Raw genomic sequence first — 72,089 nt, 5'->3', positions numbered from 1 at the left:
GGGGTGGGCCTAAACTGACCGTTTCTATTGCTTTCATGAGGGCAGACACAGTGGGCCCAGGAGACACCGGCTCTCAGTTTTCTTGCCTCATGTGGGGCAAGTCACAGACAGAAGACCACCCACACAGCAAGCCAAAAGTGTCCATCCCAAAGGCCTTGGGAAATCTACAGATGGCCCTCTCCTCATCTGCAGCTTTGCAGCCTGGCCCTGAGAGGGGTCCAGAACTCACAGTCCTTAAGAACAGCCAAGGATGGTCTGGGAACCCCAATTTGAGAAAAGACTCAAAGGAAATAGAATATCTCCCCCCCCCCCCTGGAATTAGGAGGAGAAAGTGAGACAGGAATTATAAGAGCAGTGAATGTGTCATGCTGTCAGTAAATGGTTACAGAGGCCAAACGAAGGATGTGATCAAGCCAGAGGCCCTACAGAGGAGTTTACCTGACAAGCACAAGGTTGTCAGGTTGCCTGAACAAGCCTTAGTCCTGCGGAGTAATTGTACACAGGGGGCCATGAGCCCTGACCACTTGGAGTATTTATGGAATTTGCAACTGCAAATGGACCACTTGAGGCATCAAGGACATGGTGTTATCCCATCCTTATGGCTGAGCCTCCATCACACTCCCTCAGGCTCTCAGACCATTCGCTTCTGTCCTGCTGGCCCCCTGAAAGCTGCTCCAGGGGCAGGCTAGGCAAGGGGCTTGCTGCTTGAATGCTTCCTAACAGTACCCATCAGTCCGTTCTGATTCACACCTACATCAGAGCACACAGAGTCAGTGCAGTGCCTGGCAGGGGTGGGGGGAGCTTTGGCTCAGTGAGCAGCTCCCTGCAGGACATCGTGCCTGACAGCAGGGAGAAGCAACTCAGAGAAGTCTGTCCACCCATTCCAGCTTTCCAGGAAAACAACCATCAAGGGCTCAGTTCTTTTTTTTTTTAAGATTTTATTTATGTATTTGAGAGAGAGAGTGCAGAGTAAGCATGAAAGAGAGAGAGAGCACGCGTGGGGAGGGGCAGAGGGAGAGGGAAAAGTAGACTCCCCGCTGAGCAGGGAGCACCACATGGGGCTGGATCCCAGGACACGGAGATTGTGACCTGAGCTGAAGGCACATGCTTAACCTGCTGAGCCACCAGGTGTCCCCAAAGGTCTCACTTCTGATTAACCTCATCTCTCCTCTTTACACCCCATCCGTGTCTCCTATGGAAGTGATTATAGATAAATGGACAGCAGAAATTAGAACTGCCCTGGGCATCTTTGACTCACTGGGGCTCTTTAGAACCTCACAGGGCCTGTATCTGCAGGTAGTAGCAGAATTGGGCCTGCCTCCAATCTTGGCTAACTTCTTCCACACGCAGGCTTTTAGCCTCGCTGTAAACAAACAAACAAACAAAAACAACTCCGTGTCAAAAGCAGCAGCCTGTCTAAGGCAGATAGGCAAAGACTACCCCTGGCCCCATGTCCAAAGATTAGCAGTAAATCTCAGTTCCTGGTTCATCTATCTCATCTTTCTTGAGTCTTAGAAAAATAAGTAAGGAAGAAAAAAAAAAAGCAGAGCTAGACAAGATGTTGCTTTGTGGCTTCTGCAGCTTCTGCTGAAAACACATAAGTGAAATACATGTAAATTAAAAAAAAAAATCCCTTTTCTTATATACCCCGAGCACCTCATATGTGCCAGACTGTGTGCTAAGCATTTTGCACGCATTATTATCTTTAAGCTTATGATAACACCTGAAATTAGTGAGCCAGAAAGAGGCAGAATAAGGCTAGAGACCAAACTTTCCCAGATACCAATTCTGTGATGTGTCTTGGTACATAAGTTTAAGAATTGTAGGCACCTCTCCTGCGAGAGCTCCTAGGGGTTTCAAGCCTGGCAAGCAGGTGGGGACAGGGCCAGCCATCAGCTGCAGGGAGGGGTAGGATGGGCCGCTTGATAGTCTCCCTCACCTCTTAATAAAGAGGATAAGAAAAGAAAATTGGAAATATAGGCTTATAGCCCTAGGCTAAGAGAAGAAAATGTAAGGCATATTCACATCAATCAGAAGGTATACAAATGGGTTCCTCAATCTGAGATGTTTAGTTCAAACTTGCCCTGCCAAATCTAGCCAAGTTGAGTTGTATTTCTGGAGAAAGGGGTCTTTTACTGTTTAAAACTACAACACACACACACGCATGATAATATAATAAGCACACATGTAACTCTCCATCCATCAACGAGCAAATATTTTTTTCTCCTTTAAAAACAAGTTTGCTAAATTCTCCTCCATATTGGAAGGGCCCCTTTTAAGAAATGTTTTCAATGCCGCCACCTGGTGGATGCATCCTAAAAATGCTATCTGTTCTTGCTCACAATCCAATGGATGTGAAAGGACAAATTATAATGCATAAGGAGACATCCTGTCCCCTCATTTCCACCCCGTGGCTTCCCTTTATTTTCTCTCTTAGGCACCGTCAGCCTCCTTTTCATTCCACTACAATCGACTGATCCTTGAAGTTTCCCATTTCATTTCATAGCCTTTCTGCTGCATTAGAGCCATTTTATGGCAAGATTTACAGCAATGTCAGAAATAAAGAAAACTGCTGTAAAATAACCATGGACAACATTATAAACTGGCAATAAAATTGGCCATAATGTACAGCTGGTATTTATGTAGGCCACCTGTTCCATTTTTAGCCACTTCTGATTCTCTGCTTTCAGCCCATTCACTGTGCTTTGAAAGACTTTACACTCACCTCCTTCTCCTCCGAAGGCCTTTGGAACCAATAATAATTTCCATGATGTGCTAAGGCTCCATATCAAGCTATTCCTGCTGTTCCTTGTAGCTATATCATGCTTAGAGGCCCATCCTGGCAGAGTCTTGCTTCTTCATCATTAGCTCTGCCAAAACTCAGAAGAAACGATTCACCAAAACTCTCATGCCGGCCACAAGCCATACGTGAATCCAAACACACATATTCATAAAAAAATTAAATATTCAAGGAGCTATTACCATTAGTCAACCATGGATAAGGTACTACAGCCATAATTTGTAGGAGTGGTTCCTGTTTAATGAGCACCTACTCAGTACAAGGTGAAAATTTTATATATATTATCTCTAATCCTTGCAACAATTTGGCAAAGTTGGTTAAATCAATCACTCATTACATCTGTGACTTCAGTAAATAATTCTATCAACTTCATTTTAGAAGTTAGCCTATCAACAGTGCAGGAATATAGCAAGAATTCAAAGCAACAGAAGTAATAGCTAAGACAAAATCCTTATTCTGTGCTAAGCATTCTTAGGAGAACTCTCCACATATTAACTCATTTTAGGCATAGCCCAGCTACTAAGTAAGTACTATTAATATGCCCAGTTCACAAGAGAGTATGATATCCAAAGAACTGAAGTAACTTGCCAAGGGCCACAGGTTAATAAATGACAAAGCCAGGACGTGGATCCAAAAACTCATACTCCGGAGCACAATGTTCTTTGACAACTAATTGCGACAACTGTTTTAATGATTAATTTTTTAAAACATCGATGAGTGCAATCAGCATAAATGTTGGAATAAAGATTTCCAGAGATTCTCGTCTCTCTAGAAGCAATAAGAAACTCGACATAAATTGCCAGGATTGACTTTTTCAGAACTTCAGAAACTAACCAAAGGCTTACAGCAACTGAAAACCATGTATTTAAAAACAGCTGAATCTTGCTAAAAACAATGAACTTTGTGGTCTTTAACTTATCTTGTTCCCATCACTCACTCTCAGGCTCTGCAGTAGCTTTAAGAGGTAACAACCCACATTCCCACTGCAGCCTGGGAGCCACCAGAGGGAGCAAAATGGAACTAGAGCTCTTTCAAAACCTCATTCTTGAAGGTACTGTCATTAACTGACCTGTCTGGTCCCACCTGTCTGGTGGTTCCCAGAAGATTCCACTTGCAAGGATGTCTGTATTTGACCTGACTTAGAGATTTTTTTTTAAAGATTTTATTTATTCATGAAAGACACACACACACACACACACACACAGAGAGAGAGAGAGAGAGAGGCAGAGACATAGGCAGAGAGAAGCAGGTCTCCTGTAGGGAGCTCCATGTGAGAGTCGATCCCCAGACCTGGGGATCACACCCTGAGCTGAAGGCAGACACTCAAATGCTGAGCCACCGAGGCATCCCCTGACTTAGAGATTTAATGATTCCATGCATCTGAAGAAATTTCTGTCCCATCATTAACTGACCACTTAGCAAAGCAAATAGAGACTCCACCAGCCACAAATGATAAAGAATATAGACGTTATAAAACTAGTTCAGAAAATTTACTAAAAAAACAAAAACAACTAAAAGCAGCAACAATAATACACTCTGAGGAAGGGAGAGAATCTGATTTCCAGAGATGCTACATTATATTACCTTAAGTGGCCAATTTTTGACAAAAAATTACAATATATGTAAAGAAATAAGAAAGTGTGGCTCTTTAAATCAAGTGATCAATAGAAATTGTCCCTGAAGAGCCACAGACATGAACTTACTAGAATAAAAAACTTCAAGCCAGCCATTTTAAGTAGTTTCAAAAGCAAAAGGAAATCATGCCTAAAAAACTGAAGGAAAGTATGGAAACAGTGTCTGACCAAATAGAGAATACCTATAAAGGGACAGAAATTGTATATTTAAAAAAACAGAAACTCTAACAGTTTAAAAGTACAATGGCTAAAATGAAAATTCACCACAGGAAAAAAGTATAATTTGAACAAGCATGAAAGTGTATTGCAAATTTGAAGATAGGTCAATTAATATTATCAAGTCTGTAGAACAGAAAGTAGAATAAAGAAAATGAACACAGCCTCAGAGGCCCATGGAACATCATGAAGCAAGTCAACACATGCAACATATCCCAGGAGACAGAAGAGAGAAAGACATAGAATATTTGAAGAAATATGCCTAAAAACTTCCCAAATTTGGATGGGAAGAAGTCCCAAGAAGTTCAGCAAAGTTCCAGTAGGATGAATAAACTCAGAGAGTTATGTAGACAGACATATCATAATCACATTGTTGAAAAACAAAGGCTAAAAGCAAATCTTAAAAGCATGAGAGAAGAATCATCATGTACAGGAGGCTTCAATAAGAGTAATAGCTGATTTCTCATTAGAAGCCATGGAGGTCAGAAGACATTGGATGACATATTCAAAATGGTGAGAGAAAGCAAGCAAACGAAAAAAACCTGTTGACAAAGAATTCTATATCCAGCAAAATTATCCTTCAAAACTGAAGAAGAGGGGGCACCTGAGTGGCTCAGTCAGTTAAGCGTTTGCCTTTGGCTCCAGCTCGATCCCCACATCGGGCTCCCTGCTCAGTGTGGAGTCTGCTTCTCTCTCTCCCTCTGCTCCTCCCCTCCCCACTTGTGCTCCCTCTTGCTCTCTCTCAAATAAATAAATAAAATATTTTAAAAAACTGAGGAAGAAATTATAACACTCTCAGATAGATAAAAACTGAAAGAATTTATTGCTTAACCAGCCATACAAGGAATCCTTCAAAGTGAATTGAAAAGACATCAGAAAATAACTCAAATCCAAATGAAGAAATAAAGAGCACCAGGAAGGGTAACTACATAGCCAAATATGAAATATGGTATAAATGTATTTTTGTTTATAATTTTTTCTCCTATATGATTTAAAAGTAAATTGCATAGGGACACCTGAGTGGCTCAGCGGTTGAGTGTAATGCCTCCAGCTCAGAGCGTGATCCTGGGATCCAGGATCGAGTTCCACATCAGGCTCCTTGCAGGGAGTCTGCTTCTCCCTCTGCCTATGTCTCTGCCTCTCTCTCTCTCTCTTCCTCTGTTTCTTATGAATAAATAAATAAAATCTTAAAAAAAATAAAATAAAATAAAAGTAAATTGCATAGTCATAATTATAAATCTGTGCCAATAGGAATACAATGTATAAAGATGTCATTTCTATTGTAATAACAGCACAAAGGAGATAGGAAGCATAGATGTTTGGAGCAAATATATATATATATATATACTTATACATATATATAAAACATATATATATGAACAAAGTGGTTATATACTATTGTAATTAAGTTGTAATTAATATAAAATAGATTCTAATAAGTTAAGATGTCAATTGTAATCCCCAAAGCAAGCACAAAGAAAATAAATGTAAAATATATAGGAAAAGAAACATCAAAGAAATTAAAACACTAAGAAATAGCTCTATAACATACAGAAGTCAGTAATGGGGGACACATGGGTGGCTCAGTCAGTTAAGTATCCAACACTTGATCTCATCTAAGGTCTTGATCTTGGAGTCAAGCCTCATACGGGTTCCATATTGGGCATGGAACCAACCTAAAAAAAAGTCAGTAATGGGAACAAAAAAGACATAGGATAGATAGAACATAAATAGTAAAACAGCAGATATAAATCCTACAAAAAATGATTAAACTACAAAATCCTACAAAAGGCAAAAATAACTAAATTCTCCAATTAAAAGGCAGAACTTGGCAGAATGAATTTTTAAAAATACATAATTTTACTCAATAACCCAAACTTAGTTTTGAGAAACAAGAGAACAAACTAAAGAGCAAACTAAACCTGAGCAAGTATAGGAAAGAAGTAATAATAATTAGGGCAGAAAAGGGGTGCCTGGGTGTCTCTCAATTAAGTGTTTGCCTTTGGCTCAGGTCATGATCTCAGAGTCCCAGGATTAAGCTCTGTGTCGACCTCCCTGCTCAGTGGGGAGTCTGCTTCTCCCTTTCCCTCAGCCCCTCCCCCTGCTCATGCTCTCTCTCTCTCATTCACTCTTTCAAATAAATAAAGTCTTTTTTAAAAAATAGATTAGGGCAGGAAAAAATAGAGAATGGAAAAAATAAAGAAAAATTGACAACACTAACCCTTATTTATTTGAAAATATACACAAAGTTGACAAAACTTAAATTTGACACTCCAAGGGAAAATAAAAAGTAGATTTAAATTACTAAAATCAAAAAAGAAAAGATATTACCAACTTCTAGAAATAAAAACAGTAATATGGAATACTATAAAAAACTGTATGTCAACAAATCAGACAACTTAAATGAATGGAAAAGTTACTAGAAATATTTTAAAAAATCACCTTAATTTCCTCATGAAGAAATAGAAAACCTGAGTAGATTTATCACAAATACAGAGATTGAATTACTAAACAAAAAAACTTCCCACAAAGACTTTAAAACCCAGCATCAGGTGACTTCACTGGTGAACTCTACCAAATATTTAAAGAAGAATTAATACAAATCTTTAACAAACTTCTAAAAGAGAGAAGAGAAAGAAACATTTTCCCAATTCATTCTATGAGGCCAGTATTACTCTGATACCAAAACCAGACAAAGACATTACAAGAAAATAAAACTATGATGAATAACATCTCTTATGAATATGGATCCTCAACAAAATACTAGGAAACTAAATCCAGTAACATATAAAAAGGAGTATACACTATGAACAAGTGTGATTTATCCCAGGAATGCAAGGGTAGTTCAATATATGAAAATCAACTAATGTAGTACATCACATTAATAGGACAAAGGACAAGTACATGACAATCTCAAGAGACATAGGGAAAATTTTTGACAAAATACAACATCTCTTCATAGTAAAAATATTCAATAAACCAGGAACAGAAGAGAACTTCCTCAATATGATAAAGTGCATAAATGCAAAACCTATACTAATAATATCTTACTTAGTGGCAAAGACTGAAAGTTTTCCCCCTAAGATCAGGAACAAGATAAGGATGTCTGCTTTTACCACTTCTATTCAGTATTGTACTTGGGATTTTAGCTACAGCAGTTTAGGGGGAAAAATTGGAAAGGAAGGTGGAAAACTATATAACTAGATGACATTATTTTGAAAATAGAAAATCCTAAGAAATACACAAAAAACTATTAGAGCTAATAAACACATTCAGCAAGGCTGCAAGACACAAGATAAAAATACAAAAAATCAATTGTAGTTCTATAACTAGCAATGAACAATTCTAAATGAAATTAAGAAAACAATTGTACAATAGCATCAACGAGAACAAACTACTGAGGAATAAATTTAACAAAAGAAGTGCAAGACTTGTACACTGAAAACTACAAAACATTGTTGAAAGGAATTAAAGAGAGGACCTAAGTAATGGAAAGATATCCCATATTCAATGAATGAAAGACAATATCCTTTTGTTAGGATATTTAGTGCTCCCCAAAGTAATCTACAAATTAAATAATTCCCTATCAAAATTCCAACTTCTTTTTTTGCACCAATCAACAAGATTATCTTAATATCCATTGGAAATCACAAGGACCCAGATTTATCAAAAACCTTGAAAAAGAAAAACAAAGTTGGAGGACTCACATTCCCTAATTTCAAAACCTAATGCAAAGTTATAATAATCAAGATAATGTGGTACTGGCATAAGGATAGATATATAGATTGGGGCACCTGGGTGGCTTAGTCCGTTAAGTGTCTGACTCTCAGGTCTCAGTCTCACGATTATGAGTTTACATCAGACTCCACATCGGGTGTGGAGCTTACTTAAAAAAAAAATAGACATGTAGATTAATGAAACAGAATTGAATGTCTATCAGTAAATTCATCCAGCTGTGTTCAAGTGATTTTTGACAAGGTTGTCATAATCATTCAGTAGGGAAGGAACAGTCTTTTCAACAAACAATCCTTGGACAAGTGGATAGCCAATACAAAAGAATGAAGTTGAGACCCCCTACCTCACACCATATACAGGAATTAACTCAAAATTAAGGATGAAAAGTCTAAATGGAACAGCTAAAACTATAAAAAATCTTTAAGAGAACAGGAATAAATCTTTTTAACCTTGGATTAGGCAATAGGTAAACTGGACTTCACAAAAATGTCAAACTTTTGGAGTCAAAGGACACTATTGAGAAAGTGAAAAGACAACACACAAAGTGGGAGAAAACAGTTATAAGTTATATATCTGATAATTATCTCATATTCAGAATCTATCTCTATCTATCTATCTATCTGTCTGTCTGTCTTTAAAGCTCTTGCAACAAATCAATAACAAAGCAGATAAACCGATTTAGAATAGGCAAAGGATTTGAATAGACATTTCTCCAAAGATATACAAATGATTAACAAATACATGAAAAGACACTCATATCATTCATAAGTAGGATAATACAAATCAAAACCACAAAGAGATACTACTTCACACCTACTAAAATATCTGTGTTATATATATATAGATATAGATATAGATATATAGATATATAGATATATATATATAGACAAGAACTAGCATTGGTAAAGCTAGAGAGAAATTAGAACAATCATGCATTTCTGTAGGAATATAAAATGGTACAGCCACTTTGGCAAACACTCTGACATTCCTCAAAATGTTCAACATGGAGCTGCCATATAACCCCGAATTCCACTCCTTGCCATATACTGAAGAGAATGAAAACATAAATTGTATCAAGAAACAACCAAAAAATATAACTTGTGCAAGTGTTGGTGAGAATGCAGATAAAGGGGATCCCTCTTGCACTGTTGGTGGGAATGCAAACTGGTATAGCCACTCTGGAGAACAGTTCAGAGGTTCCTCACAAAGTTAAAAATAGAACTACCCTGCAATCCAATAGTTGCACTACTAGGTATTTACACAAAGGACACAAAAATTCAGATTCAAAGGGGCACATGCACCTCAATGTTTATAGCAGTATTATCAACAATTGCCAAGTATGGAAAAAGCACAAATATCCATTGACTGATGAATAGATAAAGAAGATATGGTATATATTAATATTGGAATATTACTCAACCATCAAAAAGAATGAAATCTTACCATTTGCAATGATGTAGAAGGAGCTATAATGTATCATGCTAAGCAAAATAAGTCAGTCAGACTTATTTTGCTTATGTGGAATTTAAGTAACAAAACAGATGAACATGTGGGAAGGGGGAGAAAAAGGAGAGAGCGGAAAAAAACCATAAGAGACTCTTAATGATAGAGAACAAACTGAGGGTTGAGGAAGGGAAGTGTGTAGGAGATGGACTAGATGGGTATTAAGGAGGGTACCTGTCGTGATGAGCCCTGGGTGTTGTATGTAAGTGATGAATCACTGAATTCTACTCCAGAAACATATATATATATCATGTTATAAAAACATAACACAAAAACTTGTACATGAATGTTTGTAGCAATAGTAATCATAATACTCAAAAGGTGGAAACAACCATCAACTGATAAATGGATAAACAAAATATAGTATATCCACATAATGAAATATTTTTCAACCACAAAAAGAAAGAAGTACTACACATGATATGACATGGATAAACCTTGAAAACATTATGCTAAGTGGAAGAAGTTAGACACATAAGATCATATAGTGTATTACTCCATTTATATGAAGTTTCTATAACAGGCGAATCCATACAGACAGAAAATAGATTAGTGGTTGCCAGGGGATAGAGGGGAGAACAAACAGGAAAGTAACTGCTAATGGTTATGAGGTTTCTTTCTGGGATAATGAAAATGTTCTGGAATAATAATAAACAGTTATTGTGCAACTTGGTGAATATACTAAAAGCCAATTTTAAAACTCTATTTCTAAATCAAATGAAGTTTGTACATGTATGTAGTGATCTGTAACTTCCAAACTTCTGTCTTGTACTATTTCTGATATGATCTTCATATTCTTGTCCTATGTGTAAGCTGGACATGATGACCTCCGTGGTCATTTGTGAGTGCAGATTCTTCCCTTTGTATCTCTGCTAAGCATTAAGGCATTGCTTTTGTTTGCATGGTCAAAACTCAGTCATGACCAAAGCCTGGAGTAGCACAGAATGCTTTTGCTCGGATTCTACTGGAGAGAACTTTATCGAGTGACATGTGTGCTTTGGAAAGAGGCTCAGAAATATAGTCTGGCCATGTGACTAGTATCATAGAAAAGAGATGTTGGAGGACGGGTATCTCACCACACATAGAATTTTCTAGGACCAGACTCTGAGCCACTGACCATTCTGTGGGAACACATTTGGAGATTACAAGCCATCATAGAAATCCAAGTCTTGGGATCCCTGGGTGGCGCAGCGGTTTGGCGCCTGCCTTTGGCCCAGGGCGCGATCCTGGAGACCCGGGATCGAATCCCACATCGGGCTCCTGGTGCATGGAGCCTGCTTCTCCCTCTGCCTGTGTCTCTGCCTCTCTCTCTCTCTCTCTCTCTCTGTAACTATCATAAATAAAAAAAAATTAAAAAAAAAAAAAGAAATCCAAGTCTTCTGTCTACCTTCAAAAACCTCCATGATCCATCCCCAACTCACTCAGACTGATCCTTGTTCCCAAATGCTCACCACATCATACTGCTCTGGTTCAGTTGGTTCCATGACCCTAATGTGGATCATTCCAGCCACCACCCACCACCTCCACCCCCAGCACCATGTTGTTCAGGATGTTTGCCTCTCTCCCTTCATTCCATCTAAAATCTACCTCCAGGTCAATTTCAAGTGTAATTTGTCCTGTGAAGCCATCCTTGGCAAGTAGTCTACACATGTGTTCTCCCCAAGCTCTTAGCACATCTGTAGATTTACCTCACATTGTGTTGGTCACTATTTACCGAAAGGAATGGATTGAAGTATCCTGTGTAAAGAATACCCCAGCAGATTGAACTTCATTGTATCCACTGAAGCATAGTAAGATGAAAAGTCTGGAAAAACAAAAGATGAAGGGTCTGTCCTCAATTATTTCATTCCTTAGTAGGGGAGATAATATAGGAGCTCCCCATGGAAGATATTCTGTTACATTGCCCTAGGAGTTCACATGTGGGAGAGGTTTCTCCTGAAGAGAGGGGAGGGGAGGCTGACTGCAGAAGAAAGCTTGGGATCAGCCCAGATGTGACACATATGTGATGGTGTCCTTCTCATCTGTCTGAGTTCCCTCTCGCACAGCCTTCATGTTAGCTACCAAATTGATCTTTCTAAAATCTGCGCAGGCCACTCTGTTGCTGAAAGCCCTTTGTGGCTCCCCTCAGCCCATAGTAGCATTTCCCACAATGTGTTACAACACCAAGCATTCCACCAACAATGAACTCTTGGCCAGCCCTGCATTAAACAACCCCCCAGGGCAGCCCCGGTAGTGCAGCGGTTTAGTGCTCCCTGCAGCCCTGGGTGTGATCCTGAGGACCTGGGATGGAGTCCCATGTCGGGCTCCCTGTGTGGAGCCTGCTTCTCCCTCTGCCTGTGTCTCTGCCTCTCTCTGTGTGTCTCTATGAATAAATAAAAAAATAAAAAAAAAACCCAGAGACTCATACTGCACATCAACACGGTTAAGGCTCTCAGAGAGCTCCACTAAAAAAATAAATGAAAATAGATAAATCTGCCTGACTTCTTTACTCCCACTTTTCTCAATTGTATTTGACCCCATGATGCTCTTTCCCCTCAAACACCTTTTGTCCACCCCGAGGTGCTGGTGTGATGCACACTGGAATGGCTGACCTATTGGATAATGCCCACCTTCCTTTGCATGGCACTCAATGCCCACTAGACACTGACTGCATGGTTACACAGCATCATTTCCCATCCACCTGCATCACTCTTAGCTTTAGCTACGCTGAAGGCACCACATAGCTCCCTACCCCTGCTTTTTTCTGGACAAGTCCCTCTTTCCTTCCCAAAGAGCCCCATGCCCACTCCTGGCAGATCGTCTGGTGAATCTCAGGCCAGTTTGCCAAGACAAAGCTGAGCTACCTTCTCTGAATGGCCCTTGAAATTTTATGAGGTTCTTTAGTTATGCTTACTGGCTTTAGTCATGGGATTAAAAGTCAATTTCCCCTGGTATATTGGGAGTTTTTGAGGTTAAAGGCTATATTTTCTCTTTCATTGTATCCCTAGTACTGACACAGAGTTGGTGCTCAGCAAATGTCGGAATGAATGAAAGAATGAACAAATGATGCAATGGGGTCCTTCCAGAGGTAAGCAAATGCTTACCCCAGTTGTCTTTGAGGATTAGGAAGCACAGATACTGAGGTTGAGCCCATGTACTGTATTCCTTGGAGATCCATGAGTAGGGGAAGCCTGAAAACAGCTTCAGTAAAGAACCTGAACTATCAGGCTTTCCCAAGCATGTGGCCCTGGCTCCAGGAGGTACAAGTCATGCAGGGCAGGTGCCATGTTGGCCCCACTACTGCACTCCTCATAGAATTGGCATAGATTCCTCCTCTGAGAAGATAGATACAAGGAGCTGCTCTGGTCTCTGCCCCATTCTTGTCTCCGCTCACCATCTTGGCCTCTCACATACCTCCCCCTCTCTGTAGACCACATACATACTCCCAAACCCACACACTACAATACAACTAATCCACCTCACCCTCACATGGACATCATTTCTTGTGTACCATACACCAGTGTCCTCAGCCCCATGGCTCTACCTTACCACCTCTCACCCCATCCATCCTCCTGCCTCCCTTTTGCCCCATCAGTCCTACCACTATGAACACAGTATTCCAATGCCTCTGACATGAACATGTACCCACCTCATGCTCCTAATATGATACGCCCCTACCCCTAAAGCTCCCTACCATTATCTCCCATCCCCCACACATAGGTGCTGATGGAACTCCAGTAAGATTTTTCCCCTAAGGCCCTGTCAGTCAGCATTGGGCCAGCTAAGCCAGTTTATACCATTCCCAGATTCAAAGTACTTGTGCATCGGCGTCTGAGTTTGTTTGTAGCTCAGGTTTTAACCAGCAGAGGAAGGCTTTACCCAAGTGCCCTGGTTCCTATTGAATTTAATGGGGACCCAACAGCTATCTTAAAAGGTGAAGCCATTTCCCCCTAACATAATTTAGGAGAATCAGCCACAGAAAATGAAAATTAAGAAAGCTATGTCCAAATAAACTCTCCACAGGATCTCCAGATCCCAGGGCTGCTCTCTGAAATGTGCTGTGGGAAAAGCCAAGCCAGGTTCCCTGTCATCTCCATGTTCACTCATATTTTTTTCCAAGTTAGAACACTTCTGTGAGGGGTCACAGAGTGTGGAAGGCAGCAGTGTAGCATCTGTAGGACAATAGCCAAATGGGTGGGGACTGCAGCCTTCAGGAGAAGACCCCCAACTTTTGACCTGGGCCTTTTTCCGGGTCTTTATTTTGGCAGCAAATCTGATGGGAATGGGTCGTTCTACTGGCAAGGACTTCCCACACCTGGGAAGGAGGCCTCCCTGGTCTGAGCTCAGGCCCTTGGAATGTCTAATTAGAACCACCTCAAAGTATCACCTCAATCTCTGCACCCTAGGACAATCCCCAAGTTCTAGTTCCCTTGGAAAATGCCTGAGGCCAAATAGCAGTATTTGGACTTACTTCACATAGGGCACATTCCCCGAGAAAACCATCATGTCTTTTAAAACTCTTAGTACAAAAAAAAGAAACTTATATATCATAGAATAGAATGTCTCCTAAAGGGTACAGTATGTATGGAAAATAAGATGACCTCAGGTGACAGTAATGTGACATTGTCTTTTTATTTTCCTTGGGTATTTTCTATATTTATCTTCTCTTCATGTCAAGTAATGTGGTTTTCCAATTATGGTAATGACATAAAGTTTCTTTTCCAAATAAAAAGAAGTTCAGAGAGTCAACTGGAGGAACGCAAGGTAAGCAAATCACCTGGGTGGCCTGGAGACTCTGGCACTGACCAGAGGTATATGCAGACTGTGAACATGCCTGTACCGTGGAGGTGTCATATGAATGAGGTGTGGAAAACTGGTGAAGTAAAAACCCTTGTTTCAGAGATAAGAAAAATCAGAGTGAGCCTGGGTCTTTCTTTGCTCCATGGAAGTGAAATGGTCCTATAAGGTGCAAAGCACACGATTTAAGTTTTAACTTTTTTCTTAACAAGATATAATCCGGGGGAAGACACTGCCAGCTTCCCCCACAATGCCCATCCCCATCCCCCTTAATGTCTAGCTGGACATAATGCTACCCAGACAAAATACCCCGTTTACCAGTCATTCCTGCCACTGGGTACAGTGGATGATTAAGTTCCAGTCAACAAGATAAAAGTGGAGGTCTTCTGTGCAACCTCCAGGAAGTCTTCCATTATTTTGCTGTCTGATATTGGGGTGTGATGGCTGGAACCCTAGGAGCCATTGTGGGCCATAAAGATGAGGACATATGTAGCAAAGGTGGAAACAGTCTAGGAGGCTGATGACTTCATGGACCTGCCACATATGTCCAGCAATGCAAACTCCTGCCCTTTTGCAGAGGGAGAAGCATTTATATTGTATTTAAGCCCATTTGATTTGGAAGTTTTATTCTCCTATGTGCCATCAAACCTAATTTGAACTGATATGTAAGTTTTGCCTCCTACTTTTTTTTTTTTAAGATTTTATTTATTTATTTCAGAGAGAGAGCACGAGTAGGAGGAGGGTCAGAGGCAGAGGGAGAAGAAGACTCCCCTGCTCAGCAGAGAGCCTGCCATGGGGTTCCACCCCAGGACCCTGGGATCATGACCTGAGCCAAAGGCAGACTCATAACCAACAGAGCTACCGAGGCACCCCTGCCTCCTACTTTAGAAGTCTTTAGCATGTACAAAGCCCTACAACACCCACTGTCTTGTTTGATCCTCAAAGCAACTTGGAGAGATATGCATGCAAAATCTTTTTTTTTTTCTAAACACAGATGAAAAGACTGAGACCCACAGCTGGCAAGCAGCCAGAGGTGTTCATGAGAACTAGGACTTCTGGCCCCAAACCCAAGTTCAATTTCTGCATCCAACATGCCCAAGTAGTCAAAGCTCATCATTGACCTGACTGTTCCCTAGCACCTGAGACAACCTACTTAGGAAAGCCCCACAGCAGCAGTGTCTGCATTCTCTAAGCAGTGTCTTTGGTTTACTTAGCAGAGAACTCTGTACAATATTAGATAAAGCAACCCCCACCCCCACCCCATAGGCTTCCCATAGTCACAGTTTAAAGCTATGCTTTCTGGGGCACCTGGATGGCTCAGTTAAATGTCTGATTCTTGGTTTCAGCTCAGGTCATGGTCTCAGGGTTGTGGGTTTGAGCCCTGTGTCAGACTGCTAGAAATTATCTCCCTCTTCCTCTGCCTCTTCCTCTACTTTTGCTCCCCCCACCCTGTGCTCTCACTCTCTCTCTCTAAAATACATAAATAAAATCTTTAAAAAAAATAAAGCTTTGCTTTCTGCTTTCATTTAATGCTAGAATGAGAAAGTGCCAAGTACAGCCTTTCATCATTTGTGTTTTACAAATCCACAGCAACCCATCCCACCCCAGCCACCAAAGTCATGGAGACTGCTGGGTCTTGTTGCCAGGACTGGTAAAATACCATTCCTACAGCAGTGTGCCTGCGGATGTGCCAGGTGAGGCTGCTGGTGTAACTCCAGGTCAACCCAATGACTGCGCAGCCTGGACAGAGTGAGACACTACTAGCATCCTCTGTGCTGTGTGTCCTCAGGCCACCATACCAGGCATGGAGCATCTTTGAGTATTTTTCTTGCTGAGCTTAATGAAGCAGCTAGGGGTTTGCAGATTGTTAAGCAAGACTAAATTCCAGGCAAATCTTAAAAATAAAAGAGCTTTACCCAAAACAAATGAAAACACAAGGTAGCCTGATCCAGAGCACAAGCCAAACCAAGTAGGTCTGAGTTCTGGACCTTTGTGCCCATGAGCAACACAACAGTGAAAGCACTGCGGGTCATGGAGGACCATGGTCTGAATGCAAGGGTGCCTCCTGAATGGAACTTTAAAAGCTGGGATGAATTAGCAGCATATGCAGAGGCTAGGAATTAATCCTCCTAATGGACTCCATATTGTTCCTCATTAGCATTCTTTAGCCAGTTTGTGGCCTTTGCATTTTAAGAGAGATGACAAGACCTGGAGATGGTCCAGGGAAAAGCAATAAAAATCATGAAAGGGCAGGGAAATGGGTCTTAGGAAAGGTGAGCGGAGGATTAGAGACTAGCGAAGACAAGGCCATGGATGATTCTAACCACAGCCTTTGCCTGAACAAAAGGTCAGAAGCATCCAAAGCCCAGAAAACTCACTCCATACCAAGGCTGCAGCCAATGGAACCAAATATCTAGGTATTTTAAAATAGTCTCTTCTAAAGCTTTATTTTTTCTCTTTTTCATCCAGCTGGCGTTGTGCTAACCCAGCCTGAGACTAAATCAAGCACAGACATTTGCCTCCTGAAAGTTATCCCCACCATGTGTCGGTTCCTGGTGTTGGGTCTCACCAATTGAAATGAACATAGGGATTTCTTGAGTCTAAGGTTTTCAATAAATGGAGGGTGAAAGAGACACAGAATTCCCAGATTGGTTAGAGAACAGATTTCAGAGAGAAAAAGAGAGAGACAATTTAGTGGTCAACTATGGTCAGTGACCTGTCTTAGGTGGACATGGCCACTATGAACGTGTATGCCAAGGTACCTGCCTTCCAAGTGTTCCAGTGAGCTCAACAATGTGGTGTGAGGAGGGTCCGGATGGAGTCAGAGGCCCCATGCTAGAAGTACAGATGGGGAGCACGTAACTCCCTTGGATCAAGGAGTCCTTCATTTAATCTGAGGGGTCTTTGCCTCCTGACTCTGAGTTTTTAAAACTAGTTTCTCACCCAAGGTTGGACTGTCAGCAAATAAAGAATGAAATGCCAGCTCCAGGGCCAAGTCCTGTAGCAACACAGCCAGGATGAAGCTGAGAAAGTAGTTCTAAAAATAGCCCATTTTTTCCATGTAAAGGATCATTTCCTATCAGTTACCTAAAAAGAAACTGATAATCATCAGCCAGCAAGTAGTTCCTAAAGACCAAGTGCATGTGTGATTTTGTAGATACGCATGGGGAAGCCAAGACACCTGACCCCAAGTGATTAGGATCCTCTTGAGGAGAATCAGATATGGATAGTCAGGTGTTCAAGGTTCTAAGACATCACAGAGATTCCACATTCCCCACCTCCTGAACTCCACCCTGTTTGGCAGGGGGCCTAGCATGATATGACTTGGTCCATGGCCAATGATCAATGGTAGAGCCCTGGCCCAGCTGTAGTCTTTTGATTGCAAGTCCAGGGCTCTCAGAGCAGCTAGCATCCCAGGCTACATGGGCTACATCTACATGGTAGATACCCAGTAGGGACATCCCGCTCCTGCTGTGCTATTACAGGGTCCTCTGCTGGGGAGACAGCCTTTCCTACAGTCAGTAATGTTCCCTTCAGGTAACTAGCTTGAGTCCAGAAAATGGGCAAGGCATCCTGAGATTTTTGGGGGACAGCTGCTCTCAGCCTTCTGAAAATCCATTTATCATTTCTTTTCATTATATAGATTGAGCAAGATGTTTGTAGTCTGTCCCTCTGTCCCAACTTATGCAACTCCATATCCTATTAGCCACCTCCTCAGCTCCCTGCATGTTTAGCCACTCCAGACTGCTGCTCTGATTTGCTGGTCACTAGAACAGTTGAGGACACCTTGTCCTGATGGTTAAGCACCACCTACTGACCCATTGCTGTCAGTCCATTTCTGGAACAGCATCTACCATATTGGCCATGGCCTAAAAAGGACAGCTTCTATTCACCTTCCCAAGAATGCTGCCACCCTCTTCCCAGGACACTCCTTAGCCCTTTGGTAGGTGGAGTGTCCTCTAGGCTCTTCTTTGGCACAAACTCAGATGGTAGGCTTTCTGGTATGTATTCTATATACATAGTATACCCCGTCATGTGCCTATGTCTCTGAGCCTTTTGATCCCTTCTGCCTTCACCTGAAATAACTGTTCTAGGATTTCTACTTCACTTGGTGTACACCTTCGCTTTCTCCAAGCTTCCAAGAACCATGCTAGCTGTGTGTTAACATCATTCCCCAGATTCCCAGTGAGAATGCCAATCCCATATGATGGGAGAGAACTCCCTGTCAATAAAGTTTTCCTTACCCAATGTTGTGTTCTCCCCTCAATCCAGCAGCTGAGGAACTTGTCCTATGTGTACTCCCCTGAGTCTTCTGATAGTTGACAAAGTCCCACAGCTCCTTCATGGCACAGTCTCCATCCTCCCCCTGCAAGCCCAGTCTGTAGTTGGCCAGCTCAGATTGTGGCGGAACCCTAGTCACTGATCTGGAGGCCAGGACAGAAGGTAGAGGTGGTCCTGACTGGGGAAGGGGTATTTTATCTTTAAGGCAAAGGGCTCTGCATCATCATTAGGGAAGGAAGCAGGGCTAGACTTTAACAGAGAAGAATGGGCCCATCGTGCAGGACCAGAGGGTTCAAGGGAATCTGGAAGTTTAGGATTCTTCAGTACATCAACCCAGATGTCCCCATCCTAAATAACAGGGTCTCACCCTTAATCCGCACAGAACCTGCCAGGGTTGTGAATTCCATCTTCTAGAAGGTTCCCCTCTTCTTATAGTAAGTCCCAAGTCAAATCCTGGGCTTTTCCTGTCCTTTGGCTAGAAGACATAAGTGTCTTTAAAAGCTGTCAAGGAGTCCTTCTTGTTCTCACACTTAGCCTTACATTGGTGATTAACCATCCTTGGCCTTCCATTGTTTTTCTCCAATTGTGTATTCATAGCTCCATGAATAGCCTTATAATTTCTAACTGTTAAAGTTTTACCAAATGCCTTAGATATTATCCCCGTCAGGCCCACTTCCTCTGGCATCCTAGGCCAGCTCCCACCTCAAAATTTCTGCCAGTATAATACTCCCCTGCCAGGGATAGTCAGTACTTCACCTACCATGGGGGTGGGGGATTTCACTGCCAGCTGGCCAGTAGTTACCCAGCTCTAAAACCCATTTTTGAACCTGCTACCTCAGATCACTGCTGATACCAACTATTGTTGGTCAGGTTCCCAGGAATCAGACTTTAATGGCTCTAAAGCTGAGCTGTTCTCAACTGGAGACAAGGTTGCCAGGCCTCCTCCATCGGCCAGTCCCTGGGAATAAACTGCCTCCAGGGAAGGAGTACAGCTTTATGTGAGCCCAGCTCCCTGGGACATAGACAGGACAACTCTTGGAGAGGAGCATGGCTGTGAGTAGTCAGCAGGGATCACCCCTGGCTGTCGGGGGAACGAGGGCTCTAGTCTTACAGGGAGTTTTGGGCACAATGCCCCAGCATCCTCTATAGTGTCCTAGTCTAGAATTCCACAAAGCCTATAAAATACCATACCACAAGATGAATAAAAGTAAAGAGAACAGAGCTATTAGAGATGAGAAAAGAATAAAATAAAATTGCATTTAGCACCCAAAATTTGGGTGTGCAAAATTAGCCGAATGTGCTACTCAGCTATTACAAATGAGCCCCAGAGTGGATTGTAAGCTTCCTAGTGATTGGAAGCTTCAGGAGGAAAAATTTCTTTCTCTACCCTTTTTGATTCCTTGGCTGGTGTAATAATCAAACCAACACAGATAGATAAACAGGAAAAAAAAAAAAAACATTTAATTATGTATGTAGGGGGGGACTCCATAATAACTTGAGACCCAAAGACAAGTTGGGCAATTGAGGCTTAAATTCTATCCTAAACTAAGGAATATGATAGGGGCCTAGGGCTTCCAAGGATAGAAGGATAACTCATAGGACAATAAGAAAAGCAGGTGTTTGATAATGAGATGTTCGCCCTGCGGTACAGATAGTTCATTCAGATAACAGTGCTCTCCGGTAATAGCTCTCTTGGAGCCAGGCTTCCTATCTAAATTCTTTTAGGTGATTAAGGGAGAGTTAAAAGTCTTTCTTGAATCTGCTGGATCTGGACTGTCTTCACTTCAAAATAGTTCACATGCCTAATGGGGCACATTTTGGGGAGCCTTGTTCTCAACCCCTACCAGTAACAAGAGGAAAACTGACCATCTCCAAAATGCACAGAATCCATAAGATAAAAACACCTATACCCTCAAGAACATGACTGCTTTTTAAATTTATTGTTTTGTTTTGTTTTGCAAAAATCTCAAAGGTTTTTTTCCTTTGGGTCCTGATGGAGTGCCAGCCTTGTGAAGCAGATAAGAACACCAGTATTATCCCTATGGATAGTGTGCATTTCACAGAAGCTTCTCAGAGCCCACCTACAGTCTCCCAGTCACAGGACAGAAGAGCAGCAGGAAAGTCTGTATCTTTCTTTAAAGAGCCCAACTGTCCATGAAACTCTTCCCAGGCAATTTCCAGTTCTACCTTCACAGAGAAAAATGTATGAAAACATTCTCCAAACACCTGTCTCTCTGTTGGTAATTTTTTTTTAAAAAAATGGTACAATAATTGCAATAATCTATTGCGTTTTTAAAACATTTGTTCAGCAAACAGTCTTTTAAAAAATAAATCATTTTCATTTGGTTGAAAGGCTGGTAATAAATTAAGCCTTTTATGCCCATAGAAAATGTTTTTTTGTTTTATTTCCAAATCTCCCATGTGGACATTCAGAGAGACATATTTATGAGAATCCAAAACAGATGAACTGGCTGCACCACTGAAGGAGGACCACATCTGTCGCCAAGTAGTACGAGCCACTTATCCTGGATAAATCTTCTGGAATGTCCCAGAAACATTAGAGTGCCGGGCTTCTGGGCCTCCTCCCTCTAATGGCCTAGTTCCAAGCTTCCTTTCTCACACAAAGACACTCAACGTGGTCCCAACCAGCTCACTAGCCCCCAATATTTTGGGATTCGTGTCTCCTTTTTCTTTGGAGAATTAGCCCCAATTAGCCCCATTGACTCTTCCCTAGGATCATCAACACACCTATAATCCTTTCCAATTCGGGGAGGTCAAGACTTATTCTCTCAATATCTTGCTGCATTCGGAGTTTGGTGTTTTATCCCCTGTTTTTGAAGGACCCTGACCTCTCCGATGAGTGGAAGCACAAATGGTGAAATCTAAAACATTCTCCTCTCATTTGCCTTCCAACCTTAAAATGGCGCCAGATAAACAGGATTCCAGAGAGACACCAGGGCCTTGTCATTCCCACTCTGCTGACTCTAGGAGGCAAGATCAAGGACACCAAAGCAATCCCCAGGCCAAACTGAAAGCAAAGTCTCCCTCAGCTTATCTTTCTCGGCCTCCCTTGGCTAACCTGTTAACAAGGACAGGAAAGCCTGCCCTCCAGGTTTGTTGTGAGGGAGGAAGAACAGCCCGCCTCTGTGGCTGGGGTCTTAACCTCAGCAGACCATGAGACAGATTCAAGTGCACCTAGTTTACTTGGAGAGAAAAGCTGTCTTCGTTTTCTGGGGATGCTGTAACAAATTCCCACACTCTGGGCAGCTCTGATCTCACAGTGCTGAAGACCAGAAGTCCAACCTTAAGGGGTCAGCAGAATTGGTTGCCTCTGAAAGCCCAGAGAGAAGGATCTAGTTCAGGTGTCTCTCCTTGGCTTGTACATGGCCACCTTTTCCTGCTCTTCAAATCTCCTCTTCTTCTAAGGACAACAGTCATATTGTATAAGGGGCCACACTTAGGACCTAATTTTAACTTACAAAGGGTAGCAGAATATGCCAGCCAAGATAAGTCTCTGGCATCAGGGACTGATTTGAGCTGATTATTTATTTTCTTTTCTGTTTTTTTTTATCTTATTATTTTTTGAATTGAAGTATAGTTGACATACAATGTTACATCAGTTTTAGGTGTACAACATAGTGATTCAATAACTCTCTACCTTATGCTATGCTCACCGCAAGTGTAGCTACCATCCATCACCAGAGGAGGCTATTACAATACAGTTCCCTATATTTTGAGCTGATTATTTTGAGAAATTGCAGACAACACAGAAGCAGCTCTGAGAGCAGACCAGTTACCCTATTGTAAGGGAAATCTGCATTTAGAAAGGAAGTTTACATTAGAAAGGGACCTGTACCAGGAAGAGAGCTGTTAGAAAACTTTTTCACTGGAGAGATTTAGAAAACTTTCCACCTGAGAGACTTAGGGAGAAGGCAGAGTAAATTTGTTCACTCAACATTTCCTTTTCTCTCCCTCCTACAAATTGCCTCCCCACTCTTTGATGCCCCAGACCCTTGTCCCTTCCCTGAGCTCAGGATGGTAGAGAAGCCTTAAATATCTGGCCACGTTTTGCATCTCACACCTTTGTGGGCTCCTGTACATACATAAATAATTTTTTTCTCCTGTTATTCTTTTATTACAGGGTGGTCTTAGCCAAGCAGAAGGGGAGAAGAAAATTTTGTTTCCTTCCCTCTTTATTATCTCTTTAAAGACTTGATTTCCAAACCAGGGTTGGGACTTCAACATACGATTTCAGGGAGAGGATATAATTCAGCCTATAACAGCCCCTCAATCCACACCGTCCCCCTCCAGAATAAAAAGAACAATCACAAGGAGTGCTGAATTTAAACAGGGAAGCCACTAAAGGCTGTGCTGTCAAGTTAGTTACTGCTCTTGGCAACTAGAACTCCATCCACTGGGAGTTCCAAGAGATAGCAAATCCCCAGCACAACCAAGAATGTCCCCAACTGAGGGCAAAGAGCACTTGCTTATTTATGCACCTCATCACAGGTAATGTTTCCTTGTGGGAATACCTTACTGGAAATGTATATAGCCTAAACTGAAAATGCAAAATGCAAGAGAGAGAGAGAGAGAGAGAGAGAAATCATGTGAGGCTTCAGGAAAATGAGAAAAAGCACTACAAATTTTAACAATCACAAAACGGAAGCATCACTGGTGCAGACAAACCCACCAAGTCAGATCCGAAGCAGAAGCAAGAAAGGCTGACAGGTAGAGGAAGGTTAAGGACCACGTTTCCAGGAACCAGGCAGGAACCTGCAGCAGGGGAACACCAGTCTAATTTGTCTTGCTGGCCCTGTGACAGGGGCGTGTTCCTGGTTTCCTCCGCTGCTAATGTCATTCTTGCAAATACAGCGAATATTAATAAGTTTGTATACATAGTTAACTTTATACAAACCCTATGTGCTATTTCTTGATGTTCCAAGAAATAACAAGTTTAGGGAGCAATGAAATACGTCCTTAAATTGGCCATCCTGTCTGCATGGTGCTATTAAGCCTGCTAAGAGACTGAATGTTACATTATTATTGTCCCTTAATGTTCACTGGTGTTTTCCAGAATATTTGCTGTAGGCTACAATTCTTTGCAAATACCACTAAAACACCTTTTTAAATGCTGGCAAAAATACCAAATATGACTTTCCCTTTGTAAATACAATGATAATACAGAATAATTTATGATTTTAGGAATTCCCAGGAATTCTGATTGCTCATCCCCAAATTCCAAAGATAAATATCTGTCAGGAACTTTTTTTAAGATTATTTTATTTTATTTTATTTTATTTGAGAGAGAGAGAGAGAAGAGAGAGCCGACATGGGGATTGATCCCACAGCCCCAAGATCATGACCTGAGCTGAAATCAGGAATCAGAGGCCTGACTGAGCCACCCAGGTGCTCCCTATGAGAAACTTTTGAACGCTAGTTGAGAGGTACCCAAGGCCCAGTAGCCCTCTGGCACACAGCTCCCACTGTGGGCAGGTCCAGGCCTGCTTCAGGAAGCAGAGCAAAGCCTGTGGACCTGGCTTGAGAGGTCACAGGGATCAGCCAGGATGGGAACTGGGGACCTCAGAGGGCATGCATAGCCCCTCCCCATCTTCTCCCACCCTGATATCTTGGAACCTTATCTGGTAGGGCCTCCTCCTTTGTAAGGGCCTTTGGTGGAGACACTCCCCAAAGCAGGGGTTCACTGCTTTTTTTGTGCTGAAAGATCCCCTTAGGAGGGTTATTTTTTTCTTCTTTAAGATTCTATTTATTTATATTTATTTGAGAGAGAGGGGGCGAGAGAGAAAGCACAAGCCAGGGCAGGGAGTGGGGGTGCAGAGAGAAAGGGACCCACTGAGCAGGGAGCCCAATGTGGGGCTCAATCCCAGGACCCTGAGATCATGACCTGAACTGAAGGTAGATGCTTAACCAATGAAGCCCACCCCCTTCTCCCGTGCCCTTAGGAGGGTTTTTAAATGAAGATTCCTTAGATATACTCTGAGGAATGCTGGTTCCCAGAAAGTGGCCAGGAAGCCACATTCAGCAAAATGCCCTTCCTACACTGCCCACCCTTTGCAGTGCCTTGTTCACTCTTGGGAAAATGTGAGGGACACACCCCTCAGTGTGTCTTAGCCCTCCTCCGCCCCGCCCATTGTCAGATGAGTCCTGCAATTGCAGGACTCTTTGAGGAACTTCCATTTACCCCTGACAGGTCTTCCCCATCATGTGGATAACTGCTCTGATCTCAAAGACTTATACTAAGTATCTCTTACCTCTGAAACACAAGGCATCAACCTTGGTCCAATTAGGAGACAGAAAGTTGATGGGATGGCAGGATAGGAAAGGAATTTCCAGCCCCGGTCAAAGGTGAGACCTTTAATATAAAGAATTGTCCTTTTAAAAAAAAAAAAAAGGATTGTCCAGTTATGAGATGAGGGTAGCTATAAATATGTAATGAGGGGTGCCTGGGTGACTCACTTGTCCGACCCTTGATTTTGGCCTGGGTCATGATCTCAGGGTTGTGAGATCAAGCCCCACGTCGGTCTCCAAGCTTGGCATGAAGTCCACTGGGGATTCTCTCTCCTTCTGCCCCTCTCCCTACTCACATATGTGTTTTCTCTCTTTCTCTCTCGATTATATATATATATATATATATATATATATATATATATATATAATTTATATTATATTAAATATATTAATATAATTTATTTATATTATAAATATATTTATAAATATATATAAATATATATAAATATATATAAATATATTATTTATATTATATTAAATATATTAATATAATTTTATTTAATATATATTATATATATTAAATAAAATCTTTAAATATATCTATATATATATATAATGAGAATTCTAAGGGTATCCCAAGGGAACCCAAGGAAGGACACAACTCCCCAAGACTAGGATTCCAACTCCATCAGAGAAGGTATGGTTGTAGACTCTGGGATGACAGACAGGCTTACCACAGACAAGAAGCACTTTCCTGAGTGCAAAGTGATGGCGGACACAGAGGGGTCATGGTGCCTGGGGTCCATTCACAGGCAAAGTGGTGCCAGGCCTGGGTGTGTGTATGCATGGGGAGGGCTCCAGGAAGGCGGCCGGGGTCATGCCAGGCAGTCAAATTGCTAGGGGTATGTGTGATAGAGCTGGGGCAAAGAACCACCACATGTCCTCCTACAGCCATGTTTCCGAGTAACATGCACTGGAACTAGAAAAACAGCAAAAATGCAGTGATTGGGCCCAGAAAGAGAAGCCCCTTCCTCCTGCAGTGACCTCGGACAGCAGCCTCTACTGATAAAGTTTACCATTGTGCTCAAGGTAAAGGAGAAATGCCCATTGTGGTCAACCAGGGAATGAAGACTGAATTTGGAACTGAGAAGAAAGAAGTTGATAATTGGCACAGTCAAGAAAACAAGAGAAGAATCCATTCCACAGCACCATGAAAGCTAACAAACCCCAAAATGATGAATTTTCCATTATAGGAACCCCACAACACCAATCTTTTATACTAGGAAAATAGAAGATGGAAGTGAGTACCTTTTCAAAGCAGGCAGTGGTTTAAAATAGGTCTCCAGCATTTTTCTCTCAGGTGGAAAATCTCTCTCCTCCCTCTCTCGCTCTCCTTCCTTCTCCCCCCTTACACACACACACACACAGAGAGAGAGAGAGAGAGAGAGAGAGAGAGAGAGAGAGAAGGAGGCCCAGAAAAAAAGCCTATGCTTAGAATTAGGAAATCTGCTACCCTCGCAGGGAAACTAGCAGCACATCCAGGAGGCTCTGAGTCGCATTTTTCTTCCATTTGAAAGGCAGGTCAGGCTTCAAACGCTAAACAGCTAAACTCAGAGGTCAAACATACCTGTTAGGCACCCTTTGGTTTCAAGTAGCAGAATATTTGATTAAGATTGCCTTGAAAACTAGAAGTCTGAAGGCAGGCTGCCCCAGAACTAATTCTGTGACTTAGCGATGTCAGGGTACTCGGTCAACATCTGATATTTTCTTGCCTTTCTCCTCATGGTCACAAAATGACTGCTGGAACTCAAACTCTCAGATCCTCACAGGATATCACTCAAAACTGACAGGACAGGAACAAAGGGTGCCTTCTCTTTTGCACTGCTCTCTTTCTTTCTTGGGGAGGATTTTGCCTCAAAACCCCAGCTGATATCCCATGACATCTCATTAGCCAAGACTGCGAGGTCACATGCTCACTTACCTCTACACCAGTCACTGGCCAGGGGACTGGCATTGTCTTGACCAGCTAACACTAATCATAATTCATGCCTGGGACATGAGCACGTTTACTACAAAGGGAAACAGAAATGAGTAGGAATAAGGAATGGATTAGCTGCCAGGAAGCTGCCAACCAGGCTCAGAGAACATTTTAGTACACCCTCTCCTTACTGGGTTGCAAATGTTGCAAAAGTGCAATTATGTGTGGAAAGTAAACATCATATTTTAAAAGCAGAGTTTTTAAATGGAGGAAAATACAACCATCCAAGATTAGAAAACCAGCTCCATTTGGCAATCCAGATAGGAACCCTTTTTTTTTTTTTTTATTGGTGTTCAATTTACTAACATACAGAATAACACCCAGTGCCCGTCACCCATTCACTCCCACCCCCCGCCCTCCTCCCCTTCTACCACCCCTAGTTCGTTTCCCAGAGTTAGCAGTCTTTACGTTCTGTCTCCCTTTCTGATATTTCCCACCCATTTCTTCTCCCTTCCCTTATTTTCCCTTTCACTATTATTTATATTCCCCAAATGAATGAGAACATATAATGTTTGTCCTTCTCCGACTGACTTACTTCACTCAGCATAATACCCTCCAGTTCCATCCACGTTGAAGCAAATGGTGGGTATTTGTCATTTCTAATAGCTGAGTAATATTCCATTGTATACATAAACCACATCTTTATCCATTCATCTTTCGTTGGACACCGAGGCTCCTTCCACAGTTTGGCTATAGTGGCCATTGCTGCTAGAAACATCGGGGTGCAGGTGTCCCGGCGTTTCATTGCATTTGTATCTTTGGGGTAAATCCCCAACAGTGCAATTGCTGGGTCGTAGGGCAGGTATATTTTTAACTGTTTGAGGAATTCGATAAAGGAGGAAAGACTATCCATTGGAAGAAAGACAGTCTCTTCAATAAATGGTGCTGGGAAAAATTGGACATCCACATGCAGAAGAATGAAACTAGACCACTCTCTTTCACCATACACAAAGATAAACTCAAAATGGATGAAAGATCTAAATGTGAGACAAGATTCCATCAAAATCCTAGAGAAGAACACAGGCAACACCCTTTTTGAACTCGGCCATAGTAACTTCTTGCAAGATACATCCACGAAGGCAAAAGAAACAAAAGCAAAAATGAACTATTGGGACTTCATCAAGATAAGAAGCTTTTGCACAGCAAAGGATACAGATAGGAACCCTTAACAAGTTATAAGGAATTGCTCACAGAACGGCTTTGAATTGGGTGCTTTGGTCAGTTCTAATAATAATAATAATAATAACAACAACAGCAACAACAATAATCCCTAATTCTCCAACAAATTGCAAGAATTGTCCCCAGAGTGAAAATGAGAGGCAGGAGAGACAGACAAGTGAGGTGTTCTCCTGCCTCTTTCACCCGCCTAGCTGGGAAAGAAAAGGCTCAAGACAGCTAGGTCTCTGCTGTCCTCTGTTTGAACATGGACTTACAGAACATCTTCATCCTTCCTGGAGGAGATCACGGTGAAGACTTGACCCCCAAGGCTCTCCTCCTGTGTTCTTTATCCCTCCACTTCCTTCCTTTAAAGAACTCCCTCTGTCCCTCTTGTTTGCTCTGTCTTATTAGCATCAGTCATTAGCATTTTCCCTGGCAGTCCTGAAACACTGCTCTCCTCTAGAGCCCCAGGCCCCCTGCAGCATGAGCAATGACACTGGTGTCCCTTCTACCCAGCAGGACATTGTCACAGACCCTTCTCATTGTCCTGCCCTGACACATCGTGGAGTGTCATCTTATAACCCTCTTGCAGATCTCTATCCATTTACATGATGACCCCCCCCCCCCCCACACACACACACACACTCATTATTAGGAACCCTGTGGCCATCACACACAGGATGCTGGCAGAGGCAAAGCAAATTAGGAAAAAAGCCAGGATTTTGAAGTTGAGCAAATCTGGCCTCCAAGTCCCAGGTCTGCCTCTTACTAAATAGGAGTGGTAGATGAAAGCTTCTTGAAATTCTTTGCTACTCCTCCCATTGAGAGATGGAATCCAGTCCCATCCCCTTAAATTTATGCCCGCTTCAGTGATTTGCTGATTAATGGGATAGGCCCCAGATGTAGCAATCTGGGACTTCTAAGGCCAGACCTTAAGAAGTCTTGCAGGCCTTTGTAACCTCTGCCCTGGGGAAAGCCAGGTGCCATGCAAGAAGTCTGGCTACCCACAGGCTGCCATGCTGTGAGGGGGCCCAAGCTAGTAACATGGAGAGGGATTGTTTTTTCTCACTGCAGCGAACACAATGTGAAGAAGAACAAGGGACTCTAACAGCAGCTAGAACCAAGCCACCAGATGAGTCATCTTAGCCACCTCCAGTCACCTGAGCCAAACTAGCTGGAGACTCACCACTGAAAAGCAGAGAGAGCTACCCCAAAGTGCTCAGTCTAAACTTCTAACCCACAGACTAGCAAACATAACAGGCTGTTGCTTTACGCAGCTAAGTTTGGAGCATAGCTTTTGCTGCAATAGGTCATGCCAGAACAAGAGACACTGGGCAAATCCTCAACCTTTCTGAGCCTCCGTTGCTTTATGGGTAAAATGGGGCTGAGGATACCATCTGATTTACCTGTATGACCTATCTCACGTGGATTAAGTGATGGTCCTCTAAGCCCAGCCTCATGCTTACCAAAGGTTAGTCAATGGTTTAATATTGGTTCCCTTGTTAAAAGATAGAAACATATTTTAGGCAGCCGCATGTTAAGCTCCCAATTAGAAGGCTGTAAATCATGGCTAATAATGCCTCTTATCCCTGAGTTGAATGAAATCAACAGAATTGTTCACGATGCCAAACAAAGCCCGCAGAACCAGCCCAGCGTATGCTTCCCAGGAAGATGGCTCAGCTTACAGAAAGCCTTCTATGCTGAACTAGAAAATGAGAGCAAGTCCTTGTGGTTTATAACCCTGGCAACAAACCCTGGAGATACAAGAGGACTGAAGAATGAAAACATGTAGAAAGTGGCATCATCTCTGCCTTCAAACCCTAAAATACTGGTTATTGGGATGGTTAGTTTTACGTGTCAACTTGGCTGAGCCACCGTGCCCAGGTGTTTGGTCAAACATTATTCTGGATGTTTCTGTAAAGGTGTTTGTTGGATGAGATTAATATTTATGTAGGTGGACCTAGAGTGAATTAGATTGTCCTCCCTACTGGGAGTGGGCCTCATCTGATTAGTGGAAGGCCTGAAAATAACAGAGACTGACTTCCCCTGAGAAGGAAGGAACTCTGCCAGAAGATTACTTTTAGACCTAAGCTGCAACACTGGCCTTCCCCTAGCTATCCACCTGCTGGCCCACCCTGCAGATTTTGAACTTGTCACCCTCTGTTACCATGTGAGCCAATTCCTTAAAATCTCCCTCTCCCTCTGCCTGTCCATCTTTCTCTCTGCACCCTCCCCTTTTTTCTCTCTCTGCCCATCTGCCTCTCTCTGTCTCTCAATCTAGATATACATATAGATCTGACATATGTAACGTATCTTATATATTATATGTATGTACGTCCAATTAGTTCTGTTTCTCTGGAGGATGCTAATACAATTATCAATCCTAGACATCCAATTGCAAAGTGAGGTTTGCCTCATCAGGGGTGGTTGGTATGAATTCATGATTACCTTGATTACCAAACTACAGAATGCAGGAAATTTTTAGAGATCCTTGAACTTTGAGCCCACCTTTGCCATTTTCTCATGATTTGGTAAGAAAATGATGGATAATCATCATTTCTTTTTGATAGGATTATAAGCTCGTTACAACACAGATTGAACAAGATTTGTTGGGGGATGGGGGAAAGGTCTTCAGTTCACTATATCCATTTTACAAAGATTGGAAGTACCTACTCAGTGCCATGCAGGAGGCTAGGCACCGAAATATGGAAGGGATGAAGCAAGCATCCCCACCCTCTCAGAATTTACACCGGAGAAAACAGGGGCTGGATGCAAGGGAAAACAGGTGGGTTAATGAATGACCAGGTGAACAACTATTCCCAGCCAGCAAAGATAGAGTTCATACCATTTCAAGGAGATTTTCTGGTAGACCACTGTGGGGCTTCAGGATATTTTATTTTTACTCTTATTTATCTGACTTCATTTATTATTATTATTATTATTATTATTATTATTATTATTACTATTACTATTTGCTTGTGACATATGCTATTCACACATTTAGATGAATGAAGCTAGAAGAATTGAAGGGGCGGGTGGTTGTGGATAACCACTGACAGATCCCCCACAGGCATTGACAGGCTACAACAATGGAAGATAGCTCTTCAGATGAAATTTAGCAAAGACAAATCCTGCACATAAGAAACTTCACCCCAGGAAAATAATCAAAGAAGTACTAAAAGAGAGACAGGTGGCTTACTAACAATAATTTATGGAATAGTCAAAAATGAACTTAATGGTGGAATATGGCCACCACAAATTATCATTAATTTGGGGCTACTGATAGAGATATATTCTCATTGGTGACCTGGGTCCTGTGGCATCCTGCTACCTTCTGGGTTTCCTCTTACCCCCCTGATGGTAAGGGGAGAATATTTTTTTCTTTGCTTCTGTTTCTGTTCTCCAAAGTTCTGTGCCTGGCTCGATTCTCCTTACTCTCTCCTTGCTCAGGCAGCCTGGCTTCAGTGACTGCCTAGATGGTGAAAGTCCCCACACTGCTGGGCACCCCCATACCTGAGTTCCTGTCTAATGCACTGGGCTATGCCATGGACAGATCAAAATCAACAACTCAACCAACTGACAAGTACTGAATCCTAGGAAGTTGCTGAGGCAGATTTCAGGTGCTCTCACCAAAGGAAAAAAATAATGCCCACTATGTGCAGAAATGTGTACCTATGTGAATTAGTTTGACTACAACAGTCATTTCACTACATATACAGGTGTCAAATCATCCTGTTGTCTATATTTCTTTAAAATGTATTTATTTTAGAGAGAGAGAGAGAGAGAGCACAGGGAAAAGGGCAAAGGGAGAGAGAGAGAGAGAGAGAGAGCATCTCAAGCAGATTCCCCACTGAGTGTGGAGCCTGATACAGGGCTTGATCTCACGACCCTGAGAGCATGACCTGAGCCAAAAGCAAGGGTCAGATGTTTAACAAACTGAGCCACCCAGGTCCCCCATCTTGTATATCTTCAATATATAAAATTTTTATTAAAAATTTTTTTGCATATCAGATAGAGGGCTAGCATCCAAAATCTATAAATAACTTGTCAAACTCAACACCCAAAAACAAATAATGCAGTCATGAAATGAGCAGAAGACATGAACAGACATTTCTTTTTTTTTTTTAAAGATTTATTTATTTATGATAGACATAGAGAGAGAGAGAGAGAGGCAGAGACACAGGAGGAGGGAGAAGCAGGCTCCATGCCGGGAGCCCAACGCAGGACTCGATCCCGGGACTCCAGGATCACACCCTGGGCCAAAGGCAGGCACTAAACTGCTGAGCCACCCAGGGATCCCTGAACAGACATTTCTCCAAAGAAGACATACACATGGTGAATAAGCATGAAGGAATACTCCACATCACTTGCCATCAAAGAAATACAAATCAAAACCACAATGAATACCACTTTACACTGGAGAGAATGGCTAAAATTAACAAGACAGGAAACAACAAATGTTGGCAAGAATGTGGAGAAAGGGGAACCCTCTTGCACTGTTGATGGGAATGCAAGCTGGTGGAGCCACTCTGGAAAACAGTGTGGAGGTTCCTTAAGAAGTTAAAAATAGAGCTACCCTACAACCCAGCAATTGAACTACTGGATATCTACCCCAAAGATACAGGTGTAGTGAAACGACCAGACACCTGCACCTGAATGTTCATAGAAGAAATGTCCACAATAGCCAAACTGTGGAAAGTCATGATGTCCATCAAAAGATGAATGGATAAAGAAGATGTGGTCTATGTATACAATGGAATATTACTCAGCCATCAGAAAGGATGAATACCAACCATTTACATTGACATGAATGGAACTGGAGGGTATTATGCTGAGTGAAATAAGTCAGTCGGAGAAAGACAATCATCATATGGTTTCTTTCACTCATATGTGGAATATAAGAAATAGTGGAAGGTACCATAAGGGAAGGGGGGAAACTGAGTGGGGAAAAACTAGAGAGGAAGATAAACCATGAGAGACTCCTAACTCCAGGAAATGAAGGGTTGTAGAAAGGGAGGTGGGTGCGGGGATGGGGTAACTGGGTGATGGGCATTAAGGGGGGCACATGATAAGATGTTATACTATAGGCTGGCAAATTGAATTTTAATAAAAAATTCTTAAAAATCCAAGAACCCGGGCATCCCTGGGTGGCTCAGTGGTTTAGAACCTGCCTTCGGCCCAGGGCTTGACCCTGGAGTCCCAGGATCGAGTCCCACGTCAGGCTCCCTGCATGGAGCCTGCTTCTCCCTCTGCCTGTGTCTCTGCCTCTCTCTCTCTCTCTGTGTGTGTGTGTGTGTGTGTGTGTGTGTGTGTGTGTGTGTCTCAAGAATAAGTAAATAAAGTCTTTAAAAAAAAAATCCGAAAACCCTTGCTTTGCTATATGAAACTGTTCTAGCTCCTGTAGGCCAATTAAGGGCTTGTGAATTCACTCTTCTAAGTCATGTAACAGGCTGGGGTGATAAGCTTGACATAAGCTAAGCTGAATAAAGTAGAATTTGTTAAGTGAAAAAAAATTTAACCAAATCAACAAGTTCAAAACTAAACTTGTGATCTTGGTCTGAAATCTGTTCCAGCTTCTCTCCTGTAGTTCTCATTTCAGACCCAGCCTGGTAGACCCAGGCTACCAGGCCCAGCCTAGAAAACTGGTATTTGTCAGTCTCATCACATTTCCCCTGGCCCCCCATAGCCAATCAGCTATTCAGTGGGTGATCATTCTTCCCCTGCAGCCTCTTCCCCCCATCCCTCCCCACTGCAGCTGCTCTGGTTCAGCCCAAGATAGCTGCCACCAAGATCATGGCCACAGAATCTGCACTGGTTTGCATCCCTCTAATCCAGCCTCCCCTTCTCCAGAAGAGAAATGTTTAGACACAAGGCTGACCATTTCTGTCTCTTATTAAAATCCTCCATGCAAAGTTCATGATAAATTCCATAGTAGGCCTAGCTGACAAACAGCTCTGTGATTTGGTCCCTACTGCCTTTTCCCAATGTTATCTCCTCCCCAATCTATTCATACCCTTCCTTCTGGCTCCACTGACCTAATGCAGTGTACCTACCTGACTCTGACAGCCTTTGGGGCAAAGTGTATGCCTTGGATATCTATATATTCATGATACTTCTCTCAGCACCTGATACCTTGTCAGTTTGCCATACATTGTAGAATGGATGAATGAATAAGTGAGTAAATGAATACATGAATAATATACTGAGGATGCAAGGGCAAAGTAGCCAATTCAATCCGGGGAGGTCTGAGAAACCTTTGCCAAGTACATGATGTTTGAATAAGTCTGGAAGAATAGGTGGAAACATCCCTTCGGGCAACAAGAACAGCACATGGGAAGGTTTGGAGGCCTAAGGAAGCATTACATGTTCTAGAAGTTTCTGTAGTTTAATATACATGCAGGAATGGCAAAAGCAATGCAGGAAAAGTGTTCAGAAGGCAGACACTGTGAGCCCTTTCATGGCAGGTAGGGATTGTAGTCTCAGATGCTAGTAGGGCTTGTGCAAGCAGCAAAAACATGTGTAGGCTACATGTGTTGTAGCCAACTTAGACTTCCTGCCCAATAAAAAGATTTCCAAAGTTCAGATTACAACTGAATAGTAGGACCTATTGAAATAAAAGATACCTAACATGTCAGATTCTATCTACATGCCACCAGTTCAGGTGATGAAAAGTGTTGGAGGAATTTTGAACCATGGAATCATATGACCCATTGGCATTTAAGGAAGACCACCCTGGCAGGGGTTTCTAAGAAGGAGGCAGAATAGGGTGGGGTTAAAGGTAGAAAGAAACAAATGAAGAAGGAGGGTATTGAGGCATCCAGGGAAGAGATGATGAGGTTGGAACCAGGGCAGTGGTGATGGGTGTGGAGAGAAGGGACAGATTCCAGAGCTACACAGAATTTAGGATCAATGAAAGTAGAAGAGAAAATGAAGTCACCAAGCGAAGACATCAATCATGACCTGATTTGTGGTGCACAAATAGTCATGGTCTGTGCCCATGTGCCCAAAGCCTGAGAAATTTAGCTATTTCTACAGATTAACCTGAACAAAATATGTTACCCCTAAAGGCTCAATCTTACATTTAAAAAAAGTCCAAAAAAAAAATCCTATCTTTTGGTGAATTAAACCACATTATAATGTAGCTAACTCTCTTCTCCAGCTTTCCTAAACTAATCACCATCTTGCCTGGTAAGACATCTCTATTAAGCTATTTCTCAACCTAGAGATACAGGAGTCAGGCCATAAGCATGGCTGCATAATGGATAAGTGTGCTGAAAGACAGGGTTCCATCATCCGGGTCACCTCATTAGCAGCCATCACAGCCAACAAGACTGTGTTCCTCACCTCTTGTTCATTAATGGGTTAATTTAAGCCCATCAGCCTGCATACATCACTGTTTAGTAACTTTCGGTAAAATATACTTAACTGATTTTTATCATTCCACAAAAGTTTTGCCAATAGCAATAAAAAACCTTTTGCTGACATGGCCTTCATATTTCTTAACATCAGCGAGCACTGGCAGACCCATGAGGCTGGGGTTCCAGGCCCAGGGCTAATCTGGGCAGGACAGGTGCCAGGCTCATCTCCAGGATGACACACCCAACCTATCACAGAAGGCCCCAAATGGAGCCTATACTCATCTGCTGTCCAGGCGAATTTACTGTTCTGAGATGCAGGCTTACTACCAAACATGCTCCATTATCTACTCTTAGAATTAAAAACCAAGGGAGAGGCATCTGGGAGGCTCAGTTAGTCAAGGATCCAACTCTTGGTTTTGGCTCAGGTCATGATCTCAGTGTCGAGATTGAGCCCTACATGGCTCCACACTCCTTGCAGAGTCTACTTGTCCCTCTCCATCTCTCTTTCCCCCCTCTCAAATAAATGAATAAGTAAAATCTTTTTTTAAAAGAATTAAAAACAAAAAGACCATAGCATGAAATACTGGTATCCATCCATATGCCATGAGTACTCACCATCTACCAAATATCCAGGGATTCTTCTGTGAACGCCTCTGGTCTTCTGCCTTGGATTTTCCCTGTTCACAGGATTTTGCCATATGATTGCTCTCAATCTTCTTCTCACTAACAGAGACTGCTTTGGTAGGAAGAAATGTGTCCAGTTCTAGGGAAGAATGAAAATGCCAGGGAATTAACATCTGTCCCTGTGAGCAGCATTCAATAATGACGGATGGGAATTGGAGGATAAATACCCCAACTCTCACCCCTCGGGTGGGACAATTCTGAGGCATGTTATACAGTTTACCAGAGGACTACACTTGCCTACAGTCATGGATGAACCCCTGCAGCCTACAGTGGTAATTTGCTTATTAAGCCATCATGTACTGGCTTCCTTCCTTTCCCTGCCTTACTAACTGTTAGCAGAAGACTTAGAGACCCTGCCCCAGGATCCTGTGCTTCCTTAGATTGCTTCCTAAACCAACAACTTACATTCAAATCCTTACCACCAGCTTTTCTTGTAGGGGAACCCAACTAGGGCTAAGAAGAATTTCTCATTGACTTTAGATCATTCCCAGCCCTAAAATTTTTCTTCCTAAATAGCTGGCAAATATGTGCCCTTCTCTACTAAGACTGAGTTCAAAGTCTCATCCTTTCCCCATATGACACAGTTGTAGCTCTTTAACTCATTGTCTTCTCCTTTTCTATATCCCCTTCCTATTCATCTCCTCCACTGTGGCAGCATCATCTCTGTAAACTTCAAGTCTTGTTATTTCACTGGTTTAACCTTCTAAATTTTCCCACTAACTATAGGAAGGCTTTCAGACTCCATAGCCTCACCTACAAGCCCCTCCTTGATTTGGCCATATTCCCCATATTTGGGCCATCATATTCCCAGACCCAGAGTTTGGGAGTCAGAGTGCTTTGTTTTTCCTATATTGGTAATTTTTTGTGATCCCACTGGTCTTTATCCATTAAGAGCCAGCTGGAAAAGTGCTGTCCTCCTACACTGTTTTAGAAAGCTTTCTCTTTCTCCTCCTTGTCTTGCAGGTTTTATGGAATTTTGAACATTTGTTTGATCTTCTGGTGCTAAACCTAGGGGAGGATTGAGCTCCAAAATGTCCAGCTGAATGATGCAAGAGACTCAGAGTTCCCATGGAGAGTATCAGAAAGGACATCACAAAATAAGCATTTCTCTGCAGGGGGCAAAGTTCAGAGCAGCAGGCTGTCAAGACTCACCCTTGATAATATCTAATGAGGTCACATTAGTAGGAGAAATCTGACCTTGAGAGAGACTTGTAAAATACTTTAATGGGTAAGGGGTTTTCTTCCCCTATGATTTCTTTAAAAACATGGTAGGAAGGATTTATCCTTTGCTCCCAGAATGTGGCAGACTTCATAATGTCAACAAAAATACTCTAAGACTTTGTAATCAGTCAATTCTTCCTTCTTTTTGTTACCTCAGGATCCAAAGAACCCTGGTTTCTGAGCAAAGCATCCTGCCAGATTTTACAGGCACATGTGCATCTTCCCACAGACACACATATTACTTTTCATTGAATCATCTCAGTAATTCACTGATGTACTTACCTCAGTTTTGTCTATCAAATAGGGGGAAGTAAGAAAAATAAAATTACCAACCTTATTAGAGTATTTGGAAAATAAAATGAATACATGCAAAACACTTATAACCCAACCAGGCACATAAGGGCTATAGCTTGCCTTTTTTAATTATTAATATTACCATCATTGCCAATATCCCAGTTACAAGGAAACTGATAGATAGAGAATTAAATAATTCTCTCAAGAGCACAAAGCGGTAAGTATAATAAACAAGAAACAGTACCCATGCTCATACCTGTCTGCTGCATTGCCCCTCCAACTATAACTGAACTTGAAGCTCCCACCAAGTACAATGGCCTTCCAGGCCTCTGCGCCTTTGTGCATGCTATTCTTTCTATCTGGCAAACTTCATTGATCCTTTAAGACTCAGCCTTTCTTTGTTCCTGAAGAACTATGGTATTGGATTGATAACTGGATCATGAACTCATTCAGAGCCTTTCTCATGTCTTATTTATTATTTTATTCCCAGCACATGGAAGAGTACCTGGCATATGGTTAATCTCTAAATACACATTGAATAAGTGTGTATACAAATAGATAAATATATGAAGATGTTGGCTTCATCTAAGAAAATGAGACAATTTTTTTCCATTTAAGAATCTTGGTTGATACAAGAGCCTCAGTATTAAATTACTCCCACTCCCACAATTTACCTCATGACTGATACAGAATGTTCAGAGGCAGGAATAGGGGAGATTGGTGAGAAATGGAGAAAGGAGTTTAGAGCCAGTCTTTCTAGAAGGCTCTATAATACATGTTTTCTACAGAAGAGCAGTTATATTTCATTCATGCATCTAATCATTCATTCATTCATGTGTTTATTCAATAATTATTTATTTTTCATTTATTCAAAAATATTCAATATACATTTATATATTTAAGTCCTCTTTGAATATCTCTGCCCTTTCTAGTTGTAGAAAAGTCTTAGTGAAATAATGAAAGGGATGGACATGGGAGTTGTTCAAGACATGATGTCAAGTTCAGCCCTTGAGTAGGTTATTGAACCTCTCTAAACCTGAGTTTCTCAAGAGCAGCCCCCACCTACTTGGGGGTCAATGATGCACCAGAGATGGTGTCAGCATCTTTACACACCATCTTATTAATCTTTAAAAGTCTTCAAGTCTCCTTGCCTCTCAGAGGATGTATGAGGATTCTAGATAATGAACTGAGGACACTTAGAACCAAACCTGGCAGGTAGTAAGGATCATGTTTCATTCTCCATAACAGCTCTATGAGACTGATTTTATCACTTTTATAAGAGAGGAACCTGAAGCTCAGAAAAAGTGAGGAACTTGCCTAAATCACACAGCTAGTAAGTGACAATGCTAGAAGTCGAACCCAGGCCTGTGTCACTCCAAGCACATGTTCTCCACTGTACCGTGTCATATCCCAGACAACTCCATCAGCACAGGACTCCATTCCATATAGGGCATTTATTAGCTGTTGACTAGAACATGGAAGTCCTTCAAGAAATTATAGTCACCATTGGTTGTTGCTATTGTTTTTATATTAATAATAACTATTATTACAATTTTATTATCAGCCACAGTGAGCAATGCAAAGTATTCAAGCTTCCACTTGTACCAGAACCTAATTAAAACTCATTTTCTACCCATGAAGACTAAGATAAGAGAGAAGATGATCTCAACCAAAATAGTGGCCTGAGGGCTAAGCCTTGATGGAACATCTCTTCTCATGCAAAGATATACAAGATTATTTCTTATGAGCAAAAAGCAAGCCATAATCCTGCAATCATAGGACCATATGTGTGAGTGAACACTCTTGTAGATCTTAGCTTTCATTAAGAATCTACAGATCACACAATGTTATAGGCACCTGGAGACTCCAGTTGCCAGACCTTCCTTGACTACAGACGAGCCACAGGCTTGCTGGAGGAAGATGATTTATCTGACAGCATCTGGAGGCAACCCTACATTGCCTTAAGGTTGGGATAGCACTAGCATAAGCCAACCGTGTCTTGTTAAGACTTTTCTAGGGAACATTCATATCTGTGAGAATATGAAATCCAAGCCAACCTCACTGTCTTGTTTCCTTTCTTCTCTGCTCCTAGAGGAGAGAATCTGCAGGCCCATGATTGACACTCTGTGAATGTTAGTACAAAGTAAATGAATGACTGGAACCATTACTGAGTGCCCCAATATACTGAAGCACCACTAGTGACATGAAAGACAGATCTGGGGCAGCCCGGGGGGCTCAGCAGTTTAGTGCTGCCTTCAGCCCAGGGCCTGATCCTGGAGACCAGGGATCAAGTCCCGCATCAGGCTCCCTGCATGGAGCCTGCTTCTCCCTCTGCCTGTGTCTCTGCCTCTCTCTCTCTCTCTCTCTCTCTCTCTGTCTCAAAAGAAAGAAAAAGAAAGAAAGAAAGAAAGAAAGAAAGAAAGAAAGAAAGAAAGAAAGAAGAAAGAAAGAAAGGAAGGAAGGAAGGAAGGAAGGAAGGAAGGAAGGAAGGAAGGAAGGAAGAAAGAAGAAAGAAAGAAAGAAAGAAAGAAAGAAAGAAAGAAAGAAAGAAAGAAAGAAAGAAAAGAAAGATAGATAGATCTGGTCCTGTTCTCTTGGAGTACCTGAGGTGAGGAAGGAATGCTGAGAAGAAAGTAGGCAATTCTACTGCTGTCCTGTCAGTATTATGAGAAGTAATCCTAGGGTGGCATCTGTGAAAGAACAAAGAAGGGAGTCCACAGGCCCAGAAGATCAAGGAAGCTTCCAGGAAAAGATGAGGCTCCCACTTGGGAGAGTACATATGAGGTAGGCCAAGAAGCAGAAGACATTCCAGGTAGTGGCAAAGGAACAGAATGGATCACAGAGAACACAGAAAAATGTGAGTGGCCCTAAAGGGCTGAAGCATAGTGTGGGAGAGGGAAAGGCCAGGAGTGAGGCTGAAAATGTAGAAGGCACATCACCAGTCCTACAGTGGAAGTCCTTTTTTACCTAAAGCAACACTTTCCAGTATGTTCCCTGGAAGAGTAGGATTTTAGAGATTCTTGGCAAGGAAAGGGCTCTGTGGTCAAAAAGATGTGGGGAAACACCTGTCTAACAGTCTCCCCACAATGCGTATTATACACAGAGGCTCGAGGAGACCTGTGCTCAAGAACCCAGCATAATGCTGTTTCTATCAGCTTACCTCAGCCTCCCAGGAAGAAGGCATCTGACCACGGGAACCTTATAGTTTCCCCGTAACCCTTAGAGAGGAGCCCAGAATACACATTGAAAAATGCTCCCCAAAGGTATTCAAGAGTGACTGCAATGTTTTAATGGAAGGAGTGAGATGATTATTTGTATTTTAGGAATGATCATTGACCATCTTAAAGAATGAATTGGAGGCACTTCCCTGTCAGACAATGGCAGAGTATACCATCTGGGTAACCCCTCTCTGAGGATAAACAGGAAAAACTGGGCAAAATAAAATAAAATAAAATAAAAACAACAGCAACAAAATTTCTTCTTGAGGACATCAGAGAACTATCAAGGAAGTAAAGAATTCAGGGCCAAGAGAAAAACTCAGAGAGATGGGGTCAGCATTTAGGAGCATCTTCCCCTGGGGCGGGGGTGGGGAACATGGACAAGGAGATATATACTGATTTCAGATGAGGTTGTGAAGCCCAAAACTGGCTATTCATGTGAGAAAAAAACAAAAAAAAACAAAAAAAATCTTGGCCCTTACAGCAGAGCATATACAAAAACCTCCAGTAAATTATGGATTTAAATGTGAAAAGCAACACAGTGATTAATCTTAATGACTTCAAGGTAGAGGAATGTTTCTTTAAAAGTGAAAAAAGGCACTGGCCATTAAGGAGAGTTTGGGTTAACATTTGCATTAAAATTAAGAACTTTTTTCTTCTCTAAGATTATTTATTTATTTATTTATTTATTTATTTATTTATTTATTTATGAGACAGAGAACGAGAGGAAGGGCAGACAGGGAAAGAGACAAGCAGACTCTGAGCTGAGCAGGGAGCCCAACTCAGGGCTCTATCCCAGGATGCCCTCATGACCTGAGCCAAAATCAAGAGTGGGACACTTAACTGACTGAACCAGGCAGGTGCCCCCAAATCAAGAACATTTTATTCAAGAGACACCCTAAAGAGAGTGAAAAAGGAAGACAGTGGAAAGATATCTACAACCTAAATAGCTGACGGTGGGCTTGTATTGAGACTATGGAAAGAATTTATGCAGGGCACCTGGGTGGCTCAGTGGTTGAGCATCTGCCTTGGACTCAGGTCATGATCCCAGGGTCCTGGGATCAAGTCCTGCATCAGACTCCCCACAGAGAGCCTCTTTCTCCTGCTACCTATGTCTCTGCCTCTATCTCTGTGTCTCTCATGAATAAATAAATAAAATCTAAAAAACAAAATTTATGCAGATAAATCTCCCCAAAAAGATAGTAGAACCAAAAGGGGAAAAAAAAAAAACTATAACAGGAACTTCAAAGGAAAAGGCTTCCAAATGGACAACAAATGAATGAGCTCAATCTCATTAATAATCAGAACTGTGAATTAAAATGACAATAAAAGAACACAAAACTAAAATGACTAAAATTGAAAAGGCTGACAATACCAAGTGCTGCAAGATATGAAGTCATGGGAGCTCTCCTATGCTATGGGCAGGATTTTAAATGCTACGGGAATAAGAGATTTAGAAAACTGGGGGCATCTGGGTGGCTCAGTAGGTTAAGCATCTGCCTTTGGCTCAGGTTGTGATCTCAGGGTCCTGGGATCAAATCCCACATTGGGCTCCCTTCTCCCTCTCCCTCTGCCCAACCCCTTCCTGTGCAATATGCTTGCTCTCTTTCTCTCTCTCTCTCTCAAATAAATAAAATATGTTTTTAAAAAAGAAGTTTAGAAAACTGGAAATAGCTACTAAGGCTGAAGATATGCACGCCTCCAAAAAATCATCAACTCCTCTCTGAGAAATAGATTCTACATAAAAATGCACACATGTGTACCAGAAGACCTGCACAAAACTGTTTATACCTGCAGTATTCATAATGGCCATAAGCCAGAAACAACCTATATGAACACCCATGGAAAAATGGATACATAAAATTGTGGTATTTTTGTGTGATGGAATGCTAAACCACTATGCATGTGAAACATGAATAAACCTCATGGCCGTGACCTCGAGCAGAAGAAGCCAAACACAAAATACATACCATATAATTCCATTTATAGGATGTGAAACAGAAAGGCAAAACCCAACCCTAGTGTCAAAATTCAGAATAGTGAGAACGAAGGGAGAACATCATGACAGGGAGGGCATATGCAGAAAGGGGCTTCCAGGGTGCTGGCACATTCTATTTGTACAACCGAGTGGTGGTAACTGTCGGAGTCAGGCATGATGCTTTGAGCCCTTTCTGTACAAGTTAAATGTCGAAATAAAATAATTTTTTAAGATTTATTTATTCATGAGAGACACAGAGAGAAAGGCAGAGACATAGGCAGAGGGAGAAGCAGGCTCCCTCTGGGGAGCCTGATGCGGGACTTGATCTCAGGATCCTGGGATCACGCCTTGAGCCTAAAGCAGACGCTCAACCACTGAGCCACCCAGGTATCCCAAATAAAAGATATTTAAAAAATTAGAGGAAAAGGAAGACCAAAATCAGAAAGAAACTGCCATCATCTAGACAAAAAAGTGATAAAACAGAGACTGTGAGAAAGTGGAGGAGTGGCTTGACAATAGGAACTTCTGACTCTGGGAGTTAAGTTTGGAGAGAACTGGTTTAATTTCATAAGATTTAACCCATCAAGTATCTTTAAGCCCATGAGCTCCTAATGACTTGAAGAGAAAAATAAATCACCTTCAGAGGCTGAAAGGAAACCAATCCATTATCTTGAAAACTATTAAATAAAGGGAAAGAGTCAAGTATTTATTCTGCTTTTCTGTATGATCTGGACAACTGAGTAACCAAATGTTAAATGAGAAGAAGCATCTCTTTATAAAAGAATACAATGAATAAATGGCAAAAAAAAAAAAACATAAAATTAGGATACCACTATTTTGCAGTCCTCTGTTAAGTAATGGACTTAGGCTCTGCAGGGCATTAGTTCATCATATTATAAAAAAGAGACAACCAGGGGCACCTGGATGGCTCAGTCAGTTGACAGCCAACTCTTGGTTTCAGCTCAAGTCATGATCTTGAGAGCATGGGATCAAGCCCTGGGCCAGGCTCTGTGTTCAGCACAGAGTCTGCTTCAGATTCTCTCTCTCCTTCTCCCTCCAGCTCACAATAAATAAATAAATAAATAAATAAATAAATAAATAAACAAACAAATAAATAAATAACTTTTTAAAAAGAGAGAGAAGACAACCAGAAGTCATGGGCCTCCTGTGAAAGCATATGGCACCACCCATTCGTCTGGCCAACAGGGTCTAACCTGAGTCTGAGAAAGCTCCTGGACCCTGGAAATTCAGATGAGATGGGAACATGTTGAATTGCACCATGCATGTGCTATCACTAAAATCCTGACTGTGGGAAACCATAGGGCAAGTAAGCCTGCTTCTTAATCCCATGGAATGCAAGGGAGAAAAAAAGGGTAGATTAAATGAGCCTTAAAATATAATACTGTAACTTATTAGAATGGTTGTACTATTAGAATGGCAAACTGTATTAGGATGGTTGGGATGCACATCTGGGTAATAAAATAGAAGGAAACACAAGGAAATAATTTTTAGATGAAAAAGGACAGTGGGGAGAGAAGGGTCTGTGATAGAAATGGGACAAATGGAGGGGAGAGGGTTTTCTAGGTAGCAAAGATCTAGGTCTTCCCTGGGGTAGTAGTTATACGATGTTCACCTTAATAGTAACACATTAAACCATATATTTGTGTCAGTGTTTTCTTTGCAGTAAAATATTTTTTGTGTTCTATAATTAACTTGTCATATAGTATAGTCATATACTTCAAGAAAAACTTAAATTCAGGGTGCCTGGGTGGCTAAGTCAGTTAAGCTCCTGCCTTCAGCTCAGGTCATGATCCTGGGGTGCTGGGACCAAGCCCCATGTCAGCTCCCTGCTCAGCGGGGAGTCTCCTTCTCCCTCTCCTCTGCCACTACACCCCACTTATTCTCTCTCTCTCTCAAATAAAGAAAATCTTTAAAAAAAAAAAAAGAAAAACTTAAACTCTTCCGAATTCCAGAAGGAATAAATATTAAACACACAGTATTTGCACAGTGCTTTGTAATCTTAAAAAAACTGTCATCTGCATTACCTCATGTAAGGGTTATACTAATCCTTGGTGAAAGGATTATTATACCCATTCCGCAGATGAGGAATATACTCTTCATGTTTTGCCTGTGTTTCTTTAACTTGTGTTTTCCCAACTCCACATCCTACACTTTTTCTTAGAACAATTAGCTCAGCATATCATAAAAAAGAGACAACCAGGGGCACCTGGATGGCTCAGTCAGTTGACAGCCAACTCTTGGTTTCGGCTCAAGTCAGGATCTTGTAAGCATGAACGTTTTTTGGCCATGGTTTCTGTGGCCCATTCATTTTTATCATTACCAATGGAAATTCCAATTGGGAAAAAAAAACCCACCTCAATTATAATAATAAAAAAAATTTAATGAGAAAAAATACTTAGAGAAGAAAACACATTTTAAAACTCAATAATATATTCATAGGATTACTACTCAATTGCCATTATCCATAAGCAAACATTAAAGTATATGGAACTGTGCATAACTCTAGGGTGTGAACTTAAGAAAAATTTGCAATTTTGGATCTGTTTCTAGCATGTCAGAGCATTTCTTTTTTTTCTTTTTCTTTCTCTAGTAAAAACGATGAGGAGGGGCAGAGGGAGACGGAGAGAGAGAGAACCCCAAGCAGGTTTCAGGCCCAGCACAGAGCCTGACATGGGGCTCGATCTCACAACCCTGAGATCATGACCTGAGCCAAAATCAAGAGCTGGATGCCTAACCAACTGAGCCACCCAGGCATTTCTCATAATAGCAAAATAATCTAAATGATAGTAGAATAAGAGATATACAATGTAATATTGTTAAAAATGATAAATTACCCTTAGAAGTATATTGTGAAGAAAAGAATACCCCTTTCTAATACATCTCACCATCTTGTTCTTTCTGCTTTCTAGGTATGTCTTCATCTACCCACTTTCTCCACACCCCCAACTCTGGCCTACCATCGCCAGCTCTCAAGGGATTGCTGGGCAAACCCTCAGCTGCTCTCTCTGCTTCCAGCTCTGCCCTGCTCTTCTGCAGAGTAATCTTCTTAAAGAAGACTCCAATGCAGAGGAACATACAGAGAAGTGTTTTAACTACCAGGAGTCCATGGCACACAGACCTGCAACCAAGTCCTCTCTCTACCATCTAGCAGTCATATGAACTTGGGCAAATCACATACCATCCTGAAGCCTCAGTTTTGTTCACCTGTAAGATGAAAATAATCACTGTCCTGATGGAGAGGAACCAGACAATTTTTCAGGGTCACTGTTCCAATCACACAGTATTTGAGGACAAGTAAGATAACAATAGTAAGTGTCCTGCAAAGATCTCGGCAAATTGCAAACACTCAGGAGAGGTTAACTATGCATGATATATAACTTCCCTGCATGGCAGGCTCCAGCTGCCCCAAGAATCAAGTTTAAACTGCTTGGCATGGCCTATGAGGCCCTTTGTGAACCAGGCCCTGCTTATCTTCCTAACCCACTTCCTGCCACTACTCCCTCTCTCTGTCTGTGCCACAGCCACACTGATTTCCATTCTCTGACTGTCCCTCTTCTATGGGCCTTCATATGAGTTCGTCACTTGCTTGAACATCACCATCACTATGCCTGCAACTTCCCATCACCCAGGCTTCAGTTTACCTGTAATCTTCTCTTACTATGTTTACCCCAGGCTGTTACACTTCCTGTCATTATGTAATGGTTGACACCATCATGGTTGATAAGTACCTGTCTTTCTTCCCAGACATGTAACTGCCTTGCTAATCATCATATTCCCAGCACCAAGCATAAGGTCTATGGCATGGTAGGTCCTCAATAATCTTTGTTGAATGAATGAATGAATGAATGAATGAATTCGAAAAAGTATTTGTGGACAGAAATTGCCTCCCCACCTGAACCTCTACCTCCACCTAAATAAGAGACACCCTCTCACAAACACCGTTGGTTCCTTAGGAGGAGTTGGAGTAAAGGAAGGCTCTCTCTCCTAAGTCTTGAAGAATTTCATTATTGGCTTGTCTCAGGCTCATTCTATTGTCTATTCTTGAAGTATCTCTCTTCCATTCATTTCTTATTCCTAACTTTGGAAATCATTGTAAAAGTTATTAACCTTCCTTTATATCCCACCCCCAAAGCTGTTTACAATTTCTTTTAAAAGCTCTTTCCCTTTGGGGATCTTGAGTGACACAGTTAGTTGAGCATCCAACTCTTAGTTTTGGCTCAGGTCCTGATCTCAGTGTCATGAGATCAAGCCCCACGTGGGGCTCCACACTCAGCACAGAGTCTAATTAGGACTTTCTCTCCCTCTCCTTCTGCCCCTCACCATAGCAATCTCTATCTCTTTCAAATAAATAAATAAATATTTTTTATTACCAAAAAAAAAAGCCCTTGCCCCTTGATACAAATATAAAAATTCAATCCCCCACTCCCAAGACTCTCAAATGTACTTAATATACTAAAGTGCTTAAATTTGCATTGGTATTATGAATAGCTTATAATTCAGAATATATTTTTCCAAACTGCTCATGTATCCCTACCTGCCCTGTTTTGATGTGTCCCTTCTTGAGAAAGCATGTACCATCTCCTCCTCCCCACTGCCACCATGGAGAACCCCTGCTCTGACCTCCCATCTTGTTGCCATTTTGAGAAACCACCCACTTAGGCCTTTTTCTAACCCTAACAAGACTGAAAGAGAATTCAGATGGCAGTGGCCAAAAAAGATTTGATGTCCACCATCAAAATGGGTTGATTTTATATCTCCTCCTGAAAGCATGGACTCCTCTCAACTGTCCTACCTTTGTCTCCACCCAAGCAAGATGGCTGCCTCTATGCTCTGGTCAAGTTATTTTCCAATTCATAAATTCTTCTACATCATCTTTGAGATGATTGCTGTAGATTCAAGGCCCCTGACAATTATGAGGGAATTTTAAGCAGAGATTTGGCCATACTTCTAAAATCAGATTAGCTTCCCGATTTGATATGGTGATGATTACTTCAAAGGCCGCTGTGGTTTCATAAAATAAAGGCTCCCTGCTGTAGGCATTTCTTATGGGTACATGCCAAGGAACTCAAGAATGCACCCCTGGGGGACAGCAGGCAGGATGGATCTCTTCTACCAGGTCAAGGAGTCAATGTCACAGCTGGAATCTGCACCTGGGGCAGGACAACTAGAACCAGCCCCAGGAGAGGGGAGGTGAAATGTCAGTGTGAGAAAGTATAGGATTTTTGCCTTGAGTACTTATCGCTCATTTTTCAAGCAAAAGAAGGGCTCTGCTTTTGTCCATCCAGCCTTTTCTTCCTGAAGTGAGTAGTGGGCCAGCCACTGACCAAACCTCCCACCTTCCTCTCTCACTTTCTGTTTCCTGGAGGTCAGGAGCAGAGCTTCTTGCCTTCGCCACAAGGGACAGCCAATTCCATGCCCTTAGCTCTAAATTTTTAAATAGCCAGAGGAAAGGTACTATTTCCTCTTTGGGGAAGATTTACTGAAAAAGGGAAAGGACACAGGAGGGATCACACTTGTACAGGACCTCACTTTCCTGGGCCCTCAATACTGTTCATACCACCCTCTCTATTTGTGTTTCCCTGATCCTCTCCAGCATAGGAGTCAGGTCTTGTTGGAGCTGGTTTGCCCAAAAGCAGACCCTGAGACAAGAATTTGGGCATGTGTTGATGTGGAAGATGATTCCAGGAAGTATTGTGAGGGTATAGGGGAATAAGATAGAGAAGGGAGCAGAGTGGACTGCCATGGCAAACAACTAGGACTCAAGCTACTCTTGACCACTGCGAGCTGGTGTAGACAGGCCCCTGCATTGTCCCTTTGAGAGCTAATAAAGCCAGAGTACTTATTCACCAACCCCATCCCCTTATCTGCCAAATGTGGCTCCTGGGCACTAGGTCCCTGGCACTATACCCTGTTCTCCACTGAACCCAGAAAAAGCTGCCAGGCAAAGAGATGCAGAAAGCCACCAGAGGACTATATAGAAAGAGCCTGCAATGGCCAGGGGTACTTCAAGGGCTTGCAAGGGAAAAGACATCCAGGTGTCTGCTCCATTCCCTGTGCCTTTGTAGTGTCCCTGGCTTTGGGGAGCCTGGAGCATAGACACAGCCAGTGTGTTTAGGTTGAAATGAAACAGGGCCATTGATGCCACCACATTTAACTTCAAAGAAGAAGATACAGTCACATGAAGCAAAGATCAAGGATAGGGGCCACTCACAAGGCACCTGACTCAAGTGGAGTGTTGTGGGCTCTTTTGGATGGCAGGAGAAATTAAAAAGAACAGAGTGGCAGAAAGAGACAGAGGAAGTGGATAGAGGGGGCATAGAAAGCAAAGGAAAGGATCTGGAAGGAAAAGAGATGAAAAGGCATGTGAGATCAATGAGGGGAAGTAGCAAATGAGAAATGAGTCACCAACTCATCAGGAAATCTGCAGTCCTGCTCAGCATTTTGTTTGGCTTCTTCTAGCATGGCTGGATGTAAAAGATCTGAGGTGAGAGGCCAAATAAGCACCTTATGCTTGTCCCACCCTCCATTCCTGCTCAAGATGGCAGCGTCCTAATCACAGAGCCCATTAATTTGTCAATATGGTGCCTTACATGGCAAAAGGACTTTGTGGAAATGACTACAGTTAAGGACTATGAGTATCTGGAATTATCCTGGTGGGTCTTACCTACTCACACGAATCCTTAAAACTGGAGAGTCTTTCTCCAGACTATGGTCAGAGAGAGACGGCAGCATGAGAAGGCTTCAGCATCCCCCTTCCTGGTTCTGAAATGGGAGTTTCTGTGCAAGAACCAGAGAGAGGCCTCCAGGAGCTGGAAAAGGCAAGAAAACAGATTCACCCCTGGAGCCTCCACAAAGGAACATAGCTCTGCCGACACCTTCATTTTAGCCCAGTGAGATCTGTGTGGTGCTCCTGACCTCCAGAACTGTAAGATAATAAATTTGTGTTTTAAGCCACAAAGTTTGTGGTAATTTGTTACAGCCACAACAGGAAATGAATACACCTAGGGACATCAAAAATGGAAAATTATCAAAAATCGCTTTCTGATGCTCTGGTATTCTGCCTCTAATCGGTTTCCCATTTAGGCTGGAATTGTCTTTCCTCTCTGCAGAACAGAGAATGGCTGCTCATGGACTCATTAATATGCATAAAGGGTGGCATAATTAGTTGCCACAGGTAACCCCTCTCTGGCTGTGTGAACTGAGCTAATGTGCAAATGCATACTGCATGGTGCGCAGGGTGGTGTGAATAAAAGTCCCCATTTCATAAAAGGAAATATTTGAATAATATGGAAATGCACTGGATGCTATTAGCAGGATGTCAGGTTTGACAGTCCGTGTTATTGTGAAAATAAATGAGTTTTGACACAAATAACTTAGGTATGCATTGATTTTTTTTTAAAAGCAAATCTTGGAACAAGATGTTATGTATTGTGCTGTAGGTTTACAAAGATTTTGATAGCTATTAGGAGAAAATCATGGCGAAGGATCATTTATTAACGTGTTCATTAAGCTACTCTAAGGTGTAACAATCATTACTTTCTTCCAAAGTGTATACGGTTCGTCTTGCATATTTAATTGACTCTGGCAACCTGTATTTAAGAGAATGAGAGGAGCTGTCAGCAATGTGAGGACAAAAATAAACAGAAATCAAATTGCTATCAATAGTACCAAAAATGTAGTGCTGAATCTTTTAATTTCTGGGAATATTTTCTCTGGCCTGTCTTTAATCTCTAAGCAATTTACCTAATGAAATTTCTTTGGCCCATTTCATTTTGTCTCTTCCTGATGTTTCCCCTTTTGAGTTTTTTCTTCAGAGGCTCTAGTTGACAGACAGGATCCAGCACCCAGGTCGGCACTTCCTGGCACTGATCAGAGGCCTGGGACACCACCTAGCACCCAGACTCTCCTGGCATCTGTTCTGGAGAGGCCAAGTAGAGAGGTGCTCAGGAAGCATCTCCACACAAAGCCAAACATCTGCTGGAGAACTCCTGTGCCAAGTTCACCAGCTCAGTGTAGGCAGCCAGCTGGCCCCATCCATCCATCACCTCTGGGGTCCTAACTGGAAAAGCTGACAAGTCATCCCATCACAGGGGTGTTCTCTGGGCTGAGCTGGTGGCCAACTTACAGGTGTTCTCTTTGCAAGGTGGGTAGAGACTTTGTGAGGCCAACATCTGGGACAGTTCCATCCCTACAGGGATAAAGCTTTGTTTGCAGTTAGGCAGCTATGGGTTTTCAGATCTGGGGCAGACTTTGGGAGTGGGAGGCAGACACCAAATATCCTGAGGCCCAGATGTGATGGGTTTATGGATATCCATAGAGCCTGTTCTGCACAAAGGATTTTGATTCTTAGTTCTCCCCCTATCCTCTGAAGAAAAAAATGAGAGGAAGCTCCTGGGGTCCAGAGGAAAACACAGCTTCACTTGGAACAGGGAATAAGGTGCTCTTGACCAGCAGAGTTGAAATCATTCAACTGTTCTCACCCAGGGCCCAGGGATAATGAAGCCAGGTAACTTGGAAGCCTCTGGAAAAGTCTGGAGATGCACCAAGGAAAAGGATCTCACACATGATGATAAATGGTTACCAAAAAAAAAAAACAAAAACAGAATTGGGCAAATTCTCCCCCCTCTCTGGACTAGGAATACAGAGTCAAACACAACTCTCGCCCTGAGTAAACTTATGGGTTAATGGAGGAGCTGGACATAAAAGATCATTAAAGACAATGTACGGGGATACCTGGGTGGCTCAGCAATTGAGAGTCTGCCTTCGGCTCAGGGCGTGATTCTGGGGTCTGGGATGGAGTCCCACATCAGGCTCCCTGCAGGGAGCCTGCTTCTCCCTCTGCCTATGTCTCTGCCTCTCTCTCTCTCTCTCTCTCTCTGGTCTCTCATGAATAAATAAATAAAATCTTAAAAAAAATAAAGACAATGTGCAAAAGCTAACTGTACACATATAACTTTCAAAGCACCTGCACACATACACACACACACACACACACACACACATGGGCCACTGTGTGTCATCTTACAGCTCAGCAAAGATTTCTAATTATCCCCCTTCAAGGAATATGGCAGTATTTTGTTTCTTTGTCTCTCCAGATTGTGGTGGTCTTATGACTTGCTTTGCAGTGAAACATGAGCAGAAATGCCATGTCAATCGCAGCAGACCCCATAAGAGCAGGGTCTACCTCAGTGATCCTGAAGGCACAGAGACAGAATCCCTGCCAACTAGGCTGAGTGAGGACAACTCAAAGTGGAACTTCTAGCCCACCAACAACAAACGTGTCCCATAAGCTTCAGCAGAAAATAACTCTTGTTTTTTGAAACCATTCACATGTTGGGAATGCATGTTATCATAGCACAACCTAGCATAGACTGACCAATACAGGCACCTTCTCTAGCCAAGGAACTGAGTTGTGAGGTGTCAGTGAGTGAAGGCTTTCTAGAGAAGGCGTTCCTGAGCTGAATTTCAGAGGATGAGGTAAAATGATAGTGGCTACTCCAGTAAAAGCCTGCCAGGTCAGATCATGGACAGGATGTTCAGCTCTAGGGAAATTCATTCTACATGTGTTTCTTCTTCTACTAGAGTTATGATCTCTGGATCACTTTCATAGGTGTTCCAGAATCCCTCCTGCCAACACCTGGTGGGCCCAGGTTGGATGGTAGAGAAGATAGAAGTTCAAATATGAGCCCCCCCAGTGAAATCTTCTCTTATTTTTCCCATCCTGTCCTTCCCATTCCCATTCTTAGCCCCCAAACCCCACACCAAATCAGTCTTTTCTTAAAGTTCTCAGACCTTCAGCATATGCCTCTGTTGTAGCAGTTAAGAAACAACTAATGTGGTGTGCCTGGGTGGCTCAGTCGACTGAGTGTCCAACTCTTGGTTTTCAGCTCAGGTCATGATCCTGGGGTTGTGAGATCAAGCCCTGAATCAGGCTCTGTATAGTCTGCTTGAGATTCTCTCTCTCCCTCGCCCTCTTCCCCTCCCTCTGCTCCTGCTGTTTTTTTTTTAAAGGAAAAGGAAACAACTAATGTAGTCTAGGGAAGCTAGGAAAGTTTTTCCAGATGAGGAGACATTTGAGCCTGAAAAAAAAAAGTGTAGTTCAAGAAGGGAGTGAGGTGTCTTGAAGGCATATAAAATTCTTCTCCTTCTCTTGTCTCATTTCATGATCATGCATAGTTATTATTGCCCCATTTTGCAAGCAAGAAAAGTAAATAGAAAAAAGCAGAAGTAACTTTTTCAATATCACACCAATTGTGTAAGAGAATCAAAACTTGAATCCAGGACTCAAATTTCTTGCTCAGTATTCCTTAGACAATGGCAAATGCTTTACATAACAGAAACTCCTAAGAAGTTTTCAATGATCATGTAGACAGAAAAAGATACCACTGAGTCTTCAACAAAAGCATTCAGTTTCTTATATATGATATCCCTATTTACACAAATTAGAGATTACTTAGGCCAGGTATACAGGGCTGATGTGAAAAGGAAGTGATAAAATATGTAATCTGAGTTCAGTATGACGTCATGTACAAATCACTCCTAAGTGCCTCTGCTATTATGTGAAGCACTCGTGTTGAGTACTTTGGCATTCTCTTTAGCTAACCAGACTCCGAACATACTTCTTGCATTTGACACATCTTCTCTGTCATCAGGCAGAGTCCATGCCCCACCATATGATCCCAGAGTGGCTGACACTCAATTTCCCAGCTTCTCTTGCTGGAAGGTACAGGCCCAGGACCTGGGTCTTGTGAGTCACATGACCCTCCCCCCTACCCTTTGCCTGGGAAGGGAGAGCCACAGCAGGGGAGACCTGCACCAACAGAGCTATAGAGGTGGCCACAATAGTGGTAGCTACATTCAGTTTCTGGAAGGAACAGCAGCCATGGTTCAGCGTGCACACATGAGCAGTGCCAGCTGTGGTATCTGAGGCCGGAACCGGAGTGACAACTTTGTTGCTGCTTTGGGGCAGGGCTTCTGGCTGTGGAGCTTGCATGGTGGCAGATGGAGAAAGTCAAACAAGCCTGGAAGAAAATGTGGTTTTATTGAAGGCCAAGATCAAGAGTAGGATTCTTCAAAAACTGCAGGAGAGGGTGGAATCAGAGAGGTGTTATTAGAGAATTAGCAAGTTGTGTGGTGTCTTTGGGGATAGTCTGCAAATGAGATAGTAATGAGAGGTAATACCCAGAGAGTAAGCCAGTGCCAAATCTCAGGAACCCTGCATGTTTACTTGCTTTATTAGTTGAGCACAGAACAGAGATGAGACAAGAAACAGCACTTTCTCAAGAATGGTAGGCTGGATATAGTAAGAATGTCCTGGAAGTCACTGTCATCATCTTGTATCAGCTTGGTAAATCTTGTAGGAGGCAGAATCTGATCATCTCTTACTCACCCATGGAAGTCATATCACATACCTTTCTACAGAAAGAAAAAAAAAAGTAAGCAACTAGCACATCCTGACCTTTCCCTCCTTGCTCTTAAGGGTCTTTGGGGAAAGTACGGTAGGTGTACAAGATGGCTTTTTAATTTCTCTTCCAACCAGGAAGGCTAAATATCCTATAATGAATCAGCCAAGTACTTTCTTATTAGAATAGATGTTAGGACTCAGAGAACTGGAGATGACATTTGTCTTCCTGAAGAGGACACATGGAAACTCCAGTAAGAAATTTGCAAAGGTCTAATGCAGAGCTCTAAGGACAAGGCCAAAATCAATTAGGATGAAATAAGGGGTAGGGTGTGCACCACCATACTTTCTGTAAAGACTCTTAGCTGGGAGTGAAAGGTCAGAGCCCACACACTGGGTGCTCTCTCTCTCTCTCTCTCTCTCTCTCTCTCTCACACACACACACACACACACACACACACCAGTTTCTCAGGCTGCTGGCCACACACAGGCTGAGTTATCCTCCACATTGTATCCCAACAGGCTTGCCTTGAACAGGCTCTCTGATCATTCCAGAGCAACAAAGACACTTATCAGTCAATGCTCCTTTTCCACCTTTTTGCTAGTTTGACTAATTTCCCTCATCACAGAACCTCAAATATTTCCAGAAATGGGGTTGCAAAAGCTTTAAAAACCCAACTGCTGTTCTAAAATTCCAGTTGCTTTCTGTCTGAGAACGTGGTACTCCAAATGCATTCAGACAAGGTGGCCTGCTCCTTTCTCCTCCACATGTGTGGAATCACTGTCATACAGCCCATGTAACTGTGCTATGGCCCTGCTGCAAACCATGGCAAAGACTTAGCCTTGAGACATAACTGCCACACTGGTGATCTGAGTGCTACCCACTGAGGCCACATGGACGCTAGTTCTGGTACCACATGAGCACAGTACTCATGTCTGCTCCACTTGCAAAGATCCCTTTTTATTTTGAAACCATTGACACTAAAAACAGAGCAAACAGCTAAGTGTGAGATGGACACTGGGATGCTGGATTTCTAATTTCCAATCTAATAAAGAAGTTCTGTGCTTTTTCTTAAGAATGTTTGCTCACTTATTTGGTGAAATAAGTAAACACAAAAACACATGTGCTTTGGTAAAAAGCACATGACCATTAATCAACAGGAGAATCCATTCTCTAGCAGTCTGGCCTTTGGCAAGTTGCAAGCCAGACAAACCAATTCCATCTAATTCAAACAAAAAACAATAATAAATACATCAGAAGATCTTTGAGTGGCCCAGGAAGTCATTGTAAGAGGTTACATGTCCAGGAGAAATGTTTAAATTCTTTCCACAAATCATGTCTCATTGAGAATGGGACCTTATCACCTGCACAGAGAGACACTTCAGGAGTCCTGCTGATGACATAGCTATGGCTGCTCCTTCCAGAAATTGACTTAGTTATGGCAGCAGCCACCATTCTCACCAAAGTAAATCCCAAGAAGTCCCTGCTTCCTGAGTCCATATCTGGCATGGGAGTGCTCAGCAGAGCCAAGGTCACATATCAACACACAACCCCCAGAAAGAGGGGCTGTGAAATAAGTCTAGTGTTTAGTTTTTATAGCTGGAGTGTGTTGCTCCCTCCTATTTTATCTTATAAAATAGAGACTCTCCGAGACACAGGAAGGCCATGAGACATTGGGTAAACAAATGTCCCCTGGAATCCATTTTTTGGCTCTCCTCCATCAATATATATCTTCTTACCAAACTTAAAATTTTCAAGGTCAAAAATACTTCTTGCTAAATACAGTGTAACTCTCCAAAACCTTGCCCTATGCATCTCTTTCATTTGGCTATTCCTGAATTACAACCCTCATAATAAACAGTAAACATAGGTAAAATGTATTCCTGAGTTCTGTGAGTCATTCTAGCAAATTATAGAACCTGAGAGAAAAGTTGTGGGAAACTCTGATTTTATAGCTGGTTGGTCAGAGGTACAGGTGTTTCTGGAACTTGCAACTGGTGCCTAAAGTGGGAGCAGTCTTGTGGGACTAAGCCCTTAGCCCATGGGGTCTGCATTCACCCCAGGTAGTATCAGAATTCAACTGAATTATGGGACACCCAGTTGAGGTCAGAGAATTGGATAGTGTAGAAAAACTGCAGAAGAAAAACTTCTGGTAACAGAAGTAGTGTCAGAATAACATACCAGAGCAACAATTAGAGGCACCCACGTATCAGTTGCCCCTGTGAACACTCTATGTCCCTCTCTGGCTTGTTTCACCAGTGACAATAGGAGCCTGAAATAGTCAGCTTCCAGTTAAATGGAACCATGATTGCACTTTCTAGTAGAAGAATTTCCCCCTTTGGTTCCAAAGCCTAGTAGCCAGCAGAGTCCTGAGCCTGGAGAGCAAGGAGTAAAACTTGTATGAGTGGGTTTCCTAGTGAGACATGCCACTTCCACTTCCAAGCCTTGATTCCTAGGTATAAGGCGGATTTCATGCAGTCAGCATCCCACCATCTAGCTGACTGGTCTAACATGTGGCGCCATTTTAGGTTAATTTTTGCTGCTTGCCAGTTGGGCACACAGCAATGATGACAGTAACCCAGGTATCCTTCAGGAAGGTAAGGCCATGCTGTTAGCCCAGGCTTCACTTCTATCTCCTTGAACTTCACTGACTCCAAGAGATAATTGAGCAAACACTGTATGGCTGGGGGGAGGCTGACGGGCACCTATAAAAGGGGTCTCCCCTATTACCAAAGGGCTTCTCTGCAATGAAGGCCTTTTAGCAAATTCATGTGGGAGGCCAAGTATTTATCATATTTATCATTCTAAGAGGACCACGCATATCCCCCTCCTTCAAGTTTCCATATCACCAACTGCAGTCATGGTCCTTCTCAGACCTTGAGCATCCAGCCAAACCATTAGCCACTGCCAATGATGAAGATCTTTAACCCAAGATCTCTCTCCTTCCAGGCAAGTACAAACTGAAATGCCACCCACAGTTTTGCCTCCCTGGAAAATGTCAGGGCTCTCTTTGAGAGGTGCCATTATGTAGCAGCCCTCTATCTTGGATGGTGTCAGCCTCTTGTGCTGGGACATCCGTAAACTAGGAATAAAGTCTTTTTCCTTCCCACTCCATGTGAAAACTCTGGTTTGGGGGAAGGATGGCAGTCCCAGCAGTACCATACCAGGAAGCTGACCTATCTCTTCGTTCAGCCTCAGGCAGTGACTGGGCCCTTTTGGAGTACCTTTATCTGCTCCAAGATGGGCTCCTGCTGGGAATTACTGATATATAGGCACTAGGCTCTGGGTCCTGCTGTTAGAACCACAGCACCAACCTTAGAAGCTTTATATCGCTACACCCCTCCCAGTAAGAGTTCTAGGAAGTTTTTACTTCCTTAATCACTAGCTCCTGCCAAAGTCTGACATGAGTGTGCCTGACTGGTGGGGCCAAGGCCACAGGCCTGCACTCCAGCTGCAAAAAAAAAAAAAAAAAGTAGGGGAAGTGAGTGGCTGGAATGTGGCCTCTGCCTCTCAAGATGGAGGGAAATTCTCCTAACAGGGTCCAGGGGCACCTGGGTGGCTCAGTGGTTAAGCATCTGCCTTTGGTTCAGGTCATGATCCTGGGGTCCTGGGTTGGAGTCCCATATCAGATTCCCTCAGGGAGCCTGGTTCTCCCTCTGTCTTTGCCTTTCTCTCTCTCTCTCTCTCTCTCTTTCATGAATAAATAAATAAAATAGTTTTAAGAAGAAAGAAAGAAAGAAAGAAAGAAAGAAAGAAAGAAAGAAAGAAAGAAAAGAAAGAAAAGAAAAGAAAGAAAAGAAAAGAAAAAAGAAAAGAAAAGAAAGAAAGAAAGAAAAGAAAAAAAGAAAAGAAAAGAAAAGAAAAGAAAAGAAAAGAAAAGAAAAGAAAAGAAAAGAAAAGAAAAGAAAAAAGAAAAGAGAGAAAGAAACAGGGTCCAGATGCTAGATGGCCAATAAGATAGATGTGCCAACCCTAGTGATTAAGAATACAGGCTCCAGAATCAAGCTGCCATGTCTAGCCTCAGGCTACTAACTGATTTTCTCTGTACCTCATTCCCTCAACCATAACAGAATTATAACACTTCACAGAAGTGTTGTATATAAGGAGTGAGTTAGTCCGTGTAAAGCTTTTAAAACACCACCTAACACACGTCAAGTGTTGGATATAGTAATAGGCATTGATATTACTATATGCAGCATTCATTCTTTTAAAAAAAGATTTATTTATTTACTTGAGAGAGAGAAAGAGTGAGCAGGGAGAGGGGGAAAAGGGAGAGAGAAACCTCAAGCAGACTCCCCATTGAGTGTGGAGCCTGACTCAGGGCTCAATCTCATGACCCTGAGCCAAAACCAAGAGCTGACCGCCTAACCAACTGAGCTCCCTAGGTACCCCTAGCATTCATTAATGATGTAGAAAGACTGTAGCTTTCATACAGCACCTATCAAATACTCTGAATTGGGCTAGGAATGCTATATTTAATTAATTATTTCACCATTTAATCTATCATTTATCTATTATTGAAGTATAATTAACACATGTTATATTAGTTTCAGGTGTATAACATATTGATCATTTCTACACATTACTCAGTGCTCACTACAATAAGTAAAGTCACCGTCTGTCACAACATAATGTTATTATAATCCTATTGATCGTATTCCTTATGCTGTATTTTTCATCTCAGAGAATTATTTATTTTGTTACAGGAAGTTTGCACCTCTAAATCCTCTTTAATTATTTCATCCATCCCCCGCCTCCCCTTTAGTGACTACCAGTTTGTTATCTACATATCTTTTTTTTAAGATTTTATTTATTTCTTCATGAAAGACACAGAGAGAGGCAGAGATACAGGCAGAGGGAGAAGCAGGCTCCCTGCCAGGAGCCCAATGTGGGACTTGATCCCAGGACCCCGAGATCATGCCCTGAGCCAAAGTCAGACACTCAACCACTGAGCCACCCAGGTGCCCCTGTTATCTATATTTAAGAGTCTGGTGTTTGTTTGTTTCTTTGTCCACTTGTTTTGTTTCTTAGATTCCACATGGAAGTGAAATCATATGGGATCATGTCTCAAGCACTCTTCTGCCATCCCTCACCATGAGCCAGGCCCTGTTCTATGAGTAGGTATGGGACAGTGACAAAACAGAGGAAAATCCCTGATTTCATAATAATGAGATTTGGGGACATTAAGTCACTTCCTTTCAGTCACATGTTAGTAAGGGACACAATAAGAATCTGACCTCAGGCCTATATCCTCTAAAATGCAGCTCTACCCACACCCCACCCTCCAAAAACTTCTAGAAAAGCTATGTGATTAGGAGGCCATATAAATTATAGAGATTCCCCCAAATCACTACAGGAACTCAATTCAAGGGTTTTTGTTTTGTTTTGTTTTCTAAGCAGGAACTGATCTGCAGAAGGCAGATTAACAACCATCTCATTTTAATATATTTCTGTATAATAACCACTCTCTGCTGGATTGTGATCCTTAACAAGCAGTGTCTTGGAACAAGCAATTTGGAAAGCAGCAGGAGGGTGGAACCAACTGCACTCCACCCTAGGATCTATGGGCCACTCCAGTGAGGGCGCTGAAGCTCCTAAGATAGCTTCAAACACCCTTTCAAAGAGGCCATTTCTCTATCATTTAAATACCATACAAAATTCAAAGGTTTAAAACTCCAACCCACACCATATCCTTGGGTGTCCTGTGCAAAGAAATCATGATAAAATTAATAAATTTCTTTATTTATTGTTTCTTAGGAATTCAGCCATGCCTCTAAGGGAGAAGGCTTGTGGCTTGTACATTATAAAAATAGCTAAGATATATTCTTAAGAAAGAAATAATGGACAACAAGACACTCATCATTAGCTGTTGGCAACAACAGATGAAAGAGGTCAAAGAGCATGGGTTGGAAATCTTTCTACAAGTAAAGGTTAAGTCAAAGGATGTAGAGTTAAATTTTCATTAACCTTTTTTTTTTTTTTTTTTTTTGCTGATGAAGAGAGACCCAAGATTTTCTATTTCCAGACATAAAATGTCATGAAAATTCTTCCATTGACAAGTTTAGACAAGGCATTTGTGATATACTTCTGAAAAAGACATGTGGCAATATGCTAAAAACTATGGAAATCTTCAAAAGAAATACAACTCATCTTTCTGGGGCAGTCATTACACTCAGTGGCCAACAACTGATTTTATATTTAAACAAACACAGATTATGGAGTGCAATGTAAAGTATGCCAGTTTCTCACTACCAGTGAGTGGCTCCTTGAAATATATCCCGAAGCCCTTGGAGTTATGATTTCATGTTTCTCTCATTTAGGAATGATTCAGAAGATTTTTGGTTGACATAGATTCATAGACCTTAGCCATTCCTCTAAACATCAGGCTGCCAACCTGTCAAAGCCAGCCTGGCCGTGAGTTCTTAGAACAGTCTTTTGAAAAAAAAAAAAAAAAAATCAAAAACAAAAACTAAAGACACCAACTCAAAAGACACTGCCTTCAAAAATTGTTAGGTTGAAAGTGTAAAACTCAATCATTTGGCTGTTTTCCATTTTATAGTCCATCAGATGGCAAATACATTTTGCTAGGGATGTTTTGAGCTGTTTGAATGAATTGACTGCCTTGTCATTTTGCACGGACAGCTCTGACTAAATGGGGATTATGGTCAAAGGAACTAACTACACAGGTCCTCCTCTGTTGCAGATTTTGACCTTTTACAATGCATTTACAGGGAAGAAATTTCAATGAATATTAAAAACCTACAATATTAGGAGGGCAAGATAGCAGATTAAATATCTAAATCTTAAATTTTCCCCTTGAAATATTAAAAATATTTCTATTGAAATATTTTTAAAACCCTTAAACCGGCGACAACAGCAGCCATCAAAACTTGTGATAAAAAATTGGTGGATGAGTGACAAATAAGCATGGGAAACCTAAGAAAGCCAAATGCTAAGGCACGAGTGGGGGAAATGAAGGTCAACCCAACTATGAGCCAGTATAAAATGCAGAATCTTGGGGGCCCTGGTTGGCTCAGTCAATTAATCATCTGCCTTTGACTCAGGTTATGATCCCAGGGTCCTGGGATTGAGTCCCACATTGGCTCCCTGCTCATCAGGGAGCCTGCTTCTCCCTTTCCCACTCCCTCTCCTTGTGCTCTCTCTGTCTCTCTCAAATAAATAAATAGTTTTTTTTAAGGTGCAGAATCTTCCAGAAAAAAAATGCTCATGGATGTGTACCCTATGCACCTTTGCAATTGCAAATGAAGAGAGGCAAAGGCTAAAATAAGTAACATTGAATAAAAGATGTTCGAACACCAGCTAATTCCTTAGCCCCCATCCCCTGCCCCAGCTAAGAACTGTGGATATGTTTTCTTAGAGGGTAACACAAAAGATCTGGCTCAGGGAGGTCAGGTATAATTGGACTTAAATGACTGCATGCATTTCTGAATGACAAATGTAGATATTCTCCAGTGCTCCTCCACCACAGTTTTAGAGGATTGGCAGCCAGACCCTTAACTCCCAGGCAGACAATTGGAATGGTCTTCCCTGGAAAATACAGCTATCTCTAAAAGGAAGATCTAGAGATGTTCAAAGATTCCCCATCAATCAGCTCATCCAAATCTGAGCTCAAAGACAATGAGCCCCATAACCCTCATGATTAGAGTTCCTGAGTGGCTTTTTACTCATCACCCCCTAATCCTGAAGACATGACCAAAGATTACAGATAACTAAATATGGCCTCCTAGACTGAAGATAGAGACCAAAGCAAACAGAAAGCAGGGGTGGGGGACCACTGTCGATAAACTATATACAAGGAAAGAAATGTCATTAATATCCTCAGACATATAAGAGAAGATATTGCCTGAGACTAGAATAAAATTCTATTTAAATCTTGAAGAAGTAGAAGACACAAAGATGCAGGAGAAAGCAGGTTAGCGAGAACAGAGGGATTTAAAACAAATTCTGGCAAATTTAAGCATTATAGCAAAAAAGAAACCCAACAAAAAAAGTTTAAAGACAAAATTGAGGGGTAAAAAGACCCAGAGAGGGAAAACAGAAGACGCCAGATTAAGAATACTAGAGGAACAGTCCAGGAGATCCATCATCCCAATAAGAGGAGTTTAAAAAGAAGTAGAGGGGAGGAAACCATCACTAAAATAATTCAAGGATTTTGGGGGGATTCCTATTCATGTTTAGGTCTTTCATCCATTTTGAGTTTATCTTTGTGTATGATATAAGAAAATAGTCCAGTTTTATTCTTCTACATGTGGCTGTCCCATTTTCCCAACACCATCTGTCCAAGAGACTTTTTTCTATTGTATATTCTTTCCTGCTTTGTGTGAGATCAGCTGACCATAGAGTTGAGGGTCCATTTCTGGGTTTTCTATTCTGTCCCATTGATCTATGTGTCTGTTTTTGTGTCAGTACCATACTGTGTTGATGATTACAGCTTTGTAATGTAGCTTGAAGTACAGAATTGTGATGCCACTAGCTTGGGTTTTTTTTTTTTTTTTCAACATTCCTCTATCTATTCAGAGTCTTTTCAGGCCATCAAATCCTAGAGTAGAACACAAGCAGCAACCTCTTTAACCTTGGCCGCAGCAACATCTTGCTAGACACATCTCCAAAGACAAGGGAAACAAAAGCAAAAATGAACTATTGGGACATCATCAAAACAAAGTCTTTTTTTACAGCAAAGGAAACAGTTGATAAAACTAAAAAGCAACCTGCAGAGTGGGAGAAGATATTTGTAAATGCCATATCAGATAAAAGGCTAGTATCCAAGATCAATAAAAAACTTATCAAACTCAACATCCAAAAAAAAAAAAAACAAATAATACAGTCAAGAAATGGGCTGAAGACATAAATAGACATTTCTCCAAAGAAGACATACAAATGGTCAACAGTCACACAAAAAAATGCTCAACATCACTTGGTATCAGGGAAATACAAATCAAAACCACAATGAAATACCACCTCACACTGGTCAGTGGCTAAAATTAACAAGTCAGGAAACAACAAGAAATGTTGGCTAAGATATGGAGAAAGAGGAATCTTCTTACACTGTTGGTGAGAATGCAAGCTGGTACAGCCACTCTGGAAAATAGTAGGGAGGTTCCTCAAGAAGTTAAAAATAGAGCTACAACCCAGCAATTGCACTAGTAGGTATTTATCCCAAAGATACAAATGTAATGATCTAAAGGGGCTCATGAACCCCAATGTTCATAGCAGCGATGTCCACAATAGCCAAACTATGGAAACAGCCCAGATGTCCATCATTGGATAAGTGGATAAAGAAGATGTGAAATAGATAGATAGATATATAGATGATAGATAGATAGATAGATAGATAGATAGATAGATATCACAGAATATTATTCAGCCATCAAAAAGGATGAAATCTTACCACTTACAATGATGTGGATGGAACTGGAGGGTATTATGCTAAGCAAAATAAGTCAATCAGAGAAAGATAATTATCATATGGTTTCACTCATATGTGGAATTTAAGAAACACAACAGAAGATTATAGGGGAAGGGGGAAAAATAAAATAAGACAAAATCAGAAAAGGAAACAAACCATAAGAGACTCTTAACTATAGGAAACAAACTGAGGGTTGCTGGAGGAGAGGTGAGTGGGGGGATGGGGTAACTGGATGATGGGCATTAAGGAGTGCATGTGATATAATAAGCACTGGGTGTTATATGCAACTGATGAATAACTGAATTCTGCATCTGAAACTAATAATATAGTGTTAACTAATTGAATTTAATTAAAATAATTTAAAAAAATAAGTCAAGAAGTTTCCTAGAATGGAAGGGAATAAACTTCCAGATTGAAGGGGTTACTCAGTGTTCACCATGTAGATGAAAGTCGACCCTAGTATGTGTGTGCTCAGACAAGAGGTAGGGGAGAGACATAAAAGAACCCATCTAAAGAATCAGGAAGTAGAATGTCTTAAGACTTCTCAAAAGGGATTCTGGAAAAAAGAAGATAAAATGATGAAAGAAAATAATTTCCAACCTAAAATCCATTCAGTCAAACTGCCAAAATGAGCAGAGAATAAAGAATTTTAGGAATGCAAAGTCTCAAAACATGTATCCCCTCAAGGTGCTACTAGACAACATCTTCCACCCAGTCAGAGTAAACCAAGAAAGAAGAACACACAGGATGCAGGACAAAAAGATCCCCAAAAAGAAGAGCAATGAGAAGGCCCAGATGGTGGTGAAGGATGCAGTGTCTTAGAGTTCTGTGACTCAAGAGACAGACAAGGTGAGGGCTGTTAGTAAAACCACTGCTGTCACTTAAATGTGCTTTGTGATTCTGGGACTAAAGACCCAGGAGAGCCTGGCTCAGGTTCTCAAGTCTTCAACTTGTCCGAAGTACCTGCTCTGCACTCCATTTCCTGCTGCTTGGAGTTACTGAACATTTTCATGCCCAGAAGAGCCCAGAGCAGTGCACTCCCCAAGGTCTGTGACCCCACCGGACACCCAGTATATGATGCCCCCTGCTCTGCCAGATGCCCAGACCCAGATCTCTAGTTCCCAGGGCTCTCAAGGCCCTGTCTGTTGATTTCTCCTACAGAAGGCGGATCCAGGGCACACCTGGGTGGCTCAGTGGTTGAGTGTCTGCCTTTGGCTTGGGTCATGATCCTGGCATCCTGGAATTGAGCCTGCATCAGGCTTCCTGCAGGGAACCTGCTTCTCCCTATCCCTATATCTCTGCCTCTCTCTGTGTGTCCTTTGTGAATAAATAAATACAATCTAAAAAAAGTGAAAAAAAAATAAGGTGAATCCAAGCTAATCCAGAGACTATTCACCTATCACTTTCCATCTTCTCATAAGGACAACACTATCTTGTCCTCACATAACTTGGTTTGTGCTGGCTACATAGGTGCTCAAACCCAAATAGTAGATTGCCTTCGGATAGTACCTGGATGGCTAAAATATAAAGAAATATAAAGGAATGATGGACACAAAAGTTGGGGATGGGGAAGTTGAGGAATTGGTGTGGGAAAGGAGACAGGAAGATATCCTGGACCCTTGTAAGTTCTTTATCTTCATGGTGGACCCATAGGTGTTGACTTTATTACTATTCTTCCAACCATCTACATTGATATATTACTCTTTCAACCAGATGTATAAGTTTCTGCACTTCTCTATATACATTTCATAATATTTTTTAAATCCTTATGGCATTATTACAAAATGAAAAATAGGATAAAAGACTCATTGAAAAACATCCTGGGAAACAGGGGAGGGTGTGGGGATGCACTTTTAAAACATGATTTGTCAACACAGAAAATTTTTTTAAATGTCAAAGTCTATATGGCTTGGTTTGGGAACCAAACAAACACCAGCAATTAAATTTATGTCTCAGCATCAAAATAGTCTTTCTTTTTTTTTTTTTTTTTTTTTATTTATGATAGTCACAGAGAGAGAGAGAGAAGCAGAGACATAGGCAGAGGGAGAAGCAGGCTCCATGCACCGGGAGCCCGATGTGGGATTCGATCTTGGGTCTCCAGGATCACGCCCTGAGCCAAAGGCAGGCGCCAAACCGCTGCGCCACCCAGGGATCCCAATAGTCTTTCTTTTAGGAAAAAAAAAAAAAAAAAACACCCTACTGGAGTACCTGGCTGGCTCAGTGGGTGGAGCATGTGACTCTTGCTATCAGGGTTGTGAATTCAAGTTCCACGTTAGGCGTAGAGATTAGTTAAAAAATAAAATCTTTAAAACAAAACAAAACAAAACAAACAAAAAAAAACACTGCTTTTATAGCCTGCCATATAGAATTCATTTTCATTGTATTTTTTAAAAATTCCCTGCTTATTTTTGAATTTTGATTTAAATGACAGAACAGGAGATGCTGTTACTCTAGTTACTTTTCAAAAACCAATATGGTAGTGCACCTGGGTGGCTCAATCAGTTAAGCAGCTGACTCTTGGTTTAGGCTCAGCTCATGATCTCAGGGTCATGGGATCGAGCCCTGCCTTGGGCTCCGTGCTCAGTGGGGAGTTGTCTTAGGGCCCTGTGCCTCTGCCCCTCCACCTGCTCATGGGCTCTCTCACTCTCCCTCAAATAAATAAATAAATCTTAAAACGACAACAACAACAAACCATATGGTAGGCCCATGTTATAAATGCTATAAATGGCCCCAGTTTGCAGACTGGATGCCTACCCTCAGATGAATTATCATGTTTGTGTACCAGCAGGAATAATCATTACAATGAATTCAAATATGTTTAAATTCATGAGTTTATAATGATACCAAGTTTAAAAAACACTCATTGTCACCTCTTGAGAATGGCAGAGAGCTAACTCATTATTTTGAAAACAGGCAAATAAAGAGAAAGAAACAGTTATCCTGCCTTTCCACAAAATTGTACCACTGGGTAAATGAGTGACTAATAAGGGGAAATTTTTCCTTTCAGGTGTATCCTAGGTAATAAATGAGGAAGAATGACAAAATAAAAATATCAGCATTTTATGACCAAAAGTGATAAAAGATTTAAGCAGTGATTGGCCCCAGGGCTGCCAACAGTACAGGAAGAGCTGCCAGGCACAAGGGGTCTCCAGACAGAAGCACTGTAATGACCTATGAATTCATCTTGCAAAAAATAAAAATAAATAAAATCCTACTCTTATCAGTTCTTTAGATCAAACTATGAGTTTACAGGAAATACAGCCAGAACAACATATAAAGAGTAGTTAGAGACATAATCAGAAAAATCCAGATTGAAAAATTATATAGGACAAACAACACAGTTTCTTCATTAAATAACTGTAAGGAAGTGGGGAGGGGGGGCAACTGCAATGAGGCTATAATTCAACCCTAATTCAAACAAAGACAGTGTAAAAAATTTATGAGGCCATCTGGAACATCTGAGCACTGACTAGATATTTAATAATATTGTTCAGTTGTAGGTAAGATCATGGTGTGCTACTTATGTAGACAAAAAGAAACATCACCTTTTAGAAATATCTGCTCAAATACTACAGGTGAATGAGTTGCTGTCCAGGACGTGCCTTAAAATAATCAGGGCGGTGGAAGTGGGACATGGCTACAAGATGGAGCAGAATGGCTACCTATCTACAAGTGTTATTCTCTTTACTTCTCTATTTTTTAAATATTTTTATAAGACAAATTGTTATAATTTCGCCTCAAATAAAATGAGAAATTATATGTGTGGTATATGATAAGCAAAGGGGTTCTGATGTTAACACAAAAATAATTCTTACCTGGGGCTCCTTGGTGGCTCAGTAAGTTAAACCTCTGCCTTTGGCTCAGGTCATCATCTCCAGGTCCTGGTATAGAGCCCTGCATCGGGATCCCTGCTCCACAAGGAGTTTGCTTCTCCTTCTCCCTCTGCCCCTCAACCCCTCGCTCACGCACTGTCTCTCTCAAATAAATAAATACATTTTTTTAAAGTCCTTACCTACAAATGAGAAAAAGAACAACCCTAATATAAAAACACAAAGAATACGCACATGCTTCACAAAAGGAAAAATACATATGGCCAATGAACAAGTGAAAATAAAAAAGTTTGAACTTCTTAATATTTAAAGAAATGCAAGGAGTGAGCATAATTCTGGGAGAAAGGTAAAGGAAAATCACATGACTTCTCAGAGATTGGGTAGATACGCTGCACACTAAAGTTTGTATTCTGAGATAATTGTGTGTATGTGTATAAAATTTATGAACAAAGCCAAGAAGATAAGTTTAAACCAAAGTATCCATTTGTACACAGTCTTACTTCATTAACCACATAATTATGTGATAAAATTGGGTCAATAACTTTAACCTAAAAAAAGAAAGCTCTTCAAAATTACTGAAGGCTACAGTGACACAGCACACTGGCATTCTGCCTAGGATTCTAGTTCTGTATCTAAAGGTGAAAATATTATCAAAAAAACAACCTTCAAGCCAACATAAAGGGTCTTGGCCATGCCAGGACAATTCCTCAACATGTAGGTCATTGAACAGCCTTAATATGTTTGAAGCTTTCTCTTTGGGAGATATACAATTTTTAAAAAAAGCAAAATAAATAAAATGACTTTAGATTGTGTTAAATGCCATAGAAACAACAAGTGTCGTGTAGTACAAGTGACTACGAAAAGGTCTTTTTTAAAAAAAAATAGATTTTATTTATTTATTTGTTTGTTTTTTCATGAGAGACACAGAGAGAGAGGCAGAGACACAGGAAGAGGGAGAAGCAGGCTCCATGCAGGGAGCCCAACGTGGGACTCGATCCCAGGTCTCCAGGATCAGGTCCCAGACTAAAGGCGGCGCTAAACTGCTGAGCCACCTAGGCTGCCCAGAAAAGGTCTTTTTAGATAAGGTGTTCAGGGAGAACCTTTCTCAGGAGGTGACATTTGAGCTGACATCTGACTGACAAGGAGCTAATCTTTCAAAAGACTTGGAGGTTGAACATTCTAGATAGAGGGAACTACAAATGCAAAGGTCCTGAGCTGGAAGTATCTAGGGTGGAGGTAAGGAGCTATGGAAGACAGAGCAGGCCTTGTGGCTACAGCACAATACAAATGACGCAGGAATGAAGGCAAGGAACACTTATGGGGGCCTAATGAGTAAGTCAGAGGGAAGCATCTAGATATTATGAGTTGGTGGGAGCCTTTCAAGGATTTCAAGGAGAGGGTGGCACGATCGGGTTTCTGTACCACAGAGCTCCCCCAGTGTGCTGCATGGAGTGGAAGCCATGGAAGGAGAAGATGAGCAAGCTTGGAATGAGAAAGCCCACCTCAGAGGCAGCTGCAGAGAGCCCAGGGAGAGGAGACCAGTTGGACCAGCATGGTGGCAGGAAGAGAAGGAAGACAAATCACACGCTTTGGAGGTGAAGAAGACAGAATCTTCTGGAGGACTGCTTTGGTGTAGCAAGTGAGGGAGGTAATTAGAGAAATAAAATGATAATACTTGGGTTTTTAAGTGAATATAGATGGACGGAAGAGCCATTTACTGGGCTAGAATGCTTGAGGAGAAATAGGAGGAGGGGAGGAGAAGAGTTCTGTGTGATAACCAAGGTATGGAAACAACCTCAGTGTCCATCAGCAGGGGAATGAACCCAGAAAAGATGATATACACACACGATGGAATATTACACAGCTTTTAAAAAGGAGTAAATTCTGACATTTGCGACCATGTGGATGAATCTGAAGGGCATTATGGTAAGTGAAATACCACTTGGTGTCATTTATATGTGGGATCTTAAAAAACAAAAAAGTCTCACAAAGGAGCATAATACAAAATATGGCTGCCAGGGCTGGGGGTGGGAGAATGAGGAAACATGCATAGGCAGAGGAAACATACATAGCCATAAAAGGATACAATCTCACAGTTGTAAGATGAATAAGGTCTGAGGATCTAATGTATAATATGGTGAGGATAGTCGATAGTTGATAATACTGTGTAGTAGAACCAAAATTTGCTGAGAGAGTAGAACTTCTCACCAAAAGAAGGGGTAGAGAATGTTCTCACCAAAAGAAGGGGTGTGGGGGTGGGGTAAATATGTGAAGGGATGGATGTGTTCATTACCTAAATGCGAGGAATGCTTTCACAGTGTATACACATACTAAATCATCACATTGTACACATTGTACACATTGTAAATAATTTTATTTATCAATTATACCTTAATAAAGCCTAATTTTAAAAAATCTGCCTTGGCCATTTTGTCTCAGATGGCTATCATTGTAGACCCCATGGAGATATCAGGTAGATAGTTTAATAAGAGTTTGCAGCTCCCAGGAGAAGATAGACTGGGAGATTTAAATGTAGGAGTCACCAGCACAGAGATGATAATTAAACAATTGGATTAAATAAGATCCTGTAGGAAGAGAAGGTAGATAAAGAAGGAGACAGAATTGAGAACCAAGAGGTAGGTGCTCCAGTCTTTTTTTTTTTTTTTAAATGCAATCACACTTTTCCACTTTATTTATTTATGTATATTTATTTATGATAGTCACACAGGGAGAGAGAGAGAGAGAGAGGCAGAGACATAGACAGAGGGAGAAGCAGGCTCCATGCACCAGGAGCCTGACGTGGGATTCGATCTTGTGTCTCCAGGATCACGCCCTGGGCCAAAGGCAGGCGCCAAACCGCTGCGCCACCCAGGGATCCCTGCTCCAGTCTTTAGAGAATTGAATAAAGTCAAAAAGAGAATTTAAAGTAATAGAAGTGACAATGTTCATTTGATTCTTTTCTCTCTGAAAGATGATTTGTTAATAATTTTGAAACAAATGAATCTAAGCAAATATCTCTGAAGTGTGTGCTACCAGCGTAGCAGCCCTCAGTCAGCCTCCTGGATTCCAGAAAATGAGTCTCCCCTTTTCCTCCACGCTTTGATATGCACCTCCACCATGCCTGATGAGCCCCTAAGTCACTGAATTGTGTGATATTTTCTGCTTCCAAAATTTTAAGCCAAACTTAACATTGAACATACAAGAAATCATTGACAGGGAGATAGGGCCATTAAGAACGCTGCTCGGGGGATCCCTGGGTGGCGCATCGGTTTGGCGCCTGCCTTTGGCCCAGGGCGCGATCCTGGAGACCCGGGATCGAATCCCCACATCGGGCTCCCGGTGCAGGGAGCCTGCTTCTCCCTCTGCCTGTGTCTCTGCCTCTCTCTCTCTCTCTGTGTGTGTCTCTCTCTGTGACTATCATAAATAAAGAAAGAAATTTAAAAAAAAAAAAAAAAGAATGCTGCTCATGTGTATTATCTGTTCTAATTTAATTTCTCTGGTGAAAATAAAGACCATTTGAATAGTATGAATTGAAATCTGGGCAGCGTGTGAGTAGGTAGCTGCCAGAAGTTAATGATGTATGTATTTCTCTAGTGATTGGGCTTGAAACTGAAGGAAGAGAAGAAAGGGCTCTAGCCCTTCTGTGGACAACTCTAATCCAGTTTAATGTCCCCTTCCTCTTAGCTTGTCTTTCCTTTTTGTTTTGTCCTCTGCCAAAAGGGGAGAAAATTAGATGGATGCAAGAGGCACTGCTGAAGTTCTTCCTAGACCAATTCTGGGATTGCCCTGTAATAGTTCACTTCATCTATTCACTTGGCTAGGCTATAGACCAAATGTTTGGGCAAACATCAGTCTAGACGTTGCTGTGAAGGTATTTTTTTTATGTGACTAACATTTAACTAAGTAGACTTTGAGTAAAGCAGATTACCCTCCATAATAGGGGGGAGGGTGCTCGTCCAATCAGCTGAAAGCCTTAGGAGCAAAGATTGGTTTCCCAAAATCAAAGAAGCAATTCTGCCTCAAGGCTACAACACGGAAACCCCACCTGAGTTTCCAGTCTGTGAGCTTCAAATTCAAAAATGCAACATCAAGTATTCCAGATAGGTGGATAGAGAAATAGAGATAGATGATAAATAGTTGATAGATAGATAGATAGATAGATGATAGATAGATAGATGATAGATAGATAGATAGATAGATAGATAGATAGATAGACAGATGATTGATAGATTGATGGATGATAGATATCCTATTGGTTCTGTTTCTCTG

General features: G+C 41.7%; 1 long non-coding RNA gene across 1 annotated transcript; it reads right to left on the bottom strand.

The window, feature by feature from the left end:
• Positions 1 to 25,213: 25,213 nt before the first annotated feature.
• Positions 25,214 to 49,964, bottom strand: LOC125754857 (uncharacterized). The gene is made up of 3 exons (XR_007409806.1): positions 49,826 to 49,964; positions 36,361 to 36,508; positions 25,214 to 25,315 (listed from the first exon to the last, which is right to left on the bottom strand). It is a non-coding gene; the product is annotated as an uncharacterized LOC125754857 (long non-coding RNA).
• Between the last annotated feature and the right edge of the window lie 22,125 nt (positions 49,965 to 72,089).

This window comes from Canis lupus, chromosome 3, assembly GCF_003254725.2.
Source record: "Canis lupus dingo isolate Sandy chromosome 3, ASM325472v2, whole genome shotgun sequence".
NCBI lineage: Eukaryota > Metazoa > Chordata > Mammalia > Carnivora > Canidae > Canis > Canis lupus.
Note: the sequence above shows the minus strand (reverse complement) of the source record. Positions and strands in the feature narration are given on the sequence as shown.